The sequence below is a fragment of the Homo sapiens genome, chromosome 2 (genome assembly GCF_000001405.40).
Source record: "Homo sapiens chromosome 2, GRCh38.p14 Primary Assembly".
NCBI lineage: Eukaryota > Metazoa > Chordata > Mammalia > Primates > Hominidae > Homo > Homo sapiens.
The window spans coordinates 82,793,818-82,865,906 of NC_000002.12; the positions used below are offsets into that span (position 1 = coordinate 82,793,818).

Sequence of the window (72,089 nt, forward strand, 5' to 3'; positions counted from 1 at the left end):
CACTGTGTGAACTCTCTTGGGCTTTCATCGTTTTGTGGCATGCACTTTTGGTGTCTACTACAATGTTGGTACTAATATTTTCAGTCTTTTTCAGATTCATTTTGTTTGCATAAAATACAGGACTCCATGCCATGCTTCTTGGCCACAGAAAGCAAAGAATCTGCTTTGTAATGAAAACAAAGCCCTTTTTAAAAGGGTTCAAGAAAATGCTTTTTATAGCAAATGAATAAATAACCTGTGAAATTCTCCATGATTGAATATTATTAAGTCAAACAGGCTTATTAAGATTCATAAAGCAATTAGAAGCATTAGACTGAATTCTCTTGTCAGTTTCTTGTGCCTGTCCTCACATTAAAGCCAATGGAAGCTGTATGCTTTTGGCCGTGGGCAAAATGTAGCCCATTTTGAATAAGAATAGCATCTGCAATTATACTAGCTGAGATAAAAATTAAAAGGTTCATCAATTCTCATGCTTCAGAGCATAAGATTATAACCAGATGGTGCCAGAAAGTTTCTGCTGGGCATGAGGATTCACTAATGGACAGGTGCATTAGGACAATTTTCCTTTGGCCTCCCTCCTCATAATGCCTCACACACACACAGATGCGCCAAACACAGGACATCAAAACAAATGAGACATTTGCATTTTACCAAGAAGAAATCCTCCCATGGCCTAACAATATTGAGATTCAAATCCTAGCAGGTGTAGAACATTTCAGTGCAAACATTTTAGAATTGAATTCAACTCAACAGCAATAACTTATCTTCTGCTTCTAGACTGGCTGGTTTTGTCTTTACATGGGCCATCTTAATTTTCATTAAACTCAATTTACCTCAGGGCATAAAATATAGGAAAATATTTGCTAGTACAAAAAAGATCTAAGTCATTAAAATTTATAAAACTCTACACCTGGATGTGAAAAATCAATTCATTGATACATATTCATCGTCCAGCAGTTTCCATGTAGTGTTTGGGTTTATGAAAAAATATAATAGAAAAATGAGATATTATAGTAGCCTTCAGATAGCTGAGAATTCTCCTTTCAAGGTAAAGACGTAAAACAAGACAATATGAGATTTTATGGCATACTCTATAAATTCAATAGGAGTCCAAAGAAATAGTGTAATGAACCAATCAGTCAAATTCTTGATTTAGATAAATATAAATGTATGTATATGTGTATACACACACATGCATATATAAATAAATATATCTTATTTATACCTGTAATTGTGGAAGACTGATAAAATACCAGGGGATTGTTATTTGCTACTGTTGTTTTTTTTGAGTATCCAAAATACTAAAGCCATTTATTTTTGGTTTTCAAAGCTCTATAAAATTTCCAATGTATATTTTATTTACTTAAATAGTATTATTATATATTTGCAAAATTTATAGTACTAAATTAATTTGAAAAATTGTTTCATATTAATATTCTCTAGACCCCCAACAAATGGTATATTGTATTTTGGGGAGTTTACCTGAACCTCCTGTATTAGAGAGAAGTGCTAATCTTATTTTAATAAACAAATTGTGTACTAAAGAAAGCTGGTCATATGTTCTTTACTTTTACTCCTCACAAAATCTTTCATTAGAACATATAAGTCCAACTCTCTGTGCAAAGTTTTATAATTTATTTCTTTAATTCCATAATCTATTTACCGTATTCATAGTAAATTAATATGTTCTAGGAATGTAGGTCATCTTGGACAGATAGTAGAAATTTAACAAAAATTGTTTGTCTAACAGTTAAAAAAAATCATAATTAGCCTGTAGAGACAACAATTCATGCTGCATGAAATAGTTCAGCCATTGAAGGATGACTAATGGGCCCTGCATTTCCTGGGGTTTGTGTGAACAAGAGGTCATGCACATTTTTACATGAGTTATGTGCACTCTTTATTCATAGAAGCTATGTTCTTGTGTATAAAATTTGATAACCTAAAAACAATATCGACAACAATCACAAAAGTTTTGAATTTGAATTGCGGTTTAAAATAACTTTAAAAGCTTGTCAAAATATTCTTCTTTAAATAACTCTTTTCTATCCAGTACAGCTGCAATTACTTGAAATTTTTCCCTTTTAAAGGAATGAATTAATAGTGGATTTCAGTTATTAGTCCTACTGTTCCTCTTGGAGAAGTACTAGAACAAATTGTCTTCTTGTCCACAATAGCAGTCCTTTAAATATGAATAAACACATTTGAACACTTATTTAAATATTTTTATATCACTCAGTCATAATGGTCAGATGTATCTGGGCAAATGTCCTTTTGTCCTTCTTAAGTGGAGATTATTTAATTGGAAACAGCTTATTACTTTTTTTATCACTGTAAGTACTTTCTGTCATAAAAACACTGTCATTTTTATTAATGCAGCTTATGTTTCAGTTTACATATCTGGAAGTTACTACATTGTTTTAGGTGTTCAGTGTCCCAGAATTGATGTTTTCCACCTGAGTCATCCCACTCTCCTTCATACAATAATATCACAAATTTGATTTTTTATTAAAATATTTACATTCATTTCTGTAAAATTTACCTTGTTTATTTTATTTTGGTATTGTGATTCATCAGGTTTATTTTAAATCTTGATTAGCAATTTATCATACAGACTATTGGATTAGTTCCAGGATTCCTGCAAATAGGAAAATCTGTGGATGCTCAAATTCCTTATATAAAATGGCGTAATGTTTGCATTTAACCTGCATACATCCTCCCTTATACATTAAATCATTTCTAGATTACTTATAATACTTAGTACAATATAAATTCTATGTTAATAGCTGTTACTCTGTAGCTTTAAAACATTTGTATTATTTTTTATTGCTGTACTATTTTTTCTTATTTTTAGAATTTTTAAGATATTTTTTATCTGTGGTTGGTTGAATCTTGAATTCACAAATGTAGAACTTATGGATATGGAGGGTCAAATATAAGCTACTCATTTCAGCTTTATTTAACTTGAGAACTTAAATGACAGGACTTAATGTATTCTCTTATGACACGTTTATTATGAAAATAAAGTGAAGTAGGTCCACAGGGCTCTAGTACATATCTCCCTTCTGGGTTCACAGAGTAGCACAACACATTGGAATAACTTTCCATTAGAAACCAATTATATTTTCTTTAACTTACATTGTTTCATTATTTTAAACATATTCTGAAGTTTTATACTTAACTCCCCTGCTCATTCTTTATTAAAGCTATTTTATTACATATTAGCCAGATAAGAGAGATCGAATATAATCATAATGGAATCAGAAGAAAAAATGTGAAAACTAGTTTTCAATCATTGGTCAGAAAACAAATATATGGGATATTGGAATAACTGCGGTTGTTGACCTTTATTAGCTATATTTTCTTTCCTTCTCATTTTTGTCAACTCACAGAACTTAGATATGGTGCTTAGTAGTAATATCTTGAGGACTAAACAAGTACAGAGGTATTAGCTGACAACTGGACCTAAGGTTTACGTAATACATGCATAGTAACTATTAACAAATGATCAATGAGATCTGCAGAGGTAAAAGCAGAACTTTATTTAAAAAAAAACAATTTACATACTGGGGAAGCACAGCCTTCAGTACAAGTGAACGTGTGCTCTCTGAAGAACAAAGGGAGGATTTGGCTTAAATAGAGAAATTTCTGTTTCAGATTCTCAATCAGGTCTATCTATGCAAATGAAGTATTCAAATTGTTTAGTTCTGATTGGTCAAAATAGTTGAGCCCTGATTGTGTTGTTTCCAAGCCCTAAGCCAGAAGTCCAGAAGTCTCTGTCAGTTGGCCAGTGGAGAGGAGCGGTAGGGATGAGAGGGGACACACATGTTTCCAGCTAGTTTATCTTGGCACCTTGGCACCAACAATAGGAACTGTTTGGCTTGATGGTGGAAAGGGAAGTCCTGTGACACTTTCACAACATTTTTCGGAGCACACAGAGTACATAATCCCTCCCTCATTCAGCCATTGCTGGTTCATTTTGTATGCTGGTAAAGGACATAATTTAATATAGCAACGAGGTGACTGAAAACATACTAGGTACTCTATGCTCATTTAACCTTAATACAAAGTCTATTTTCTTGAATTCTTGAAGAATATTTTATTTTATTTTGACGGGAGGGGAAATAAAACAGGCAAGTATAAAAAAAATTAAGTTTTTTCATTGAAGTTTTAATATTTTGAGTCTATAAAACAAACTCATAATACACAGATTAATAGGGTAAAAAGGCATATAAATTTTATTACAAGCACACATGTGTATGGAAGTCATATAAATTATAAAAACCTCAAAAAAAGGCAAGATGGTTAAGCTTTTATACTGTCTTGAGGCCACAGAAAGAATTGGGCCTTGGGAACATGGAAAAATAGGGTATGAGAAGGAGAGAACAGGAAAGGCCTGGATTGCAAAAGGAGGCTTGTTGTGCAGATGAAACCTCACAGGTAGCAGCCCTCAGAAAGAATAGATGATAGCCAGTAGCAAATTTTTCTGTCAGACCTTTAGAGATGTCACACTCTTTGTTAATCTTTCCTAGATATGGAAAGAGGGGCTGGAGGCAGGGGTTCAAAGAAAGACTACTTGCATTCATTGTTTACTGCATTTTATTTCTTTTTCATATGTAAATCTCCCACACAAAAGAAAACATTTTATCTATTCTTGTGTTTCTACCTTTTCTGAATAGCCATCTTGAAATATGTTTAAAAATTATATTTTAGGGTGAAATATTTTGATTTCCTTCCCAAGCAAATCAAATTGTCAGTGTATTAGTCTGTTCATTCTCACATTGCTATAAAGAAATACCTGAGACTGGGTATTTTTGTTTGTTTGTTTGTTTGTTTGTTTGTTTAGATGGAGTTTCGCTCTTGTTGCCCAGTCTGGAGTGCAATGATGCAATCTCAGCTCACCGCAACCTCTACCTCCCAGGTTCAAGCAATTCTCCTGCCTCAGCCTCCCGAGTAGCTGGGATTACAGGCATGTGCCGCCATGCCCGGCTAATTTTGTATTTTTAGTAGAGACAGGGTTTCTCCATGTTGGTCAGGCTGGTCTTGAACTCCCGACCTCAGATGCTCCACCCACCTCAGGCTCCCAAAGTGCTGGAATTATAGGCATAAGCCACCGCATTCAGTCAGGGTAACTTGTAAGGCAAAAAGTTTAATTGACTCATGGTTCTTCGGAGTGTACAGGAAGCATGATGCTAGATCTGTTGGGCTTCTGGGGAGGCCTCAGGAAACTTACAATCATAGGGGAAGATGAAGGGGGAGCAGGCATGTTACATGACCAGAGCAGGAGCAAGAAAGGGAGGGGAGAGTTGCTACATATTTTTCAACAACCAGATCTCATGAGAACTCACTATTGCGAGGACAGTACTAAGGAGATGGTACTAAACCATTTATGAGAAATCTATGCCTATGATCCAGTCACCTCCCACCAGGTCCCACCTCCAACACTAGGGATTACAATTTGGCATGAAACTTGGTAGGGACACAGATCCAAACCATATCAGTAAGCTACACATTAATCTAAAGAATTAATCTCCCTTATTCTGAATAATAAAAATGCAAATATTCAGTAAGAAAAAGTCAATTCTCTCTATGTTTAAATTTTCAAATATCCAACATAATTAAATTATTAAGCTCTATGTCACCAAACTGAGGGTCAGGCTGCTATTTCTCATGGCCCTACAATGAGATGCAAATGAACTGGGGAGGAAGAGAATTTGTATTTCTGCAACCGGTTACAGGGAGAAGGCCTGGAAATTATCACCAGACCAAGTCAAAATTACAAAGTTTTCCAGAGCTTATATACCTTCTAAGCTATATGTCTATGTGTAAGTGTGCATTTATCTAAATACAATAGTGACTATCTTCTTTTAATCTATAACTAAGGTCTGAGTCCGGGAGACCTTCCTCTGGAGCCTCAGTAAATTTACTTAATCTAAATGGGTCCAGGTGCTGGAGTAATTACATTTATCTTGTCTCCTGCTAAATCATGGAGATTTGGACCCTTTAGATCCTCAATAAACTTGTTTGTGGAGACCTGGGGAGTTTCCTCAGACCCAAAGAAAACATGTTTAATCCTAAATGGGTCCTGTTAAGAATTCCTTCATTAATTTGTCATGCTTTAAGGCCCAGGAAAGGCCTAGGCAAAACACTTGATGGGCTTCTGTTACATGCCAGCCTTTGTATAAGGGCACTGGCTTTTAATATTTAACTTAACCATTCGGTGAGTACTGAAACAGCTGTTATGGAGGCCTGTGTTAGTGGCCTGCTACAGTTTGAGTAGATCCATGATAGTCTCCATGGCATAAATTCTAGAAAATTACCTAAAAATGTATTGTTATTAAGAAGAGCATAGTATATTCTTCTGTTTGTGGATGTAAAATGGTTATTAACAGGCCTGCAATACATTATCTCTTTATCAGGGGTTTGGAGGAATGCCCCAAACGATATAAAAGGAAGTTGGCTTGCTCACAGCTTACTTTAAAATATTTAATAGTATATATTTTAAAATATATAATAGCATATATTTTAATATAGCCTATTATTTTTAATAGCATATATTCTGGATGACAAGAGTTTTTAATCTGTGGAATAATTTTAGCAAGATACACCTGGACTACTTGGGACTACCTACAGGAATAAAACCAGTAGTCTATGATATATGAACATACTTCTCAAAAAACATTGGGTTTGTAACAATCTGAATATGAAGTTGAGACGTTTTGTGACAAACATCTGTTTCTATTTGCTTAAACAATGTAGCTACATATAGGACTTAGATACCTCAAATGTTAAACTGCCTTACCTGATGCCACAAGAAAAGATGTGGAGAGCTGCATTAGCATTATCAGATCTCACTCATTAATTTATTTGTGCCTTAGTATTACCTGTATCCTTAAAATTATCAGTAAATTACGTGGAAAATCACTGATTTTTGTGAACATGATTTTATAACCCAATTATTTGTGATATCGCTGGTTTTCTAAAAAGAATGCATTGACCATAAGCCTATAGGAACTTTTTGTAATAAGCAGTCAAGTAATCATTTGGTGAACTTACATTATGAACCTGAAATTAGCTGAATCCCACAAGCCTTGAGTGATCATGTTCTTTAGAGTAGGTATTGCATTACGTATTATGAAGGATATAGTGAGATAGATAGATAGATAGATAGATAGATAGATAGATAGATAGATAGATAGATGATAGATAGATAATCTGCTTTCCAGATGCAACCCAAGGAAAGATGGTCTGTAATGGCAATCCAAAATCATGGCAAAAATGTATTCCACAATGCAGATACTTCTACAAATAAAGATACAACTAGAAAAGTCTTATGGCAGAATTATGGCATAAGTTGGGCATTTGTGAATAATATTAAGCTCAACAGTTAAAGATGCAGGGTAGGAGTATCCTAGCTAATATGAATGGCTGAGGTGATGTGCATTATATAGCACTCTAATCAGGACAGTTCAAATAATCTTTTAACTCTATCAAAATTTGCTTATATATGTGATAATTTTTTGAAACTTTTACATCTAAAATCTTATAATATAAATTGTATGATTATTACATATATTTGTGTTGCCTCCAGAAACATATCAAAGATGACATGGCATAAATTATTGACATAAAGTAACTCCTACCTAATAGTTAAATTAGTCAAATTTTTCATTCAGTTAAATTCATTACTGGATTACCAATGAAACCCTTCAGGATACTTTTAGCATGTGACATCAAATACAGATATTGTAATATCAGAGAAACAATCCAATGTGTAACTCTGTTATAAATTAAAATACTTAAAGTAATGAAAACCTAATTCAAAATAGATAAATAAATATTTATTGGTACACATATTTGAATGATCCAGAAAGAAGTATACATTTTGGCTTGGTTTGATTATTTCATCTACATCATCAAGATTTCACTGTCCTTTGATTTATCTGCTCCTCCTTCTACAACATAAGGTTTATGATGAGACAGTCTTCCCTCAAGATACTAAAAAATCTGCATGAGCATGAAGCCATATCTTTCAAAAGGATGCAGAAATTGGTTTTGGATATTTAGATAACAAGTTATTTTCCTAGGACATTATTTGCCTGAATAATTAATAGATCACTACATTGGTTTAGACCTACATGAACTCAACAAATCCATGTGCTATGTTTGAAACCATTAAGGTAAACTTATCTGTAGATAGCGGCAAAATTAATATATTTCTACTCCTTTTTCCCCCCATCACAATCTTACAACTGCGGGACTGATATATATCAGGGAAAAGATGGACAAAATGTAGACATTTGGTATGTAAGTAGATATTCTTTCGTAAGAGAAATATCCCTCTTTACCATGGAAACAAAATAGAAAGTGGCAAGGATAGAAAATGGCACAGATAGGACTTTTAAAATATGGAGAGTGTAAGAAATTGGGGGATCATTTTTAACAAGATTTTATTGTTTGAGAATGTAGAAACAGCAATTTATTGGAAATGGACAAGGTGGCAGAAGCTGAGGCAGATCTTTTAGAACATGAGATGGAAGTAACAGACTGCAGAATAGACAGTCCAAGACATGAGCAGCGTATACATGTCATATAAATCCTGAGCTGTACAGCTTATTAAAAAGAAAATTTGGGGGGAAGTGGACAAGATGGCTGACTAAAAGCAGCTAGTGTTTGTGGCTCTCACAGAGAGGAATATAAGGGGTGAGTAAATATAGCACCTTCAACTGAAATATCCAGGTCCTTGTATTTGGACTAATCAAGAAAACAAATTGATCCATGGAGAACTGAGAAAAGCAAGGCAGGACAATGACCCACCTGGGAGCAACACAGAGCCAAGGGAAACTCCCTCACCCAAGAAGGCAGAATGTGCAACCCTGAGAATGCACACTTCTCCCACGGATTTTTGCAACCCTGGGAATGCACACTTCTCCCATGGATCTTTGCAACCCTCGGGTCAGGAGATCCGCTCATGAACCCTCTTCACCAGAGCCTTCATTCTGCTACACACTGCTCTATGGAATCTCAGCAAGTAGCTGCTCAGGCACATGTGGAGACCTGAGATCCTTAGAGACTTACACTTTCTGGGCTTCCTGGCAAAAGTAGCCATAACTCCAGCAAAACAGGAGGTTAGACCCCATTACATACTCTTAGGAGAGAGGCTGAGTCCAGGGGACCAAGCAATGATGAACTTTGGGCCCCATTTCCATGGCATCTCACAGGATAAGACCCACTGGCTTGAAATTCAGGCCAGCCATTGGCAGCAGCATTGCACTTCCCTGAAATGGAGTTCCCAGAGGAAGGGGTAGGCCACCACCTTTGCTACTTGGATGACTTAGCCATTCTGACCTTGGGGCTTTGGACAATCCAAGCTGATCAAGAATAGATAGAATTCCCCAGCATAGCACAGCTGCCCTACAAAACACTGCTTTGTTAAGCTGCTTAACTTGCCCTGCTAGCACATAGGAGTACAATACGACCCTCCACCCGCACTGACTACCATTGCAAGCAGTGCCTTGGGAAGCACAGAGCCAGAAAGCCCCAGTCCTGGCAGTGCCCTACTTTTGTGATATGCTGTACTGAGAACAGGAGATCCTCCCACACACTCACTCCAGCTTGCCAAGCAGAGAAAGCACACACACCTGTGCTGGCAAGCACCCCGCCCACAGCCAACACCACCCCCAGTGCAATGGTGGCTCACATAGTATCCAGCAGGGGCTCCCAACTCCCTAGCTGCCTTGCCTCCACCAATGTGGTGAATGCCCTCAAGGAGGCAGGCATCCCTGCATCCGCTAATGCTCTTCTGCAGCAGCCACACTTCAGTACCCCCAGCACAGTGAACTCCAAACTTCAAGGAGCCAGAGAACAAAGTTGAGGCCCAATACAAGTCCCCCAGAGTTAGAGCATGCAGTCCAAAAGTTGGGAGCTGAGTGTTGGCCCCCTAAATCTTCCTGAAAGGAAGCCAGATGGCTGAATCCACCTTATACCACAATTAAACCCTCAAGGTCATCAAATAGGATAAAAGAAAAAAAACTCTCTCCAAAGTTCAGCAACCTCAAAGATTGAAGGTAGACAAGCCCACAAAGATAAGAAAGAACCAGTGAAGAACCCTGAAAACTCAAAAAGCCAGAGCATCTTTTTCCATCCAAATTACCACATTGCCTTTCTAGCAAGGGTTTGGAATTGAGCTGAAGCTGAGATGGCTGAAATAACAAGTAGAATTTAGATTATGGATAAGAACAAAGTTCCTTGAGCTATAAGAGTACGTTGTAACCCAATGCAAGAAAGCCAAAAATCATAATACAACAATGCAGGAGCTGTCAGACAAAATATGCAGTAGAGAGAAGAATATAACTAGTGTGACACAGCTGAAAAATACACTACAAGAATATCACAGTGCAATCACAATTATTAATAGCAGAATAATCCAAGCAGAGAAAAAAATTTCAGAGCTTGAAGACTGCCTTTCTGAGATAAGAAAGGCAGATAATAATAGAGAAAAAAGAATGAAAAGGAATGAAGAAAACCTCTGAGAAATATGGGATTATGGAAAGAGACCCAATCTATGACTGACTGGTGTACCTGAAGGAGATGGGGAGAATGGAATCAACTTGGGGAACATATTTCAGGATATCATCTATGAAAACTTCCCCAACTTCGCTAGAGAGGCCAACATTCAAATTCAAGAAATGTAGAGAACCTCCGTAAGATACTCCACAAGAAGAACATCCCAAGACACATAATCATCAGATTCTCTGAGGTCAAAATGAAAGAAAAAATGTTAAAGGCAGCTAGAGAGAAAGGCCAGTAACCTACAAAGAGAAGCCCATTAGACTAACAGCCTACCTCTCAGAAAAAGCCCTATAATCCAGAAGAGATTGGGGGCTAATATTCAACATTCTTAAAAAAAAATATTTCATCCCAGAATTTCATACCTGACCAAACTAAGGTTTATAAGCAAAGGAGAAGTAAGACATTTTTCAGATAAACAAATGCTGAGGGAATTTGTTACCACCAAACCTGCTTTACAAGTGCTCCTGAAGGAAGCACTAAATATGGAAAAGAAAGACCACTACTAACCACTACCAAAATACACTAAAGCATAAAGACCAGTGATGTTGTGAGGCAACCACATAAAAAGTCTGCAAAATAACCAGCTAACAGCATAATGACAGGATCAGACCACACTTACAAATACTAACCTTAAAGGAAAATCGCCTACATTTTCCCAATTAAAAGACACAGAGTAGCAAGGTGGATAAAAAACCAAGACCCATTGATATGCTGTCTTCAAGAGACCCATCTCACATGCAATGACACACATAGGCTCAAAATAAATGGGTGGAGAAAAATCTACCAAGCAAATAAAAAGCAGAAAAAAGCAGGGTTTGCAATACTAGTTTCTGACAAAACAGACTTTAAAACCACAAAGATCAAAGGAGATAAAGAAGTGCAATGCATAAAGGTAAAGAGTTCAATTCACCAAGATCTAACTGTCTGAAACATATATGCACCCAACACAGGAAGCACCTAGATTAATAAAGCAAGTGCTTAGAGACCTTCAAAGAGACTCCCACACAATAATAGTGGGAGACTATAACACTCCACTGACAATATTAGACAGATAATCAAGACAGAAAATTAACAAAGACGATAATAGTGGTAGATTTAACACCCCACTGAAAATATTAGACATATCATCAAGATTGAAAATTATCAAAGATATATAGGACCTGAACTCAGCACTGCATCAAATGGACCTTATAGATATCTACAGAACTCTCCACCCAAAGCAACAGAAAATACATTCTTCTCATCACCACAGGGCACCTACTCTGAAATTAATACCATAATCAGAAGTAAAACACGCCTCAGCAAATGCAAAAGAACTGAAATCATAACAAACAGTCTCTTGGATCATAGTACAATCAAATTAGAAATCAAGACTAAGAAATTCATTCAAAACCATACAAGTATGTTGAAATTGAATAACTTTTTTCTGAATATCTATTGAGTAAATAATGAAATTAAGGCAGAAATCAAAAAGTTCTTTGAAAATAATGAGAACAAAAATATAACATACCAGAATCTCTGAGATGCAGCTAAAGCAGTGTTTGTTGTTGTTGTTGTTTTTCTTATACTGTAAGTTTTAGGGTACATGTGCACAATGTGCAGGTTTGTTACATATGTATACACAGGCCATGTATGTAAAGCAGTGTTAAGAAGGAAATTTAAAGCACTAAATGCCCACATCAGAAAACTAGAAAGATCACAAGTAAACAACCCAACATCACAACTGAAAAAACTAGAGAGCCAAAAGCAAACAAATTCCAATGCTAGCAGAATACAAGAAATATCCAAAATCAGAGCTGAACAGAAGGGGACAGAAACACGAAAAACCATCCCCAGGTCAACAAATCCAGAAGCTGATTTTCCAAAAAATAATAATAATAATAATGAAATAGATAGACTGCTACTAGACTAATAAGGATGAAAGGAGAGAAGAAATTAACACAATCAGAAAGGACAAGTGAGATGTTACCACTGACTCCACAGAAATACAAACAACCTTCAGAGAATATTATGAACACCTCTATGCACAAGAACTAGAAAACCTAGAATAAATAGGTAAATTCCTGGACACATACACCCTCCCAAACCTGAAACAGAATAAAATTGAATCCCTGAACTGACCAGTAATGAGCTCTGAAATTGAGGCAGTAACGAATAGCCTACAAAACACAAAAAGCCCAAGACCAGATGGATTCACAGCTAAATTCTACCGGATGTACAAAGAAGACCTTGTACCATTCCTAATGTAACTATTTCAAACCTTGAGGAGGATGGACTCCTCCCTAACTCATTCATGAGGCCAGCATCATCCTGACACCAAAACCCTGGCAAAGATTCAACGAAAAAAAGAACACTTTAGGCCAATATCTTGATGAACATTGATTAAAAAAAAATCCTCAGCAGAATATTGGCCCACTGAATAGAGCAGAACACCAAAAAGCTTATCCGCCACAATCAAGTAGGCTTTAACCCTGGAATGCAAGTTTACTTCAACATACACAAATCAATAAATGTGATTAATCACATAAATAGCACTAGGAACAAAATCCACATGATTATCTCAATGGATGAAATAAAGGGTTTCAATAGAATTCATCATATGTTCATGCTAAAACCTCTCAATAAACTAGATGTTGAAAGCATGCACTTCAAAATAAGAGCCATCCATGCAAACCCACAGCCAGCATCATACTGAATGGGCAAAAGCTGGAAGCATTCCCTTTGAAAACTGGCACAAGACAAGGATGCCATGTCTCACTCTCCTATTTAATGCAATATTGTAAGGATTGGAATAGAGAGCCCAGAAATAAGGCCACACACCTACAACTATCTGGTCCTTGACAAAGCTGACAAAAATAAGCAATGGGGAAAGGATTGCCTATTCAATAAATGGTGCTGGGAGAACTGGCTAGCCATATGCAGAAAATTAAACCTGGACCCATTCCTTACACCATATATGAAAATTAACTCAAGATAGATTAAAGACATAAATGTAAAACCCCAACATATAAAAACTCTGGAAGACAACCTAGGCAATACCATTCAGGACACAGGCACAGACTAAGATTTCATGATGAAGAAAGCAAAAAGCCATTGCAACAAAAAACAAAAGTTGACAAATGTGATCTAATTTAAACTAAAGAGCTTCTACTCAGCAAAATAAACTATCAACAGTGTAAACAACTTATAGAATGGGAGAAAATTTTTGCAAATTAGGCATCTGACAAAGGTATAATATCCAGCATCTAAAAGGAACTTAAACAAATTTATAAGAAAAAAACAAACAACACCATAAAAAAAGTGGGCAAAGGACTTGATCAGATACTTCTCAAAAGAAGACATTTATGCAGCCGAGAAACATGAAAAAACGCTCAACATCACTGATCATTAGAGAAATGCAAATCAAAACCACATTGAAATACCATCTCACACTGGTCAGAAGGGCTATTATTAAAAAGTCAAAAAACAAATAACAGAGGCTGGCAATGTAGAGAAAAAGGAACACTTTTACACTGTTTGTGGGAGTGTACATTAGTTTAACCATTGTGGTGATTTCTCAAAGACCTAATACCATTGGATCCAGCGATCCCATTACTGGATATATACCCAAATGGATATAAATTACTGTACTATAAAGACACATGCATGTGTATGTTCATTGCAGCACTATTCACAATAGCAAAGACACAGAATCAACCCAAATGCCCACCAATGATAGACTGGATATAGATAATGTCATACGTATACACCATGGAATACTCGGCAGTCATAAAAAGGAAAGAGATCATGTCCTTTGCAGGGACATGGATGGAGATGGAGGCCAATATTCTTAACAAACTAATGCAGAAACAGAAAACCAAATACCATATGTTCTCACTTATAAGTTGGAGCTAAATAATGAGGTCACATGGACACATGGGGTGAACGATACTCCTTGGGGCTTATCGGAGGGTGGAGGGTGGGAGGAGGGAGAAGATCAGCAAAAAGGATTAATGGGTACTAGGCTTAATAACTGGATGATAAAATAATTGGTACAACAAACCCCCATGACACAAGCTTACCTATGAAACAAACCTGCACATGTACCCCTGAAATTAAAAGTTAAGAAAATAAAAATTTAGATTAAAAAATTACAATTTGAAGAACAAGGCCACAATCAATGTTCATTCAACCAGACTACACACCTGGCACTGCACTAATCTGTGATTTCAAAATTAATTTACGAATTTGACAAATGTTCAAAAATATAAGAACTACCTCTTTGGGGGCCTTACTGTGTGCTAAACTTTCTAAACATGTTATATTCATTATTTTCATTCCTCTGGTGTAGGTATGACTACTTCCTCAAAGGCATACAAAAGTAATAATTTGCTCAAAATTATTCCATGGCAAAAAGATTAAAAACCAAGAATTCTAACTCTAGAGTTGATGCTTTTATCCACTATCTTTTAACTATCTCTCAAATAAAGGTTTTAGGGAATTAAACAATTTGTTGATCTGGGAAGAATTGCTGGACATTTAAAAATAATGTCAGATGACTGCTCAACATACAGAATGTGTGTGTGTGTGTGTGTGGGTGTGTGTGTGTTTGATGTTAGCAATCATGCAATTGCTACCAGGGCTATTTATAATAGCAAAGATATGGAATCAAGCTAAGTGTCCATCCACAGGTGAATGAATCAAGAAAATGGGGGATATATACACAATGAAATACTGCTCAGCTATAAAAAATCCTGTCTACGTAGATAAACCTGGAGGACATTATGTTAATTGAAATAAGCCTGGCACAGAAATACAAGTACTGTATATTCTCCTGCATATATGGAATCTAAACAAATTAATCTCATAGAAGTATTATAAAAGAATGGTTGTTACCAGAGCCTGGGGTTTCTAACAGGTAAGGGATGTTGTGAAGATGTGGGCAAAAGGATATATAATTATAGTTAAATAAGTTCAAGAGACCTATTGTACAACATGGTGACTATAGTTAATGATGATATATTGTATTCTTGAAAAATGTTAAGACATCCATCCATTAAGTGGATGTTAAATGTTCTCACAAGAAAAACGATGTCTATGTGGGGTAAAGCATTTGTTAATAAGTTAAATTTAAGCATACAAAAATGTATACATGCTTCAAAACGTCATATGCTATATGATACAAACAATTTTATCTGTCAATTTAAAAACAAAATGATTGACAATGAAACATTCTATATAGCTGCATGCTTTTATTCAAGTAGTGATCAGATGTTGATTCTCAAATTATTTAGGGTGGATGGCTTCTATGATGAATGATTTGGTGTTTTGCTGGGTGTATATACCAGAAAATAAAACAAAAGAAATTAATTGGGGAGGGCTAGCAACAGAATTATTGGATTTCTGAGGAGTATTAAACAGAGTACATAGGAAAGGAAATGCTGGCAGGAGAAATGCAATTGTTTTGAAGAGAATTGTGGGTCCAGAGAATTGTGGGAGCACAAGAGGATAAGGAACTGAGTGAAACATAAAAGTAAAAGGAAAGGATATTAGAGTTTATGACTTAAAGATAGAGAATTATGCTAAAATTCAGACTGTAACCATGAATATGGAAGTTAGGTTCACTGAAATAAAAAAAAAACACAGGACAAGATTGTCAAATCAGTAATCATAGTGTTTTTATTTTAGGTTGTAAAATAATAGAGTTATGTTGAATTTAGTGACAACTTAAGCAATTTGTTTCACAGATGTAAAAGGCAATGTTTTGAACCTTCTATAAAATAACTTTATCTGATTTTGTAATGTTTACCTGGATGCTCTGTCTAGTGATAGTAGTAGCAAACAATTGTTATAAATAATTATAAGAAATAGTTTTTTTAATATAAAATGTTATAGATGTATATCAGATATTTTCTTAATTTTGTTTTGCAGAAGCCAAATACAGCTATTTTTTTTCCTGCCCCAAAGTGTGATGTTATTGTGGTTCACACAGTGGAGTGTAGCATGGTCGAAAAACCTGATCGAAGGCCAGGCGCAGTGGCTCACACCTGTAATCCTAGCACTGTGGGAGGCCAAGGCAGGTGAACCACCTTAGGTCAGAAGTTCAAGACCAGCATGGCCAACATGATGAAACCCCATCTCTACTGAAAATACAAAAATTAGCTGGGCGTGGTGGCAGGCACCTGTAATCCTAGCTACTTGGGAGGCCAAGGCAGGAGAATCTCTTGAACCTGAGAGGCAGAGGTTGCAGTAAGCCAAGACTGCGCCACTGCACTACAGCCTGGGCAACAAGAATGAAATTCCATCTCAAAAACAAACAAACAACAAAAAACCTGATCTAAAATTATCATTATATTTTTGACCTTAATCTCTTTCAATCTCAGTTTCCTTGTTATGTGAAGATGGAAGACACTATTGATTGCCTATTCAGTAGCAAACCTCGCCCTTTATACTTCTAGCTAGGAGAGTCATTTTCCTACAATAGAGGTCAAATATATGAAGACTCACTTTGTTCAGCTTCCTCTTATGTAAAGTTTGGCTATATGAGCAAATCATGACCAGTTACTCTTGAGTGAGCTTTTGCTAGGAGTGGCAATAGGAGTGTGTTTAGATGCTCCTCATGATAAAACAGACAAATTTTATAAAAAACCACTTTATTTCCTTTATGATTTAGAGGATGCCTTGCGTGGGTTTGATGGGTGTTTCTGCAGCTGTATTATGAACAAAGAGAGCTGTTATTGATACACTGTAGGTAGAAAGTTGAAAATAACCTAGAACCACCTACCTACAGACATACTGTAAGGGATAAATTGCACATATTATTGATTAATCCACTTTTAATGAGATATTTTATTCCTCTCAGCCAAGTGTCCGAACCAAAGAAATAATTTAAATGAAAAAGAAAACATCACCTGCACTGGTAGCACGTAGTTAATATTGCTTACTTTAAAATATTTTTAACCAATTTGATGTAATGCAAATTTAAGTACAAACTAAAAATGGAGCCTATGTACAATATAACTCATCATTTTATCATAGTCTACACTTGTATTAGTACTACCTATAATTAAATGGTTAAGTTGGCTTTTAGAACAGTCATAATATAACATTGAATGTTATTAGGCTTGTTTACCAGGTTAAGTTAAAAAATGAAGCTCTGTATTAGGGCTAAAAAGGAAGATGAAGTGTATGAGTGGTAATAGTAATACAACTTTAGAAGAGAAGAGCGCACTGTCAATCAAACAGTAAGAGTTTGATTAAAAAAAATAAGAATATACCTAAATATCTATGCCCTTTGGCTAAGATCAAGTGTAGTATCTGTTCTTATCAGTTAAAAATACTAAAAAAGTATTTTTCTTCATTTTTAAATAAGAACATAACCTTACCTGCCTTCAAAAACGGCTATTTTCATATAATGTTAATTTAAAAATAATAAAAGAAAAAGGTATCATGTATCAGGCAAATTGCATTAATTGCATTGATTGCAAATTGTATTAATTGCATTGAAGATTAAATCCTATTCTTTCTTTTTAACATCTCATCCTACATTTTAAATACAAACTTAAAACGCAATTAGTAGTGACACTTTTTCTCCATAGCTTTGAAGTGGAAAATTAGAAAATGCCTAGAGGATGTTTGCTACATAACCTTTTTAATGCTCTGGCTTGAACTGTAGACCCTTATGCAAGCAGACTAAATGTACTATTTGGGGTACTCCAGCCTATTTCTAGGAAGATGATTATCTAATCATTTCAGAGAAAATGTCAGAGCATTTTCCCAGCAGATATCGGTAACAACACAGCACAGCTGCAAATGTAAATTTTTCCAGACATGACTTCAGCCCTGAGAGTCAGCTTTACTTCCTTCCTTAAAAGCTCTTTATAATCAAATAGTAAGTATGCATGTAAAGGTGATATATATGTTAATTAGCTGGAACAGATTATCACTTCACAATGTAGAGGTATCTTAACAACATTAAGTGGTACACCTTAAATATATACAATGTTTATATTTCAATGATATTTCAATAAAACTGTCTTTAAAAAGAAAAAAAAATTAGCCATAAGAAAAATAAAAAATAAACAAGATTTACCTGCCCATAAAATTTTTGGAATAGTAAGTTCTCTATATTTATATAGATACCTTTGAGGACTTTATAAGCCAAAGAAAATCTTGAGTTCAAAAATGAAATTAGATATTTAAACTGGATGTTTGAAAGTCTCTAATTTCTTGCAGAGTAAGAAATGACACTTGCTATTTCTTTGTCTGCCAGGATCACGTACAAATAATAATTTCTTTAAATATGTGAATTAATTGTGTTTATAATAGAGAAAAACTTGTGGTCACTGAATTATTTTATTTTACAGTTAAATCTTTTAGTGTAACTGTGTGTTTGAGAATGAATACTACACATTTTTTATAAGACAAAGTTGACTAATCCTTAGTGTATTACTTAGAATATGTCTTTTTATATAGGCCTCCATGTCTTTCCTCTCCAGTCTGAGGCACTTCATGGTGCATTTAAGCTTTGCTTTTTACTTTTGTTAACATATGATTTTGAAAGCTACTGACAAACTGATAGATGTTACAAGTGAGTTAAGAGGGCAGTGAGTTACTAAGATTACACTTTCAAGCCATCAAATAGAGACCATGTATTCAACTATAAATTCCTCTCTGATTACCCATAAAAACATTGTTTACAGACATATTTTATATTTAGACAATGTTATTTGTTTAATTTTCTAGTTGATTTAAATCCTATCTTCTTTCATGTAACACATTATAGTAATTAACATAATTAGCATATAAAAGTCCATAATACATTTTAGTTGAATTGAATTAAGAAACTCATGATATAGGACCACGAAATGAGGAATTGATCCAAGAGGTGAACAGTTGTCTTCTAATCCTGGATCTGTTTCTAATGAACAGTATATTGTCTAGTTTGGGTTTACTTTTTAAATTATTATTACTATTATGTAACTGGATTTGCCTTTAAAATATTTTTATGAACATAAGTCACATCTTTTAAATTTGAGAGCTTATGTTGTCTAATATTTTATTAAATGTTACCTATATTTTATTTTTTCTAGTTGAACTAGTGGAACTCTTAAGTGAAGCATTTTAAGATATCTAACTTAATTTTTATTTTCATAATTGCCATTTATTTACAAGCAGCATTCTCAAAATTTTCTAGGTCTACCAAATTTATTTTTCAAATGTATCCACCCTAGATGATTGGGGTAATTATTTTCACTATTATGATTTTGTTTGTTTGTTTCCAAAACCTCTCCTTTGTTCTTCATCTAAATTTCCTATTTATGATTCAGGTTTGTGATGTCCTCACTTATCAGCAGGAGTTACTGTGGTTTCTGTTCAACTTCTAACTACTGCTATCCTTCCTAGCTACCCTTTAGTTATGGGTATGTTCACTGGGTTTTCCCCAGAGCACAAATTCCGTAATTAGCACCTGTTCTTTTATGAGTACATTTCATAACCTGCTCTTTCATCAATATATTTCATGACCATTTATTACCTTTCCATATCTAGTCAAGTTCTTTGCAGGTATTCTGTTAATTCAAGAAAAGTTTCAACTATATTTTTTATTATTGTTACTCTATCTGCAGAAACTCTGAAGAATTTCATGAATCAGATTTTCTTTATCATTCATTCAGTTATGAAATAAAGAAGTCTAGATCTCCTTCATCCTCCTGGATCTTGTAATGTTTTGAAAAGCATAAGGAATCTGGCTCTTCTTTAATCTCCAAACATATTTAAGATAGGTTATTTTTTGGCAGTACTCTGGTAATTATTTTTGTGTATGTTTAGTTTGGACTCTACTATTTCAAGATTGCTCTTGAGTAAGTCCTTTTTTTTTTTTTCATATGCTCACCAGATTTGTTCTTTGCTCTTTCTAAAGCTAACACCATCTCTTGAGCTATATTTTTTATGTTCCTTTGAAACATACTTTAGTGGCTTCTATTTGTTGTTAACATATTTGCATAGTTCCCATGCCAACCTGAATCTTCTTTCTGAGGCATTTTGAACATAGGCTTTCTTTACTGCATACACGCTTGCTTTATTAATATGTGGTTCTTTGCAATGTTAAAATCTTTTTCAAATTTTTATTCACCTTGGTCTCAACTGTGCATGCTTAACTTCTCACATAATAAGTACTTGTTGTGCATCTTACTCAGTGGTTTATAAAATGTATCACAATCTGGGTTATCAACACTTAGGACCATGAATACACTATGGTGATAGGAGTTAGAATTTGGTTAGATGTGCAGAGATGAAAAACGTAAACACACACTTATACTACTGGGATAATCTTAATTTTTCCCTGGTAATATTTAAATACATGCGGGACAATTAATTTTCTTATTAAACTTTTAATGACAAATTAGTATTCATCTTTATATGGCACCAAATATCAGAAAATGAAAACTTTCTATACTATTAATCCAACACTTGTGGCACATAAACCTAGTTTTAAAATATTTTGAAACATTCTCACACATTCGTTGCCAAAAGTGTTGATGAGAGTCCTAAAGGTAAGTAGAAACCCCTCTTTTTTGTTGTTGTTTGTTTGTTTTTTTCCCAGTATCAGTTATGACAAACCGATTTAAAATCATTTATTGCCTACCCCTCCGTAAGCCACATAGCACTTGTTATTATGGCTATCCTCATTCGGACTCCTTGAAACTTTACAGGTGCGGTCACCCTTATAATTGCTCATGGACTCACTTCATCTTTACTATTCTGCCTAGCAAATTCAAGCTAAGAAAGAATCTGTAGCCGAACCACATTACTTTCCCGAGGCCCTCGAACACTTCTCTTACTAATAGCCTCATGATGATTTTTAGCAAATCTTACTAACCTTGCCTTGCCCCCTACTATTAATCTAGTAGGGGAACTCTTTGTGACTATGGCCTCATTCTCCTGATCAAATATCAGTATTATGCTTATAGGACTTAATATGCTAATTACAGCCCTATACTGTATATGCTAATCACAACACAACAAGGGGCACTTGTATATTATATTAACAGTATCAAACCTTCCTTTACAAGAGAAAATACATTAACACTTATACATCTAGAGCCTATCTTCCTATTATTCTTAAACCCTAAAATTATTTTGGGGTTTGCATGCTGTAGCTATCATTTAACCAAAACGTTAGATTGTGGATCTAACAATAGAAGCCTGCAACTTCTTATCTATGGAGAAAGTATGTGAGAACTGCTAACTCATTCCTCCATGCCTAACAACATGGCTTTCTCAACTTTTAAAGGATGAGAGTCATCAGTTGGTCTTAGGAACGAACCAAAAGCATTGGTGCAACTCCAAATAAAAGTAACAAACATGTATTCTTCCACTGTTATAACAACCCTAATCCCCTTAATCTTACCAATTACTATTACCTTAACCAACCTCTGCAAAAAAAGGTTCATACCCAAATTACATAAAAACATCTATCACATGTGCCTTCATTATCCTCATCCCTACAACGTTTATATGCGCAGACCAAGAAGTCATTATAGCAAACTGACATTGAATGATGATCCAGATTCTCAAACTCTCACTAACCTTCAAACCAGGCTATTTTTCTGCAATATTTATCCCCGTAGCACTATTCATTACCTGATCTATTGTAAAATTCTCAATATGATATATAAACTCAGACCCTAACATTAATCCATTTTTCAAATATTTACTTATTTTCCTCATCATAATATTAATTCTGGTTCCCGCCAACAACCTCTTTCAACTCTTTATCGGATGAGAAGGTGTAGGAATTACGTCTTTCTTACTAATCGGCTGATGGTAAGGGTGAGCAGATGCTAATACAGCAGCCCTCCAAGTGGTTCTGTACAACTGCATCGGTGATATTGGCTTTATTTTAGCTATAGCATGGTTCCTCCTGTCCTCCAACACATGAGAATTTCAGCAAACATTTATTCTAGATCCTACCCCCAACTCTCTTCCATTAATTAACCTTCTCTTAGCAGCAACAGGAAAGTCAGCTCAATTCGGCCTCCATACCTGACTTCCATCCACCATAGAAGGTCCAACCCCAGTCTCAGCCCTACTCCACTCCAGCACTATCGTTATAGCAGGAGTTTTCCTGCTCATCTACTTCTACCCTTTAATAGAAAATAATTTATCAATCCAAACCTTTACATTATGTCTGAGGGCTGTTACTACCTTATTCACAGCAACCTGTGCTCTAACACAAAATGACATTAAAAAAAATCATAGCATTCTCCACCTCAAGCCAGCTAGCCCTTATAATAGTCACAATTGGCATTAATCAACCACATCTAGCCTTCCTTCACATTTGCACCCATGCCTTTTTTAAAGCTTTATTATTTATATGTTCAGGGCTCATCATCCATAGACTCAATGTTGAATAACACATCCGAAAAACAGGAGGGCTATTCAAGACTTTACCCCTCACTTCCTCCTCCCTTATTATCAGCAGTCTTGCACTTACAAGTATGCCTTTCTTCACAGGCTTTTACTCTAAAGACCTCATCATTGAAACTACAAACATGTCATACACCAATACCTGTGCCCTTTTTGTTACTCTTATTGCCACCTCCTTGACAGCTGTCTATAGTACCCATATTATTTTCTTCACTCTAACAGGACAACCTCGCTTCACAACTCTGATTACTATTAACGAAAATAACCCCTTCCTAATCAACTCAGTTAAGCACCTAATAATAGGCAGCATCTTTGCCAGATTCCTCATCATCAACAGTATCATTCCTGCTTCATTCCCCCAAACAAACATGCCACTCCACCTGAAACTCACAGCCCTAGGTGTGACCATTTTAGGCTTCTCGCTAGCGATGGAGCTTAATTTTATAACTAATGACCTTAAACTAAAATACCCATTACAGACATTCAACTTTTCCAATATACTAGGAATTTATTCAGCCACAATTCACCATACAACCTCCCACTCAGACCTATTCATAAGCCAAAATCTGGCCTCACTTCTACTAAACCTAATTTGACTAGAAGAGTCTATACCAAAGACCATTACACAAACCCAAATTTCAGGCTCCATTACCGTATTTACTAAAAAAGGACTAATTAAACTGTACTTTCTCTCCTTTTTTATTCCATCATTTATAACACTACTCCTAATTATCTAATCTATTACCCTGAGTAATTTCAATCACAACATAAATACTAACAAATAGTGATCAACCAGCAACTACCATTAATCAACACCCATAAGTGTACAAGGCAGCCACACCCACAGAATCTTCATGCAACAACCCCGCCTCCTCGCCCTCAAAAATCATCCAAAATTTCTCACTATTGAAATCAATCACAATCCCCACTCCATCTGCTCAGCTATTCACCAAACCAGCATCAACTCCATTAATAGTCCTAATGATAAAGCCCTTCAGATGTCAATACTTAACCCTCATGTTTCAGGATACTCTTCAGTCGCCATTGCCATAGTATAGTCAAAAACAACCACCATGCCACCCAAATAAATAAAAAAGGCTATCAACCCCACAAAAGCCCCAGCAAAATTCAACACAATACCACAACTCACAGCACCACTAATAATTAGCCCTAGACCTCCGTAAATAGGAGAAGGTCTCGAAGAGAAACCTACAAACCCTATAACCAAAAGGACACTTAATAAAAATATGGTATATGCCATTATTCCCACATGGACTGTAGCCATAATTAATGAATGAAAAATAATCATTGTATTTCAACTATAAGAATGCTAATGACCAATACTCACAAAACACACCCGCTAATAAAAATTATTAATTACTCATTCATTGATTTTCCCACACCATCTAACATTTCTACATGATGAAACTTTGTTTCACTTCTTGATGCCTACCTAACCCTCCAGATCATTACAGGACTATTTTTGGCCATGCACTACACATCAGACACCTCAACCGCCTTCTCTTCAGTCGCTCACATCTGCTGAGATGAAAACTACGGCTGAATGATCTGCTATTTTCATGCTAATGGCACTTCAATATTTTTCATCTGCCTCTTACTCCATGTTGGCTGGAGCTTATACTATATATCATTTACATTTCTAGAAACCTGTAATATCAGCATTATCCTCTTACTCACAACTATGGCAACAGCATTCATAGGCTACCTGCTCCCATGAGGCCAGATATCATTCTGAGGTGCCACAGTAATTACAAATCTACTATCGGCCATCCCATGTATCGGAACTGACTTTGTGCAATGAATCTGAGGTGCATTCTCAGTTGACAAAGCTACCCTTACACGATTTTTCACTTTCCATTTTCTCTTACTCTTCATCATTACAGCTCTAGCAGCTGTTCACCTTTCATGCCTTCGTGAAACAGGATCTAATAACCCTTCCGGGGTTTCATCCAACTCCAACAAAATTACCATCCACCCCTAGCATACAACCAAAGATATTTTAGGTTTAATTATTCTCCTCCTCCTTCTAATAACTCTAGTACTGTTTTCGCCTGACCTCCTGGGCGACCGAGATAACTATGCTTTAGCCAATCCTCTAAACACCTCACTCCACATTAAGCCAGAGTGGTACTTTTTGTTTGCCTACACAATCATATGCTCCATCCCTAATAAACTAGGAGACATACTGGCCCTTGTATGCTCCATTCTCATTCTAGCAGTTATTCCTGTACTTTACGTGTCTAAACAGCAAAGTGTAATATTCTGACCGTTGAGTCAACATCTATTCTGAATTTTAGTGGCTGACCTATTTACACTCACATGAGTTGGAGGGCAGCCAGTCAAATACCCTTTTATTGCCATCAGGTAGACAGCATCTATTATGTACTTTTCTACCATCCTCACTCTTATACCACTCACTGGCCTAATTGAAAATAAACTACTTAAATGAAGATGCCCTTGTAGTATAATTCAATACTCTGGTCTTGTAAACCAGAAATGGAGGATCTCCTCCCCAGGACAGCTCAGGGAAAAAGTATCCCACTTCACCGTCAACACCCAAAGCTGAAATTCTAATTATTCCCTAAATTCTTTCTCAGCATATAATTTGACTACCATGTCAGTATTAATCAACTAGCACTATTATAATAGTGCTTTTATGTACTTCGTGCATTACTGCTAGTCCCCATGACTAATATATAGTACTATAATTGCTTGTTCATACATAGTACATCCATACACAACAATACATTAAAAACCTAGCCCATATGCATATAAGCACATATTAGTGATTTCTTAATCAACTATCACACATCATCATTATTGGTTGTACAATAAGACCTGCCCCACATGAATATTGACCAGTACTATAAATCCTTACTCTTACATAGTACATATGTTCATTCATCTGGTATAGCACATTTCAGTTAAGACATCCCTCCTCATTACGGATATCCTCTACAATTTTTGGTCTCTTAAGCTACAAACCTCCAAGAAGTCATCACCCCACTTGGGAGTGCTACCCTCCTCGCTCCGGGCCCATGAAACTTGGGGGTGACTATGCTGAAACTATACCTGGCATCTGGTTCTTACTTCAGGGCCATAAAATTAACACCACCTACACGTTCCCCGTAAACAAGACATCTCGAGGGACTGATGCCTACCACCCCGTTAACCAGTCATGGGAGCACTGTCATGCATTTGTTATTTTTTAACTTTGGGGGAGCTGTGACTCAGCATGGGGGAAGCCTGATGCCTGCCAAATCCATTGTAACTGAACTTACATTGAATATTCCGGACTCACATAACAACCATAAGGTTTTAATTAATTCATGCTTGAAGGACATAACAATTAATCAACAAGAACTCACACACGCACATACACTCATGCCTGTACGTACACTCATGCACGCACGTACACTCAGGCACGCACGTACACTCAGGCACGCATGCTCAATTTCAAGAACTATTTCTGATTAAATCTACAAGCCTCCCCCCAACCTGATCTCTGACTTTATCATCAACCTAGGTAAATACACCCTTGCCAAACCCCAAAAACAAGAGACTAAAATGCAACCCAGTCAGAGCCCAGATATCATATTTTAGCCACGAACACCCCAACATCTACCCCTCACTTCATGTAATTTTCTGAAAAAAACTTAAGGCCCTTCTACCAAATAAATCCTCCATTAGCTATAATAACTGTATTAACTAAACTTTTGCCCGAATACTAATATAATAGCTTGAGCATAACCCTCTGAAGGTGCTGCCCCAATATACCATACCTCTAAGTCAACCATACTCTAATTATGAATAACCCTCTCAGCCAAACCTCTGCTAATTCAACTTTAAAGATCTTGAATTTCCAGAACTGTAAACAATTTTCTTTCTTCCTTTCTCTCTTTCTTTCTTTCTCTTTCTTTTTTCTTTCTTTCTTTTTTTCTCTTTCTCTCTCTCTCTCTCCCTTCCTTCCTCCCTTCCTCCCTCTCTCCCTCTCTCTCTCTCTTTCTTCTTTTTTCTTTCTCATATTTTAATTTTCCACTTAAGTATTCTATGCAGTTAATTTAGCTTAACCATTCAAAGCAAGACACTGAAAATGTCTAGATGGGTCCACACAACCCCATAAACAGATAGGCTTGGTCCTGGCCTTTTTATTACCTCTTATTAAGATTACACATGGAAGCATCCCCACCTCAGTGATATCAATATGATGCAGCAACCATAGATCAAGGAGCCTTAATGTCAGTATGTGATGCTTTAATCCTGAAAAGCTGTCCCTATGTTTAATCTTATAGCAAATTTTGTTGAAAATTTAAGATAACCTAATCATTTGTTACTTTGAATCATTATCTATTCAACTGAATCCTTAAATAGAGACTATATGAGTACCTAGCTAGAGTATCATCTTCAATATCTGCTGCATACTAGAGAACACAGCTTAAGACACATATTGAAATGGGGCATTCTACTATTCTGTCCATTCTTCCCAAATTACTAGACTAGTATTAGAGCCTGCCTGTGCAAAGAGACCCCAACTGCTATATGAAACATTACATACTATTTCATAATCCCATCTGCAATCAAAGAGTTGAGGAAAATAATAGATAATCAAATAACACCTAAAAGGTAAATACAAAGCAAGGAATCACTCATTGTTCCTGAAGAAAATTGTAAATTTTTGGACTGAAAAATTGAGATCTTTGGCAACATAAATTGTAAATTGTCTGTTTAAGCTACTACTAGCTCTCAAAATTCTTTTGCTGTTATTTTGAGAAAGCAATGTTTCTTTTTTCTCCATATAAAGATTTAAGTATCAAATTATAGAAATATGTTTTTTACTTAGTGATATGTTTATGTGTTTTTTTGTTTTGTTTTGTTTTTGTTTGTTTATTTTGTTTTGAGATGGAGTCTCGCTCTGTCACCCAGGCTGAAGTGCTGTGGCACGATCTCGGCTCACTGCAACCTCTGCCTCCCGGGTTCACGCCCTTCTCCTGCCTCAGCCTGCCAAGTAGCTGGGACTACAGGCGCCCGCCACCACACCCAGGTAATTTTTTTGTTTTGTTTTGTATTTTTAGTAGAGACAGAGTTTCACCGTGTTAGCCAAGTTGGTCTCGATCTCCTGACCTCGTGATCTGCCCGCCTGGGCCTCCCAAAGTGCTGGGATTACAGGCGTGAGCCACTGTGCCCAGGCTTATGTGTTTTTTAACTATTATTTTTGAAGTATACTTAGAAGATGAGAAGATACAGAAAGAAATGATGGAAGATCGTACTAACATAGTCTCCATTTTCTAACCATAGAAGAGATTATAAAGGGCAATGGGCAGAGTTTTGATAGCCTAAAGAGCAATTATATTATTTTATTTATTATGTGGTGTTACATAACATAGAATTAAAGTGGGCTGTTGTGTTCTGAAGTTGTTGTCAGGAGTTATTGGGCATAAACACATTCCTTAAAGTGGTGTTGTGATTTTCACTGAAGGAATTTTTATCTTAGATCATAGTTACCATCATTGTGGAAAGGTTGATGAACAGTCCAAAAATAATGACAGATGAAGTAGGGCTTAAATTAAAAGGAAAAAGCTACTTGCAGTGGCTTATGTCTGTAATCCGAGGACTCTGGGAGGCCCAGGCAGGAGGATTGCTTGAGGCCCAGTGTTCAAGACCAGCCTGGGCAATGAAGTAAGTACCTGTCTCTACAAAAAGTTAAAGAAAAAGATTAAAGAAAAAGAAAATTAGGTGTGGTGGCAAACATCCGTAGTCCCAGCTACTAAGAAGGCTGAGGCAAGAGGATCACTTGAGCCCAGGATTTTGAGGTTACAGTGAATTGTGACTGTACCATTGCGCTCCAGTCTGGGTGACCTAGTGAGATCTGTCTTAAAAAAAAATGATAATAACATAAAAGAAAGGTAAAACTTTTCTCCAAAGTCTCACTTCCCATATGGAATCCAAGGTATGTGAAGGTACTGATACATTATTTTTCAATAGGAGAGGGCACCTCTGCAACATAGGGGACATTATTAGAATAAAGAGACCAAAATTAAGTTAAAACTGACCTTTTGAGAAGTGAAATAGCCACATATTTATTTGTTGTATTTCCATGCTTGCTATAGAAAGTATCAATTTGTTCTTTGGAGTCACTGCAGTGATTGAAGGGAAAGATATGTGACTGTGTTTGGAAAAACGAAGTAAATTAAAAAAAAAATCAGAAATCATTAGGATTTTGTCAGATGTTTAAACTCCCCAAGGAGTATCTATATAATAATCCCAAAAATTGCAGGAGAAGGAGAAAAAAAAAACTCAACGCCTTGTATACAGCAGCAAAGAGTTCAGTGGCCATTGAAATTCAGTTTATTTATGGCAATGTACTTTTTCAGCTTGATGAAATGGGGTCTTATATCATATAAAATTTTGAGAGGACTAAATAATGTCATATAATCTATTTTTTATAAAAAGTAAATTTAATCACAAATGAAAATATGTTTGCAGCCCAAAATCTTGCAATAAAAAGATCTGTAAAAAGATTAAAATTAACCAGAAATTTTATAGGAAGGGGTTAGCAAATTTGTTTTTCACCAGTCTACATCTACAAAATGAGAAAAGGTGCCTTAGATTTAGAATAAACCTTCATTTTTGCTGATAAATGCCATTGTCCAGAGAATAATTCTGTGTTTGCCTCTTTGACTGTAATAGGTCCTACAGTTTCTTTTTCATTTTGTGTGTAACTACCCTTATCCATCCACATTCCCTGTGAAGCTTGGCTTCTGGATGCCTACCACTGGGACAGGCTCTTCTGGTCATCTGATAGGTTTTTAGTCCCTTCTAATACTTCTGCTTTCCTCACTTTTTTCCTTGGCAATCCTTAATGCTTGTGACATTTCAATTGATTGATGTCAGTTAGAAAAATAGAAGCAGGGCAGAACCCTTCTTCTGAAGATAACTCAGTCGTTCATTTTAGTTTAATATTTATACCCTGCTCTCTCTCTCTCTCTCTCATACACACACACACGTAAGCTTTCTGCTTATACATCATTTACAGTGAACTTCCCAGGCAGTAAAATATGCCTGATCATTTGACAAGTTCTTAAAACCATTCCATTGGGATTATCTACCAGGCCATTTTGAGCACTCATTTAGAAAACAGGTGTGGAGAAACTCATTTGTAATAAATTCCAATTATTGTAGAGTAGTCTATAGTCCAAATATTCTTGAACTCTGAAATGCTCGGCATCATTAAATTTACCTCTTTTAGCAGCTAAACATCAGTGGAGTTATCTGCTGAGTCATTAAAATGAAGTATTCTTTTTTAAAGAGATGAGATGTTGATGTGTTTTCAAAGTTTCCTGTAATGAAAGCTGATTTTTAAACTTTGTGTCTAATTTATTTCTGCTGTTATATATGAGCTCCAGACCCCTCTATGGACTTTAGAGTTTGCTCAGTAACACACTTCAGAATTTACTACCAACTTGATAGCATTTTTAATTTAGTGAAGCAAAATGGTAATGTAATAGTGTGCCTAAAGAAAAAACAGTGTCATTATTTTGCGGGTGTTAAATTCCTCTAATGAAATCAATTCCAATTTATGCTCCTTTTGTTATAATATATAACTTTCTTTAAAGCAAGAATATTCAGCTGCCTATAATAATGACATTGCATGCTTCCACTCACAAACAGTGTCCTTACTAATGGGATTGATGACTAAGATATAAAGCCAAGATTTGAGGGGTTGTGTGTAGGCTAACCATATTTGCTTTGAATACAGAAAACATTGACAAATAGGTCTTCTCTTTTTGCCTATGAAGAATTCAGATAAACCTTCTTTTCAACAACAAATGCAAATAACAGAAAACCAGGAACTGGGGAGAGAGCTGGTATTACTGAAAACCAAGGTAATGGCAGAACTGTGCTCATGTGTCCCACCATTCACTTTTTTTAGAGATGCTGCAGCTGTTTTTGATGGGTCATTAGTGTTTAATCTGAAAAGAAAATACAGTCTAATGTTTTCTGTGACTAAAAGCACCATAAACTGGATTGAACATGAATAAAAGTTGCACATTCCGTCATTTGCAATATGCTTGGGTACCAGGCATGGGGATATAATGATGGCCCTGGTGCCATTGGACTAAGCAAGTTATTGATCTTAAGGAAATTTCCACTTACGTAGCAATTATGTAATATCCAAATTATGAGGCTAGGTAAATTATTTCTCTAAATTTGCCTAAAAGACAAAGCACAAGATGGAAAATTCTGGCTTTGTACCTGCTGGCACACTAAAAAATCTGGTTTAAAGTATTTTATTTCCCTTATAACATGTTGCCTATACAAGTTGGCAAACAGAAACAAGATTGTTTTCTGCAAAATTGTCAAAGAATGAAACCTGTGTTTTAATCACCTGGTTCTTACTTCAACAGTAGTGATGAACCCATGCCACGTGACCTGTGCTCAGTGACCTTAAACTTGCCTTCTTGTTGCTGAGGGTAGTTTCAAGTCGCAATACACAAACTTTTTCTCTCCCAGTTCTCATGTACTTATTTCAAGGAAGTTCTACTTAAAATTATTTTAGTAGATTTGAGCACTTTAAAGCAAGATGCATATGGAAGCTCTAAACTCTTCCTATACAATATTTTCGGAGAGAGGAGAAAATTCCAATGTCACTGCTTTGTTCTCAGCTCTTGTCACCTCATTCCGCCTTTTCTTTTTTCTAATGAGTATATGGTTGAGAAAGCACTTGGTGCTCCATTTTTCAGAAACATGTCAATCTAAGAGCCGTTGCAAAAGAGTCCCACATGCCCTAGAATGCCCTGGTCATGATGTTAGCTTGTTGAAATCAATCCCTTCAGTGGTTTACAATCAACCCACTGCAAATAGTTAAAGCTTAAATGCATAATAGTTTTCCTCTGAATTTGCACATTATGTTTTATGTACCTATTTGATGTCGCTTGAAACATTCTTTAATGGCAACATAATAAAATAATTGCCAGTCATGAGTTAATCCTGTAGTAGCAAGTACCTGCTCTGTGAAGGAGATCTGATATCTGTGCTCTGTGCAAGGAGATCTGATATCTGATATACAGATCATCCCAAACACGTATTGGGCCACTTTGTCAAGGACCTTAAAATATAACAGAGAAGCAAGTCGTGAAATGAATAGGTACAAATTGTGCCGAATACTGTGAAAGAAGTATATGACTACTGATTGAGATGAACATTCTGAAAGAAACTCCATGGGAACATGAATGGAATTTTAAAAGAAGACTTAATATCGATTTGAGAGTCAAGGACTGACTCTGAGAAAAGGAATTTAAGACTTAGGCAATGGCAGCATTTAAGTAGACAGAGACAAGGTATAGTGTCTTAACCATAAGTCATAATCTCATTTTTAAAAAATACACTGGCCACTATGTAGAAGATAAATTGATGTGGTTGGGTGTATTCAGAGGGAGAAGGGACGGAGGCAGAAATGTTAATGAGATACGCAATTAAGAAGATGCTGTAATATTTGAAGCAAGGGATTATGAAGGCTTGAATTTAGGTGTGGCAACAGAGAAACAGAATGGAGGTAACCTGAGTTATGATTTGAATGTAGAGTCATTGATATTTTATGATGCGTTGGGAATATGGAAATGTTGATTTCGAGTTCTGGCTTAAATAACTGCAGGTTTGCAGGTATTCTTTGCCAAAATATGGAATCACAGGCAGACATTTCATGTGGTAAGGAAAATCTAGGGTTAAGTTCTTAAGCTTGAGATGTTTATGAGATATTTGAGAGGAGAGGTAAAAATGAATATGGGAAAGGATCCTTGACTAAGTCCTCTAAATAATGAATATGTATGATCTGTATGAACAGTCCTAATGTAGACCAAAAGACAAATGTAAATACATTCTTTCTTGTGGAAAAATGCCTTTAGCTATTTTCAAATGCAACTTCTCCACTCATTAATTTTTGTTACGATTATTGCTTGGTAATGTTGTGAATATTTTTAAAGAATTTTATAGCAAATGTAATTGCATGTTATACTTTCTATCTTCTCATTTTGGAGAATTACCTTTCTACTACACTTTTATAAATTATAGGTTAACAGAAATGTAAAATCTGGAATCCAAGCAATCTCCCGTTATGATTTTGTGTCTATTGTTCTATTAATTGAATGTATTGGTACAAGGGGAAATTTATAGGTTAAATTGAATTTAGTGCTTTTGAAGGCAATTTTATCTACTTACAAATTATTAAGAAATTTTCATAATAGTTTAAGTAACACTTTACTCACAGTATCTTGACATTAATTTCTGATCATTACTTTTGTTTGGAATTGTATGAACCTTCTTAATGTAGAATCTCTAATATCATCTACCTAGGCAAATTTTTTCAATTATTGCTTCAGGACTATCCTATACTCTAGGACACTTGCAATTCCTATTTTAAATATCTGGCTCATTTTCCATGATATTTCTACCATTTCTTTTTAAAAGTATGTCCTTGCAGTCTCAAAATAGTTTCCAAGTAATCTTCTATATTGCTAACCAGGGTTTCTATCTTAAGATTTTTCAATTTTCTAAGTGAGGTCTTATTTTGACTACTACGTTTTTTATTTTGCTGATTCTTATTCATAATATTTTTAATAGCGCCTATTTTATATAGTTTTTTTTGAGAAATCTGCCCCTGTTTCATAAAGAAAATACTTTCAAAAGAGTTATTTCTGAGACCTGAAAGCTTGAAATGTCTTTTAATGTAATGAATATTGTTTCATCATTCTAAAATTATTATTTTTCTGCTCAATTTAGTCTTCTATTTCATTATCGTCAGGTGTGCATTTAGATGCTGACTTTGCATTCCTCATTCAGTTTTCTCTCTTTTTCAGAAAAAAATACTGTCAGTTTCTTAACCTGGGACCTATAACAAGGCTGCTCACAGAAAAGGAACTATCTCCAGTTTCACTGGGTGCCCTGGATTCATAGATGGACAAAGTAAGGAATGTAAATTGGGTTCTAGATTAAGTTCTGTTGGGGAGTTAGTTCCCTAAGTTATAGTCAGTTCACTAAATTTTAGTTAGTTCCTTAAGTTTTAGAGATCAGGAAAAACTAAAAAGAAAACTTTTGGTATTGAAGGCAGTTAAATGGGCTCTATTACATCTAAAGAACTAAGATAAAAGAGAAGGTGAAACACAGAACCCCACATGATAAAAGCAAAAGGAAAAATAAAACAGTATGTTGTGTTTGTAAGTTCGTGTTGTTTTCTGGTACTTGAAATACACTCATGCTTCAACTTCTCTGCATCTGCCTATTTCAACTTTCTTTACTTTAATCTCCAGGAGGATTGGTCTAAGAACACATACAGATGTGTGTTGAATTCCTGCTTCATCTTTTGTCCTATGACCTAAGGATAATTTTAAATATCTCTCAACCTCATTTTTCTTATATGCAATAGGAAAATAATAACTCTAATTTTCACCATAGACTTAAGGAGAGGTTTCAATGGAATATTTAAATAAATGATTTAGCTTAGTAGGCTCAATAAATACTTTATTAATGTAATTATTATTAACTGTATAAACAATAATAGTGATACTACTTTAAAATCTATTCTAAAACATGGACCTTTTTAATGAATTTATTAAAATGCCAGATATTAAATTTAGGTTAAACTTGACTAAACACATTTTTATGGTTACAAAGAGTAGTATTAATTCATATGTTAATTTAAAATTCAAGTTACAAAATTATACATGTATATATAAATATAATAATTACAGAAATAAAAGTATTATTCATACAGTAATATAATGCTTATATTAAATATTATATTATTAATACTTTCTATGTATAGAAAGAAAGACTAGAAGGAAATCCACCATGACATTAACAAGGGAATCACTATATTATGACAATATAAATAATTTGTTCTTGATCTATTTTTCAGTGCTTGAAAATTTTATTTTATAGTAATAATGAACATTTTTAATTGAGGCAAAAGTAAAAGAGAAGGTCCTGGAGAATTTGTTCACTTTTCTATATTTTTATATATTTCAGAAGCTCTTGATATGATAATGTATTCATGCAAAATAAACTGTTTTCAGAAATAAATCTAGTTAACTCTACTCAGATTTAGGCAGCCGTCAAGCAAGTTGAATGAAATATCCATTCTTAATTTCATAGAAGCTTTACATTTTGCTGAAAGTGACTTTTAGAAGTTTATTAGAACAAAAGTGACATAATGAGAAAAGTGCAGTGGCCATTTGGAGCCATCACAGTTTATACTCCAGGTTGAAAATATAGACTGCTTAAAAATTAGTAGACAAGACAAGGACAAAAGGGTAAGGGAAGAGGAAGTGAAGGAATGTACTGCAGTTATTCAGAGCACTTGGCTAATTCAGACACTCTCTCTAGAAAACTGTTTAATTCTTTAAAACTTACTTACATAGAGACAATTCCATATAGTGTATCTTTAATCCCATTAATTTTGCACCATGCCCAGTATCCCAATATTGGTGAATATCTGAGTTTTGACATTATCAACACAGTTATCTACTACAGTGTCTGGAATTTTTATATTTCACAGGCATGATAGGGCAGACAGATAGAAATAATGGGGTATGTTTAGAGAACTTGAGCAAAAGTGTTTACATTATTCGTAACTCAAGTCTTTACTTTGGAGAGCCAACCTTCATTAACTACATTGATTGTTCTTCAAGAGTGTGTTCATGACTTTTTGCAGATATAGGAAAAGCCCAAAAACTTATTTTCCCAACATCAAATGCTATTTGATGATGATGTTTGCTTAATCCCGCTTCATACCTGCTAGGTAGAACACAAATTATTTGTTCTGTTCTATTCGATAATGATGTTTGCTTCATCCTGCTTCAAACCTGCTAGGTAGAACAAAAACTAAATGCATATTGAGAGTAATGGTAACCTTGCAATTCTCCATCTGACAAGGGATGTCTCCACACTTGCCATCTAATAGAAGAAATAGAAGATTGACATTTCTGAGGCAACCAAGAATACTCATTTCTGTGCTTTTGTTTTATTTTAATTTCAGAAATCATGAAAAAATAAAATTAAAAGCTGGAAAAAAGTTTAAAGATAATTTGATGTACCACTCTCCTTTCACCTGTTTATAAATATGAGGTCTCAGGAGAAAATTATTTGCTAAGTCAGAGTCTAATAATTTGTTAGAGTTACTCGGGTCTTCCAGCTGCCTGCCAGTCAATGAGCATTCTATTCTTCATGAAACATAAGCAAAGTCTCTGAGGTGTGTGTGTAACAGAGAGAAAGATTTAGTATACATATAGTACTTTTTTTCTTTCTAAAAATAGTGAGGTATTGTTATTGACACATAAAGTTCTATTCTGGTCAGTTTCAGGATAAAATAAGTTAAATATTAATGCTAAGAAACAAAAATCTAATATTGCTCCTGCTTGATTACATCTTTTTCTATAAATACAACCTAGAGTTATTTTCCATAATATTCAATTATGTCATTTACACATTGTGAGTTTACTTGAAATATATTCAAAATATGTATTCATTAATATTTTGGCAAGCTAATTATTTGCAAGTCTAAAATTGGCAACCTATGTCAAATGGCTTACATATTCAAAAGATTGTAAACTCTGGAGAGGTCCTAAAAGGTCAAACTACTTCTGAAACTAGACAGACTATAATTTTCTTAGGGTGGCATAGCATATAATGAGTATCTCTCAATTAAAACCCACACTGCCTGTTGTGCCTTTAGATTTTATTGCTTTCTGTATAACACTACCTTTCATACTCCTGGAGCATACAATTTAAGAAATAAGAGGGAGTCCCTCAAACATTCATGCAAGATGAAGGCTAGAAGTGAGATTAATAGATTCTTGCATTTATTCAATACACATTTTTTAATACTACATTTCAGGCACAATTCTGAGCTCTGTGGACACACAGATAAAAATACAAGGTCCTGTCTTTGAAGAGATAACATGTTTATTAGATGAGACACACATGCAAATAGGTTATTAAAGCAAAGCTGAATAAGTGTTCTAAAAAAGGTATAAGCAAAATTTTGTGAGACTACAGGGAAAGAAAAGTCCAACATAGTCATCACAGGAAAGGAAACTTTTAAGGTGAATCTTCTAAAGACTTTGCAGACATGATACAGGATTGTATTAAAGAGAGAAAGTGTAAGGCAATTTTAGGCAAAAATAGTGAATAGTCAAAGAGAACCTTGAAAGAGCATGACACATATGGGAAATAATTAGCAATTAGATGTACCTAGACCCACCTGGAATCATCATGCGTAATATTCACATAATTTGGGACCTATAGTCTAGAGCTTTGCATACCACATTGACGGATCTAGAATACCCAGCAAGGTTTGTTCACCTATGTTTGTTTACTCAGAACTCTTGGTTTAAATGTTGCCATGGTTTGCATTAGAATTACAAGGGCTATTCAGAAGACAGAGGGCTTAATCATGTCCACTACTTCTTGTTGATTTCTTCTCTTCTCCACAAAATGACTGCTTCATGTACTAGACCATAACTGCATACATCTATAAGACAGCTTTACTCACAAGATGAAGGGATATTCCTTAGTGTTGATATTTCATTGACTTACTCAGGTATTCTGATTCAAAAAGAGGCTCTACTCAGAAGTTTGGTGCTTTGGTGGTTAGATACTGCCAGCCCACTCAGTGAATTCAATCTTAATACCTTCCACTGTTAGACAAACCTTCTTCTTCCTTGGCCCCACTGAATTTCACCAACCTGTTGTCAGCTGTGATCCAGGTGCTAACAGTTCAAAATTTTCAAACAGACTAAAACTAAAACAACCAAACTTCTGTCTCTCACTGCATTCAGTTATCTGCTTAAGGACCTATGATAAGTCTAATGTAAGTTACAAATTTTAAAATGAATGATGAATAAATACGACAGTATCACAAATACAAAGTGATAAGAGCAGAAATCCTGATAAAAATTGCTATTTATGTATTGTGGTGCTATCGCTGTCTTTGGCTGAAGATACAAGAAACTTGAAGATACAGTGCTTCCTGGAAAACTTATGTGTACACTTCAATCATTCATTTATATACAAATCAAGCTTATTTGTGTAAGATCAGCATGAGGCCAAATCCTCTGGATATTTGAAATAATTGGTTCAGCAGAGTGTCTGCATGTAGAAGTAATCTTTTGCTTAGGTCTAGATATTTATAAACACTAAGTTTAAAAACTTGGGCATTTATGAAATTCCAACAGCAGGAAAGAATAATTCAGGCAGCAAGTGAATCCTACTCAGAGGCTTATTTTCAAAGCTTACGTTAATGTTTACAGTATATCTGAGGAAACCCTCAGAAGGAAGTTGTTTTATATGTGCAGCACCAGCCTCTGAAACCAATGTGTGGCAGAAAGACTGTCACTTTTTCTAGGCTGTTAAAATACAAATGAAACGTTTTCAAAAACCAGTCAGACAGATGTTCCAGGTGCTAAGTTTTCATAATTTTACATGTTACTGTTTCCTATTTCATCACTTCATTAATTCAACTCTACTAACAAAGACATTAATATTTCTATTTCTGCTCTCAACCAATCACTCTGAATACAATACACTCAAAGGATTTCACTTTCTAGTAATGCATTTTAAGACACGCTCTCTGAGTGTGTTTTGCATCTGAATGTGGTGACATGACAACCTTACCAAAAAGTTAAGAATTCATATTAGGTAAGGGAAATTAGCTTTGAAATCTTATTCTTGTTTCCCTTGTTACTTCCCTTACTTCCCAGCTTTAATAACTAACCTTTTTTTCTTTTTCCTCCCATAGGCTTTCTCTTGTCAAGATCTTGTCTTTCAACTCTGTTGGATAGCATATTTATCTTAGTTTCAGCCTTGAATTCTCACTTGGACATATTCTATTTCCCTACCAGAGTGTAACCCCAATATAAGGACTGACAGTCAAGCTCTACTACACCTCTTAGCCAGTTTCTCCAGATAATAACGAATACCATACACATTCACAGGCCATGTTCTAAAGGATTCTCAGAAGGTACACCACTTTGAATTTATCTATTCTCCTTCTCTTATGCTAAATTTTGCTAGTAGAAATGTGTGACTTAGGTTATTAAACCTCTCAATGTGTCCTCAATTAAAATTCAAAAGTTTCTATGAAGAAAAGCTTGGATTGAACACTTTAATAGATTTTTAAAATAAGATTTCAAAGAAAATATTTTGCTCTAAATGGTACACAGGATGGGTGTCCAGAGATCATGCAGTCTGAGTAATAGAAAGGTCCAGAAGAAGGATGGGGACATGTCCAAAGCTACTCTAGCTGTTTCACACGCTTACCAAATCTGACATATTGATGTGAAAAAATTAAGTATGTGTTATTAGAAAAGTAACTTTAGTGTTTCCAGAGAATATTATTAATGAAATGTACAAAAATTTTGTTAGCAAATCCATAGCAAAATATGTCAAACATTGTTGCCTCCATTTTAGACATGTTCATGATTAAATTAGGACTGATTTTTAGGACCAAAAACTGAAAGAGAGAGAAAAAGTAAGAAAGAAGAAATTACAATTTACATGGTAATTCAAAATGTCTGAACATAGCATACTAAAGATTCTTGAGTAACTCACTCTATTTGATCTTCTTATTTCCAGGTCACTTGATACTTTTTCTAAGGATGTTCTTACAAGTCAAGAAAATAAAAATGTTAAACAGTTAGGGCTGAAAAGTCTACCATTTACAAATAATACTTCCTCTTTACTAACAATTATTTTCAGATATTAAATTTGTCTACAAGAAATTTACAAACATAGATATATGCACAGATATAAAGGCAGAAGAAAAATTCTGAACAATTACCAGCAAAAAAAATTCACGTGGCTGATCCAGGCAGGGGAGGCTTGAAATCAAAGGTTGGTTTGTGGTAATCTCTGCTCATTAAAGCTCAAGGTCTAGGCCGGGTGCAGTGGCTCATGCCTGTAATCCCAGCACTTTGGGAGGCTGAGGCTGGCAGATCACTTGAGGTCAGGAGTTCAAGACCAGCTTGGCCAACATGGTGAAACTCTGTCTCTACTAAAAATACAAAACTGAGCTCGGCATGGTGACTCGTGCCTGTTGTCCCAGCTACTCTGGGGGCTGAGGCAAGAGAATCGCTTGAATTTGGGAGGAGGAGGTTGCAGTGAGCAGAGATTGTGCCTCTGCATTCCAGCCTGGGCAACAGAGCAAGACTCTGTCTCAAAAAACGAAAGAAAGAAAAAGAAAAAGAAATAAAAACCTCAAAGTCTACCTAGAGAGAAACATAAGGAAGGTACCATGTAAATGGAATAAAATAAAAAGAGCTCACTCAAATGAACTGGGGCACTTTTAAATAAATGATTTGGGCCGGGCGCGGTGGCTCACGCCTGTAATCCCAGCACTTTGGGAGGCCGAGGCGGGCGGATCACGAGGTCAGGAGATCGAGACCATCCTGGCTAACACGGTGAAACCCCGTCTCTACTAAAAATACAAAAAATTAGCCGGGCGTGGTGGCGGGCGCCTGTAGTCCCAGCTACTCGGGAGGCTGAGGCAGGAGAATGGCGTGAACCCGGGAGGCGGAGCTTACAGTGAGCCGAGATCGCGCCACTGCACTCCAGCCTGGGCGACAGAGCGAGACTCCGTCTCAAAAAAAAAAAAAAAAAATAAAAAAAATAAAAAAAATAAATAAATGATTTGAGCTATGATGTCATCATCTGTAAATAGGATATTAAAACCCACCTTGAATAATTGTTATGAAAAACCAAATAAATTCTATATAAAATAATTGGTACTATGTAATATGTTATTTAAATAGTTATCCTGAATGACTCTATACTCATACCTATAGTCATACTATTATGGCAGTTTTAATAGTAGTTCCACAAGTTAGTTACAGGTATATGAAGAGATGTGGGAAGGCTTTTTGTGGGTAAAGTATTTGAGAGAGGATTTGAAGAATAACCGAAACCGGTTACCATGTCTCTGGTGTATTACATTTAGTCCAAGTTTTCCAAAGTGCGTTTTGTGGAACACTAAATTCCCAGGATGTATTTATAGATATTCTATGATTAAAGATTTCTTAGAACACAGAAGATTAGGTAGCACTGAAATAAACAACACAAGTATGTATTTGAAGATTTAATTTATATATCAGTAATACAAATATATGCATGGTGGTGGGAAAGGAGCATAGAAGAGAGTATACAAGTTTCAAAAACTCATTTTATCATTAAAACAGTACTTTTCCCTAAAGGAAAGCCCAAATACTTTGTAAATGATGTGTTTGCAATTTGGAAAATGCTGATCTACATTTTTGCTTCTGGGACATTTAGCTAAGTACCAGAGGGCTTCATGTATTTTTCTTTAATATATGCAAAGGTAGGACTTTTGGTACACTACACGTTAAGTAAAATCAGAGCTTTAAAATGTTTCATTGAGATATTTGAACCCTATGCAAATCCCTGCTGATCAGTGGCAAAATAAATACAAAACACTAATCTGCAGGTGGTACAATCTCTGTCTAGGAAGCAGCAAAACGGGGATTAACCCACCAAAATAATTAAGACTATGTTTTTCAAATTCAAAAATGGTATAGGAATATAGATCAATGATCAGGCATTGCTATGTGTATGGGGTTGGGTGGGAGTAAAGGGGGAAAAGCAGCAAATGGTGGCTCATGTGACACATAACTGTCAACCTCTCAAAGATTTTCCCAAGGGAAACTGCTGGCCACTTGAATGATTCAAGAAATATTAATAAATTTGCCTGAAGTAGATACTTTATTTAACAAAGTTGTTCATCTGCATGTTATGCAAATATAGTATCTATCTCTCTGTGCCAGTGAGAGCACAAAAGCATTTGAAAGATTGTCCCTACCATGTTTTCCATTCTTTGCTATGCAATTATGAGCAATTTTCCTAAAATTACAAATCAAGAAAATATTTAGGGGATTTAAAAATGTATTGTAATTGCTTCCTAGTGATTTGTGGTATACACATACACACACACAAACACACGGAGACACATGTAAACATACACAGTGAAACAAAAAAAAACCAAACTGTATAAAGGTAAAAAGCTTGAAGGGAATCTATTCAGGGTATATGTGCAATATAGAGTATTTTTGGCTTTTCAGGATGTTATGATGAAAACTCAGAGATGGTGAATTTAAAGAGGGGGGCAACAAGGTCTGAGAATATTTTATTTACATTTTATTTTATATTTTAATTGACACATAATAATTGCACATATTTGTGGGGTTCACAGTCTTTCTCTCTATATAATATGTAGTAATCAAATCAGTGTTATTAGCATATCCATTATCTTAAATGTTTATTATTTGTATGTTGGGAACTTTCAATATTCTCCTTCTAGCTATTTGAAACTCTATATTATTACTAATTAGAGTCAATCTACAGTGGTATAGAACACTAGAACTTATTTTTCCCATCTAACTGTAATTTTGTATCCTGTAACAAATATCTTCCTATCTCTCTCTTTGTTCTACTCTTCCCAGCATTTAGTATCCTCTGTTGTACTTTTTACTTCTATGAGATCAACTTATTTGTTTTGCACATATAATTGAGAACATGCACTGTTTATGTTCCTGGCTTATATAACTTAACAAAATTTACTTTCCCACTAACAGTGTATAAAATTCTCCTTTTCTATGCATCCTCATCAGCATTTGTTATTTGTTGTCTTTTTGATAATAGTCATTCTAACTGGGGTGAGATGATACCTCATTGCAGTTTTGATTTGCATTTTCCTGATGATTAGTGATGTTGAGAATTTTTTCATTTACTTCTTGGCCAGACTGACTGTAAGTCTTCCTTTAAGAAATGTCTGTTCAGTTCATTTGCCCAATTTTAATCACATTTTTTCTTCTGCAGTTGAGATGCTTGAGTTCCTTGCATTTTCTGAATATTATTATCCTGTCCAATGAATGGTTTGCAAATATTTTCTTCCATTCTGTAGCTTGTCTTTTCACTTTGTGGATATAATTCCATTTGTTTATGTTTGTTTTTGATGCCTGTGCTTTTAAGATCTTATTCATAAAATCTTTTTCCAGACCAACATCCTGAAGTGTTTCGTTATGTTTTATTCTAGTAGTTTTATAGTTTTGGGTCTTATATTTAGATGATTGATTCATTCTGAGTTGATTTTTATATAGGGAGAGAAGTGGGTGTCTAGTTTTATTCTTCCGCATATGGATATCCAGTTTTTTCAGCAGCATCATGTATCAGAGAGACTTCTCCAGTCAGTGTTTTTGCCACCTTTGTCAAAAATCAGTTGGCTGTAGATATGTGGATTAATTTCTGGATTCTCTATTCTATTCCACTGGTCTATGTATCTGTTTTTATACGCTATCATACTCTTTACATTATTGTAGGTTTGTAGTAAGTGACTTAAGTAGGGTCTTAGGATGGGTTAAGAGAAGCACCACTCAGAGGTGTGGAAATCTACCTCCAGCTAGTTCTAAGGACATTTTAGAAGGTAACAGATGGAGAAAGACATGCAAAAAAAGTAAGACAATCTTTTTAAAGGTGTAAAGGTGTGATAGATATCATGCTAGATTGCTTTGTTTTGATTTTTTCTTCTCTATTGATTTGGTAATCCTTATAAACAAATAGATGATTCATTCACTGTAATTAATTAGTAAATAAATAAAAATAACTTGAACCAGCAATCCAACTCAATCTGCTAATGCTGTGCAGGTCATTCACTGAGTAATTATTATATTATATCTTCCAAGTAATAAAGTAATGGACAGTCTACCTTGGTATCATGATGTTGCTTATGTGTGTTGTCTTCAATTGATTCATTTATTTATATTACAAGCAGGTACTCAATGTCAGGAACTATACCAAGTGTCAGATATAAAACAAAAGATAACAAAGTCTTTGTACTCAAGTATTGCTCAATCTGTTGTGAAAAATTGGCATAAAAACCAGGTGTGCCTTCTCAGATCCCTCAACTGCTATTCATTTACCTTCTCTGGTAGTACCCACTTCCACCAAGTTGTCATTCCTTTTTCAGATGTGCATGAAGCACCATACCAGAGAGATATGGAACTCTATTTTCAGAATTTTTCAGAATGTCCACTGGGCAGCCAGCTGATTGAACTCAGAAATGGGACATGTTCTCTCCCTATGCGGTGAATCTATAACTGTGAGGATAGGAAGCAGAAAGGATCCAGGCACATACACTTCCCCTACTGTAGAAGGCTACTTTGAACGGTACTTCTCTCAATCCATTGTAAGTTCTGCATGCTGATTCATCTGCTGTGTCTCATCACTGCTGAATGTGAAATGTTAACCACAACCGTGAGGAACTGACTTTCATTGCATCACATCAGTTGCTTCTTTCTATTTTCTGTCATTCTCATCACTCTGGGCTTGTGCTTCCCAGGATATTTAGCACATTAATTCTCCCAACTTACTGTATTTCTACTGATCCTGGGATAATAAACAGTCATGGAGGCAAAGGGATCCATTAAGAGGTGAAATAACTACTATAAAAATAGGAAGTTAATTATTAAAAATTAGGAAAACTAAATAGTAATGAAAAGATTGCCTAACACTTATTGAGTGTCTCCCATGTGCTAGATACTTTAAATTTAGTATGTATATTTTAAAAAAATTATCCTCCAGGGTAAATATTTTTTTATTATACATTTTAGGAAAATGCAGAGCAGATAAGTATGCCTGACAAAGTTATGCAGATAATATTGGTAAAATTATATTTAAACCTGAGGTTTTCTATGTTCGCATACAGTATTTTTTTCTGCTCAATGCTTAAAAGGTCAGGGAGGTCTTGCTTGGGGATGTAGCTTTGGTAGTAAAGAAGTTCACAAGAAAAAAAGGACTTTCCAGGCTGATGGAACAATGTGAATGAAGGGGCATATACAGTGTATGACAACCTGACTGTTCAAATCAGAGGATTAGAGCTTTCTTTGTTTGCAATGCTGCTTGGAACTTGAGCACTACTACTGACCATGCCACTACAAGCAACGTATTCCAGAGAAAAAAGGTCAAAATTGAGAAGTAAATTTCATCTTGCCAATGAAGAATAAAGAATGCCTTACTACCACCTGCTGATTTCTTACACTTTTGTTCGATGCTTATTTCTAATACAAAACATTTACAAAAATGTTTAATACAAGACTATTTACAAAAATATAACCTAAAAATGTGACATAAACTTTAAAATAATCAAGTTTCTTCTTAGATTTTGAATTGCTCTATAACGTGGACATTGGCCTGATGTATCAGGGATAAGAAATAGACCATGTTGTTTTAGGAATGTCAAGGTCACTGCTGGAATGGCATTTACATGCTGATGAATGATCTGTAGTTTGCTGAGCTGGAAAAGTCTCAGAATTGTCAATGCTTGAATAAATAAATAAATGAATAAATAACAAGAGTCAAAGGCAATGATTCAGAAATAATAGACTTGAAGCGAATAAAGTGGTTAAGTATGGAATTAACCTAAGGGGAAGTGGATGAAAAGGGGAGAAAAAGGAATCCCTGTCAAAACCAATCCTTGCTTAAGAGTTTACTTCCGGCCAAGAGAGGTGGCTCTCATGCCTGTAATCCCAGTACTTTGGGAGGCTGAGGCGCACAGATCATGAGGTCAGGAGATAGAGACCATCCTGGCTACCACCGTAAAACCCAGTCTCTACTAAAAATACAAAATTAGCCAGGCGTGGTGGCACGCGCCTGTAGTCCCAGCTACTCGGGAGGCTGAGGCAGGAGAATTGCTTGAACCCGGGAGGCACAGGTTGCAGTGAGCCGAGATCATGCCACTGCACTCCAGCCTGGGCTACAACGTGAGACTCTGTCTGAAAAAAAAAAAAAAAAAATTTACTTCCATTGTTAATCTGTATTTTTGACTTATTTTTTGAGTGTAAGAATATCTTTCTTGTAAATTTGTTTGAGTTCATTGTAGATTCTGGATATTAGCCCTTTGTCAGATGAGTAGGTTGCGAAAATTTTCTCCCATGTTGTAGGTTGCCTCTTCACTCTGATGGTAGTTTCTTTTGCTGTGCAGAAGCTCTTTAGTTTAATTAGATCCCATTTGTCAATTTTGTCTTTTGTTGCCATTGCTTTTGGTGTTTTGGACATGAAGTCCTTGCCCACGCCTATGTCCTGAATGGTAATGCCTAGGTTTTCTTCTAGGGTTTTTATGGTTTTAGGTTTTACGTTTAAATCTTTAATCCATCTTGAATTGATTTTTGTATAAGGTGTAAGGAAGGGATCCAGTTTCAGCTTTCTCCATATGGCTAGCCAGTTTTCCCAGCACCATTTATTAAATAGGGAATCCTTTCCCCATTGCTTGTTTTTCTCAGGTTTGTCAAAGATCAGATAGTTGTAGATATGCGGCATTATTTCTGAGGGCTCTGTTCTGTTCCATTGACCTATATCTCTGTTTTGGTACAAGAAAAAAACAAACAACCCCATCAAAAAGTGGGCGAAGGACATGAACAGACACTTCTCAAAAGAAGACATTTATGCAGCCAAAAAACACATGAAGAAATGCCCATCATCACTGGCCATCAGAGAAATGCAAATCAAAACCACTATGAGATATCATCTCACACCAGTTAGAATGGCAATCATTAAAAAGTCAGGAAACAACAGGTGCTGGAGAGGATGCGGAGAAATAGGAACACTTTTACACTGTTGGTGGGACTGTAAACTAGTTCATCCATTGTGGAAGTCAGTGTGGCAATTCCTCAGGGATCTAGAACTAGAAATACCATTTGACCCAGCCATCCCATTACTGGGTATATACCCAAATGAGTATAAATCATGCTGCTATAAAGACACATGCACACGTATGTTTATTGCGGCACTATTCACAATAGCAAAGACTTGGAACCAACCCAAATGTCCAACAATGATAGACTGGACTAAGAAAATGTGGCACATATACACCATGGAATACTATGCAGCCATAAAAAATGATGAGTTCATATCCTTTGTAGGGACATGGATGAAAATGGAAACCATCATTCTCAGTAAACTATCGCAAGAACAAAAAACCAAACACCGCATATTCTCACTCATAGGTGGGAATTGAACAATGAGATCACATGGACACAGGAAGGGGAATATCACACTCTGGGGACTGTGGTGGGGTCGGGGGAGGGGGGAGGGATAGCATTGGGAGATATACCTAATGCTAGATGACACATTAGTGGGTGCAGCGCACCAGCATGGCACATGTATACATACGTAACTAACCTGCACAATGTGCACATGTACCCTAAAACTTAGAGTATAATAAAAAAAAAAAAAAAAAAAGAATATCTTTCTTGTGGAAGAGTGTGTTCTATCATGGAATAATATACAAAAGCCATTGGCTTTCTCTCCTTTGGTATCTTTTGCTTTTAGATTGTTATCTTAGTGAGTCTTATTGATATGAAAATTTACCCTTTAAGCATAACAGTGGGATTGTGCTATTTTATCCGATAAAGTATATGATCAACTATGCACCCTGACATCTCAGAAGAGGGTAAATTAGCATTCTTCTTTGAGTGTGGTGGGATGGAAGAAATCTAAGGGAGAAGACAAAGGTTCATAGATGTACAGATACTGGTGAGATGGCAGATTCACAAAATCAACAAGTATCACAAAATTTTAAGGTATTAGGAATAGAATAAATAGATTTGTGGAGGACATGTCGGCATCACTTCTTGGGTGGCTGAAGTTACTTTTGCCGTAAAGCATTACATAAAGAAATAATATTGATTGAAGAGAGGAAAGCATGAAAGGAAGGAGGGAGAGAGGATAAAATCCTTCATGTTGCTGCTTCTTGTAATTCTGTAACTATTACATATTGCTCTATGACTTTGAACAAGAGTATAACACTCATTATCTTTAATTTTTCTCACCTGGAAAATGAAATTTAATATTTTATATGCACTGAAGCAGAGAACTGAAATAGCTGATTCTCAATTTTCTAACTCTTTTAAAGTTATTAGAGAGAGCAAGATATATCCACAAAAGCCTAAAAATGAGGCAGACATAGGTTAGAATCTTGTCTCTTTGCTTTTCTGGTTGAATTGACTTGAGTAAGTTATTTGCATGTTTTGGGTTATTTTGATTCTATTAAGAATTACCCAAACTGCTACAAAAGATGGTAGATTAGATATAAGAGAAATAGCGGAGCTTAGAGTTACAACATGAAGATTCTATTTTCCAATAAACTTCAATAAACATAACTTTTTTTGTTTTTCTTTTTTTTCTTTAGAACTTTTGGTGTTCATTTCCTTAATGTTTAGCTTTTTAGAACCGTCAGTTTGACCAATAATTTCAGAGTCTGCCTGGTTTTCTCTTGTCTTTTTTCTGAATATAATTTATTTTAATTTTCTCCTATCATGTTGGAGATTCTGATTGATAGATTTACAATAGAATCTCCTTTTTAACAATATGTGATAGGATCATCTCATAACAAAATGCCAGAACTATAAATTATACATTACCATTCTGGAAAATCCTTATTCCATAAATCCTTGTCCACTTGTCCCTGGCAAATTGAGTTTGTGGAAACTACCACAGAACTTGTTCCAGCAGGCTTACAGAGGTAAGGTAGAACACCAGAAACTGCTCATAACCATAGCTACAGATCCATAATTGCTATCACATGTTGGCCTAGCATCTCTCACTTTCTACCATCATTAATGACTAGTATTCACATAATCTCATCCCTGAAGTTCTAAGTAAATGTTCTCATACGTAGAGTTTCTATAGCTGCCTTTGGCTCCCTTAACCTTAGCTCTCCAAATTCTATATGATCAAAACTAGCTCTGTTGGCAACACATGATAAACATGAGAATAATATTGTAAGAAGATTTATCATTGATAGCATTGGTAGTTTATGCAAATTCTTGGAAAATTAATACTAGAGTAAATGCGGACCTAAAAAGGATATGAAGAGGAGGGAGCAAAATAAAAGTTCACAGTTTAGAAAGATCTCCTTCAGAACTAGGAAAAGAATCAATTGAATGTGAAAGTAGGTGAGTTTATGAAAGAATAAAAGAAACAAGCTATATAGCATTTTGTACAAGTGAAGAATTAATAGAACATTGTGTTGAAAAAGTGTGAATAAAAAGAAACAGGACTAAACAAGGGACATTAAAGGAGTAGAATCAACATGAAGTTTAACTAGAAGTGAGAAGTGAGGGAGAAAAGTAAGCTAAGAATGTGCCACAGGACTCTGGCTTGAGATACCTTGTGACTAAGAAATATTATAGATTTGAACAAAATATAAGCTTATTTTTAGGTTTAAGGAATATGATATTTCTCTGGGTCATACAAAGAAATTTGTCAGGATTTTGGAAACCAAGAGTGAAGAGTGTTGCAGGATGGAGAAGTTAATAGTTTCAAAGTTTCATAGAATTTGCACATCTTAGATGCTGCAGGGAAGCAAGAAAGGTGAAGACTGGACATTTCTTATTAGGTTTCTGCCCAAATCCGGTTACCCTTCTTTAAAAATGTAGTTTAATAACTTGAAGCTAGATCACAAGAACAGTATGAGGTAAAGCCATAAGATCTCTTTTCACAAATCAACTTCTCCTCAAATAATAAAAGCAGCAACACATTGCAAATTTTATACTAATTTATATTTTCCAACAGTTGCTAAAAAAAAAAAAAAACCGGCCTTCCATCAGTTTTCCCTTTGTCCATCAGATCAAAGTTTATGTATGTATGTATGTAGATATGTTTGTATGTATGCATGCATACATATGTATATATTTGTGCTTAAATTATTCAAAATTTATTCATTCAATTACAAAAAATATTAATGTTAATAGCAACTTCAGGATGAGCATATGATGAAGTCTTGCATGATTTTCTTCAAGCCCAAGGAGGCAGCCCTCTATGTGTCCTATAATGTCAGATAAGGCTAGTAACCATGCTTTCATCCGACTCCTCTCACTATCTCAACAGTCTCCATTGTCCCTGGTGTCCTATTCTAAATCCAGTTCACTTCCTGGGATCATGTTGTACATGAAGTAAACCTCACCAAACCACCAACAACCAGTGTTTTCTTGGGGGAATACTTGAACATTTAATTTCTGAAACATTTTGGATCTCCTCCGTGAGATATATTACTTAGCACCAAGCTTTTATTAGTATCTGTACCATTTGTGTTAACATTATCAATATAAACATTTGGGCCATTCCCTTAAAAGCACACGGTTCTCTCAAGTCGCTCATCTTTGAAATTTCAGAGCTCTCCAAAATTTTGCTTAAACCTTTATAACAATTCTCTGAATCTGTATACCCCAAAGCACTGGAATCCCTCTAAGATATCTCTGTTTCTAAAAAACAGGGGGCTCTTAGAAAGTTGATGTGAAAAAAACACATTAAAAGTTGTTTCCTAATATTCATCCAGTCTTTTTTTTTTTTTTTTTACATTTATGGCTTCTTATTTGTTAGTATGGAAACATCACGTGCTTTGTCATTTTCAGAAGGAAGGATGGGTTGGTCAACTTCCTTCATCTCTCTTTATTCTAAAGAGTAGAATAGTTTTTAGCTAGTGCCTGGCTACCCTGGATAAAGACATAGGAAGAATCATTCTGATGTAGCTTTGTAACTAACTGCGGTCCATTAAATATAAATGGAAAGGTCTGGTGGTACTTCTTAGAAGCTTTCTTTAAAAGAGAGCCTCCAAATCTACTTTTTCTCATCATGGTCTTGATCCTGCTACCGTGAATGAAGCTGCTGCCATCTTGGAATATAAAGATGAAGGCCACATGCTGGAGACAGTAGAGCAGTGAGCTGGAAAAAACCTTGTTCCCTAATACTTTGTGATACATGACTGCTATCCTGAAACCTTAATGTTTTACTGTTTAACTTATTGGAGAAGAAATAAACTATGACATTATTTTATTATGCTACTTACTGGGGAGTTTATTGTTAATAGCCCTAATACAATATTCTTTGCATCTATGCAGTTATTTTTCTCTCTCTGTAAATATATTATAGCTCAAGTATAGGTCAGTGTCATCTTACAGCCATAAATTGTTAACATATATAAAGTAAAATTCATGACAAATTTAGACTTAATAGAATTATTCAACCTAAACACAAATTGGTTATAAACAGACATACAAAAGAACAATTAAATCTAATAGTAAATAAACTTGTGGATCAATTACCAAAAACTTCATGATTCCCAGAAATATATTTTACTAATAACATTTTAATCTAGTGAGCAACATGTTTCTAATCTTAAAATAATAAAACCTTCCCACATAAATTGTAATTTTAATAGATACTCTCCATATTCACTTGACATATAATTAATTTGAATAATAAATATATTAAAAGTAAAATATATCATGTACACTAACTTAACTTATTAATTAAATCTTTGTAAAAACAAAATGATCCACCATAGAAACAGAAGAGTGCTCAGAAAGTTATCTTTCACTCTTTCTCCTTTATTGTCAATTTTTCTGTGGACATCCAAGTTTGCTTTACATTTACATGTTTTGCACACTAGTTTTTTATCTAGTAAATGAGATATTCAATTTTTACTTTCTTGGAGTTGTAAGGAAAGCTTTGACCATAAATTATTTTGGACAGGACAAATTATCCTTGAGTACAGAGATTATTAATTTCAGGACATTGAAATGTCCTTAAGAATTGGAATTGCCCCATTCTACAATGTCCTTGTCAGTTAATTTGCCAATCAGAAGAAATCTGCCTTTGAGAGGAATATTATATGAGGATTAAGTTGTAGCATTCTATTCGATTATAGGATGACAATAGTTAACAGTAATATACAGTTTCAGATAGCTAGAAGGAGAGTATTGAATATTCCCAGTGGATACATTGAGGTGATGGATAGACTAATTACCCTGTTATGATCATTATACATTATATGCATGGAAACAACATGTGTACCCATAAATACGTAAAAATGTTATTTGTCAATTAAAATAAAATAAAAATCAATGATAGGAAGGGTAACTTCAGCTATGGTGGCATGAAGAGTTTGACAAATACCTCCCTCCCAAACAAATGTAACACTGGAACAATTTTTCAAAAATAACTCTAGTAAGTTCTTATAATTTTATGTTGCCTCAGCATTCATCCTGAATATAAATCGAACTTTCTTATACCAGAAGCACGCTCAGTCACCCCTGACACAGTTTCTAGCTCTCTGCCCCCTCTCATTTCTTCCATATAGTCAATCTAGGTATCTACTTTATACAACTGCCACCTGGCCACCTCCCTATGGGAGAACTAGATATAACCTACTTGACTACCCCACTGATCTCGACACCTCCCATAGACTGCACATTTTTGCTACAGTGACCATCTCTCAGACACAGTCTTAGCTCCAGAACTCATGTCTGCTTGCTCTAAATTAACCTTTTGAACTTACTAGGAGAAACCTGCTTAGGTTATGATTTAGACCCCAGTAAACGTCTCAGTAGGTCAATAGGTATCTCTTTCTCTCTCTTCCCACCAGCTGGTTAGGCATCCTGCTTTCTCTGGACTTCCTGTCTGCCCTCATCGATTTCTCTTTTCTCTTGTAGATCTGTGAATTATAAAATTCTTCTTTTACTAAACAAAACGAGAGAGAGAGAGAGAGAGAGAGAAATCCTACAAAAGTGAAAGGAAGGAGTTTGTTAAAGCAAAAAAAGCTGCATCTACTATGCCTGGCTTCACAGGCTTTTAACATGTGTAGCTCTACATTGCCCTGTGCTCAGAGGGGCCCAAACCTTGCTTAAATGGTTTTGAAAAAGGAGACTCACATCTTCATTTTTCACTGGGATCCACGAACTCTGATGCCAGTTCTGGTATCAAGAATATGTATGTGGGCCAGGTGCAGTGGCTCATGCCTGTAATCCAAGCATTTTGGGAGGCCACGGTTAGCAGATCCCCTGAGGTCAGGAGTTGGAGACCAGCCTGGCCCGCATGGCAAAACCATGTCTCTACTAAAAATTACAAAAATTAGCCGGGTGTGGTGGTGCACACCTGCAGTCCCAGCTAATAGGGAGGCTGAGGCAGGAGAATTATAGGGAGGCTGAGGCAGGAGAATTGCTTTAATCTGGGAGGCGGAGGTTGCAGTGAGCTGAGATTGCACCACTGAACTCCAGCCTGGGTGACAGAGCAACATCCCATCTCAAAAAAAAAAAAAAAAAAAAAAAACAGAAAAAAGGAAAGAAAGAAAGAAAGAAAAAAAAGAATATGTATGTATGTGTGTTTATTTTACCGAATATAGTAGCATGCTATCTTGTGATGGAAATCCATATACCTAAAATATTTTACAAGTAACGACAACAACAAAATAAGGCTGTTAAAATTTGGATAATATTCTTTAAAAATATTATGATTTAAAGAAATTGATTGAGGCCAAATAGTCTGTGACTTAAAAAAAATGCCATTGAGGTTACTGAGAACCTAATCACAACGAAGGAGCCGTAGGGAGAAACTAAATTTTAGCACATACATATTCTCTTTCCTTTTTCAAAACAAATGATGTTTTAAGAGACAAAGTTGCTCATTGTGATTGTTATAAATTATCATATATTAACTCAGATGTTGTATAACATTAGTTGTTAAAATCAATTATATTTTCTCTTGGAGACATTATTTTATTGAAGAAGAATAAATAACACAAATTACAATTTTTTTCAAATTGCAATCCAAGTAGCAGCATAACAATGCAGTATCATTTAGTTAATTGTCTCAGCATGTTACATGTTTGAAAGACGGAGTATCTGTACTTCTAATATCATGTAAATCCAGTAGGGAGGAAAGAGATCCAGATTTGGATAAGTTAATCTTTTATATAACATTAGACAGAATAGGTTCTATAAGCAGATTAGGTGTTAAGAATCTGCCTGTGGCAGCCCTCTTACTTCTAGTTAATACAGCCTTGCTTTTCTAATCGTCTAGTTTATGAATATCTTTTATTAAGCTTATTTGTTTGTTCTAAAGCCTTAGTATCTTTGTTATGCACAGGTTTTAACTTCATCTTACTGTTTCTAGTAATGAATCAACTCCACACTTAGATTACAGGGCCGTTTCATTTCACTTTTGCAAGAGATCAGATCTCCCTTCTCTGTAGCAATCTTTGTCCATAAGATTAGGAAAGAAAACTGGTATCTAATACAGTCATGCATTAACTTTTAAATAATTCCTGTTATCAGCCTAGCATTATCTTCAGTGGTACCTGGTGCCCAAGACATTTCTGAGGTTCTGCAAGACAAATTGTCTACCTAATTCTATGGGCACCTAGAATAACTTTCCTATTTGCAAAGTCCTTTACACATAGTCCTTCATTTATTTTCTAAAAAAAGATTGATTTCTTGTCCATAGCTACCTCTCATTTTTGTTTTGTGTTATTTGTTTTAAATGATGATATTGTTTTGTTTCACTTTATTTCCTCTGATGTCATTATAGAATAAATTCATGTAGTTATTTTTCTGTGTTTACCTACTGCCTTAAATCATTTTCTGCTGCTAAAAGAATACCTGAGACTGGATAATTTATAATGAACAGAGTATAATTTATAATGAACAGAAATTTATTTGGCTCATGGTTCTGGAGGCGGGGAATACCAAGAGCATGGTGCTGGCAACTGGCAAGGGCCTTTGTCTCGCTCTGCTGCCAGGCTGGAGTGCAGTGGCGTGATCTCGGCTTACTGCAACCTCCGCCTCGCGGGTTCAAGCGATTTTCCTGCCTCAGCCTCCCGAGTTGCTGGGATTACAGGTGCACACCAGCCTGGGCAATAGAGCAAGACCTTGTTTCTAAATAAATATGTAGATTAATTAATTAAATACTGAGGAATATTCTGATATTCCTGCAGACATATCGCCCTTACTTCCTCTCTCCCTCTCTCCCACAATCCTCTTCATCCCCACAGTGAGATTTATTCTCTTAATATTCAATGCATATACACAAAATATGAAGATTACATAGACCATTTGTTAACCTCCTAGAAATCAGCTCTATTTTGTTGTAGAATTACATATAGTGTCCTGGACTTGCAAAGAAATATGGAAAATTTATTGAATCTCTGATCCAACGCAGCAAAGAGACCCCAACACAACTCTTCAGGCTTTTCATTTCAGCCATACAATCAATCTGTCTGATTTGGTTTCCCTCGTTACTGAGCCAAATTTTCATTTAAAGGAGTTGAGCAATTATTTGTTCACTACATAGACACAGGCTTGGGCTATGATCTTAGTAGTCGATAATGCAGAATCTCAATTTTCCTATATGAAGAATGGCACAACATAAAAAGGGCAAATTTCTGGGTATCTGATTTTTCTTCCAGCTTATCTGTATCTAGAACTATCATAAATTGTGTCAATCCCCTTTTCTTCAATACTTGCAGGTTTCCAGTCATTGAAATTGAAATGATTCATTTGATGCCCAATCTGTCCGTATCATAATCATTTCCATGAGTTTGTATTATTTTCTAAAAGTAAAGGGTTCTCTAAATGAGAGAATCTTCAATTCTTTACGCTATAATTTTTATATTATAAAATAGAAACATCTGTCCAGTACATAAAGGAAGTTAATAAAATATTTTAAAAAGAAAAAAATTACTTATGGTAAAATTGCTACAGAACTATGAATTTTAAATATTTTATAGAGATAAGAAACAACAAGTTATAGAAATTTGGAAATCAGAACTGGTATTTAATTTCCAGATACATAACTTTAATGGTTGCATGGCTTTAGATAAATGCTTTACCCAAGTTCTCAGTTTTCCCCTTCTGTAGAACAGTGACAGTAATTTACCTGCATCATATAGTTCTAAGAATAAGAGGAGTTATAATTTATGTTCAGAAATTAAGTGTGCTTTTTTGGTATCTAATTATCCAGAGTGCTTGTGGTCACAATGTTAGACTCATTCCAATAAAAAAGACATGTGTCTAGCATGTTTTGAGAAAGGCACTGAGTTCTCTATCTTCCAAATGATCCCTTGTGCCATACATCTTGTATATAATTCACAAAATACCTAAAGGAACCCACCTCTAACTGGAGTACAGATTTGAACTCTGCTTAAATCTGGTGCCTGAGTGGGCAATGACATGTGTGTGTGTGTATATATGTAAATACATATATACAAACATATATACATATAAACATACATACATATAAACATATATATCATATATATGATACATTTGTAATGTATATTTATAAACATACATGCATATATGTATACATATACATGTGTCTAAGCATGTGCATATCTTCAAGTTCCAAAGCACTGACATCTCAATTTAACTCCCAATATCTATTTAATTTATGCTATTTTATTCTCAAATTCATGTTAACGATTATTGGAAACAAAACAACATGACAGTCTCTTTGATATTTACTAGATATATTTTCTTATTTACTGAACATAAGTTTTTCATTTCTAGTGTAACATCTTTTTAATCTTACTGCATGTCTTAAGTAAATCATCCAGTGTGTCAGGAATATTGGAAGAGGTTGCTAAGTTTTTATGTGCTGAGTTGGATCCATGTAAGTAATATACTAGAATCATTCTGGCCATGGAAGTGAGCTTTTTGCTCAATGAACTGGATACTTGCCTTAACTTACCTATTTTTTAAATAAATAGGCTTTATATTAGTTAGAGGAGTAGAGTCTTTTTGCATTTCCATTTTTAGTGCTAAAACACAGAAAATAGCCATGATATGGCAAGAGATATGAAGTAGTTCTCCACATAATTCATACAATATAGTGAACTAAGGGATATATTTAAATTTACTGAATGGGAAATTAGATCACGACTCAACATTTAATCAGAATAGATGATTGTTGTACAATGCCCAGATGCACATGAGATGTGCCTATTTCATTATGAAACCAGAATAAGAAAGGTAGAGTGAGCTGCAGATTGTCCAGAAGTATCCACGAGAGAATTGTTTTATTGTTTAATTGTTAGATGAGTTAACATTTTAAATAACCTTGATTTGTCTGAGGCAGGTAAAATAAGATATGCTCCTTCCTCTGCTTACAGCAGCAGTCCCCAGGCTTTCTGGCACCGGGGACTGGTTTCGTGGAAGACAATTTTTCCATGGATCGGGGAGGGGGAATGGTTTCATGATAAATCAAGCACGTTACATTTATTGTGCATTTTATTTCGATTTTGTATCAGTATATGCATAAATAAAGCAGCTGCCATGACTGGATGGCTTTCTGGTTTCACTACTCGGGTAGTGAAATAATTATGCAGCTCACTATAATGTAGAATCAGTGGGAGCCCTGAGCTTGTTTTCCTGCAACTAGATAGTCCCATCGGGTGGTGATCGGAGACAGTGACACCCAAAGTGTGTTGCTTATGTCCAGTTTACTTCATAATCTCTTTCGGTTGCTGTCACTGCAGAAAACCCTGCTTCACAAAGACAGGATGTTGGGAATGGAAGCAGACTTTATAGAGCTTTTGTGGTAAACTCAGGATATTCTGCCTTGATTTTAATTCAGAACATACGAAGACTTGAAGTTGTCTCAAACATACTTTTAGGGCCAACGTCATTTGCGATCTCAGGCAGTTGATACTTTTCTAGCATGGACAAAGTCAATTCACCTGGCTTATTCAGAAATGGGTCATGGATCCATTCCTTCCCAGTTCGGGGTTCTTTTGTGGTTGGGAAATAATGCACAAACTTTTTTTTTTTGAGATGGAGTCTCGCTCTGTTGCCCAGGCTGGAGTGCAATGGCACGATCTCGACTCACTGCAACCTCTGCCTCCTGGGTTCAAGCAATTCTCCTGCCTCAGCCTCCTGAGTAGCTGGGATTATAGGCCCCTGCCACCATGCCTGGCTAATTTTTGTATTTTTAGTAGAGACAGGGTTTCACCATGTTGGCCAGGCTGGTCTTGATCCACCTGCCTCGGCCTCCCAAAGTGCTGGGATTGCAGGCATGAGCCACCACGCCCCACAATGCGCAAAGTTTTGAAAGCTGAGATAAGTGATCATGCAGCAGCTGAGAGAAAAAGGGCCCTGGCTAAGTCTCTTTCAAAATCTCTGCTAATGTTTGAAACATGCCAAAAATCCCAACGTTCACTCCTTGTCCCCATAATTCCAGTTTGGCTTTGAAAGGAGCCATTTTTGACGACTTGAACACAGTTGTCATTCGCCCCTGAAGTGACAAATTGAGTATGTTGAGCGGTTTGTATAAGTTCACACAAGTAAGCAAGTTTTGCGACCCATTCTATGTTACTGTAATGTGCTGTCATTGGTGACTGTTTTTCTAAAAGAAATCTCTGGAGTGGCTCTCATAATTCAAAAACTCTGACCAGAAATACACCTTTAGAAAGCCAACTCACTTCTGTGTATAAGAGAAGATGTATGTGCTCTGCATCCATCTCCCCACAGAGCTGTGCAAACAGATGTGGATTAAGGGCATGTACTTTTATGTCACTGATAATTTTAATCACGTCCTGCAAAACATTGCTAAGGTGACATTTTTTGGCTAGCCAGCATTTCTTTATGGATAACACAGTGTGTAGACTCACACTCAGAAGATACTTCTTTGACCTGAGTAGTGTAACCAGAAAGCCATCCAGTCATGGCAGCTGCTTTATCAGTGCATATACTGATATAAAATGACTAATTCTGTTTTCCTTATACATAATCATTCAAAGACTTGAATTATTTCTGCAGCTGTGGTGTTGGTTGGCAACAAAAGTGCAAATAACATATCCCAATGTGTATCATCCTGAAAAATATATCACACAAAAACAAGCATTGTTGCCTTTTTTGTCAACATCAGTGGACTTGTCAACTTGGATTGCACACCATGGTGACATTAATTCTCCCTAATAATTGTTTTTCCATATCTTCTGCTATTCCATCAATTTGTCTAGTTATGGTGTTAGCTGAAAGAGGAACACGTGCCACCTTTTGAACTGGAGCATCTCCTAAAAGTTTGTGACAAATGTTCTTAGCAGCAGGTAGGATCAACTCTTCACCAGTAAGGGCTTCTTAGCTTTAGCAATGTGGTTAGCCACTAAGAATGATGTTCTCAGTGCAGACACATTTGATGAAATAGTGACCTTTAATAATTGCTTCTGTTCTTCACGTTCATTTTTTTTTCTTTAGAAAAACTCCAAAGGCTTATCTTTTAATGCAAGGTACTTGGTCTCCATGTGACAATGCAGTTTTGGAGGTTTCATGGCTTCGTTAGATAACCAGTAACCACATATTATACAAAGTGGGCTTGGAGAATGTGAATCATCTGCTGCAACGCACCTGTAATTTAAGTAGGACTCTTGGTATTTTCTTTTAAATGCAGCTTTTTGTTGTTGTTGTTGGCAGTCACAGATCCTTCTGCTGCCTCATCATTGCATCTTTCCCCCTTTTCAAAGAAGCTCTCCAGTGATGTTTGTTTTTTACTAATTTTGGCTAACTTTAGCTTGTGAGTTTACCAAAACTGTGACTAAGTGTGCAGTGCAGGAAAGAGGCATGGATGGAAGCAGCAAATAAAATAATGGGCAGGTCATGAACAGTCTAAAATAACTGTTGAATTCTGACTTGAAGCCTGCCATCAGATGCAGCTGTACAATTGAAGTACATCAACTCACTTGCCATTATAAAGCCAACCATCAGATGCAGCTGTACAATTGAAGTACATCAAAAGCTTATCTTTTAATGCAGGGTACTTGGTTTCCATGTGGCAAAGCAGTTTTGAAGTTTTCATGGCTTCGTTAGATAACATCACTTGCCACTATAAAGCCTGCCACCGGATGCGGCTTGTCACTTGCCACTCACTGATAGGGTTTTGATACGAGTCTGCAAGAAATTGATTTATTATGGTCTTTATGCAGTCAAACCTCTCGGCTAATGTTAATCTGTATTTGCAGCCTCTCCCCAGCACCAGCATCACTGCCTCCGTTCCACCTCAGATCACCAGATATTAGATTCTCATAAGGAGCATGCAACCTAGATCCCTCATATACACAGTTCACAATATGGTTTGCACTCCTGTAAGAATCTAATGCCACCACTGATCTGACAGGAGGCAGAGCTCAGGTGGTTATGTGACCAGTGGGGAGCGGCTGCAAATACAGATGAAGTTTTACTTGTTTGCCAGCTGCTCACTTCCTGCTGGGCAGCCCAGGTTCTAACAGACCATGGTACCAGTCCATGCCCCAAGGTTTGGGAATCCCTGGCTTAGAAAGTATATTTTGAAAACATTTTTTAAAAGTTTGTTGCTGCTATGGAATGGGTCTTTCTAAACAAACGCAATTTAAAACACACTAATTGCTTTTGTTGGTCTTAAAATAGACCAAAATCTTTAACGTGGTTTAATATGACTCAACTCGACCTGGCCCCTGCTTCCCTCCAGCCTTGTCTCTACCATTCTTTCTTACTTTTCAGACTCCAGCCAGCCAAAAAACATGTTTTCAGTCAGTTGTATTGAACCTGTTCCCTCTTGATAGTGGACACATCCTGATTCCTTCTATCTGAAATGCTTCACTGTTTGCCTAGCTAACTGCTATCCTTTAGACTCAGTCAAATATTGTTTCCCATGTCAAGCCTTTCCAAAACTTCCAGAGCATCATAAAACTTATTTGAAATTTGAAAAATATATTTGTAGGATTACCTGGTTACTCTATTTTCCTCACTAGAGCATGCGATCTCTTCTCTCTCATACATATGTCACTAATAGCCTACTTTATAATATCTGACATAAAAGTGGGTGAAGTGGGTGTTCGGTACAATTAGTTAAACATATTAAGTATAATATACAAAGAAGCCAGGCTCCAAAGTCCACATGTGTTAAGAATTTTACTCATATGAGATGCTCAGAAAAGGCAAATCTATGGAAGAGGAAAGCAGACTAGTGTTTACCTAGGACTGAGAGTGGGAAAGGGAATGGGGATAAACTGTTAACTGGCATGAGGGATCTTACCAGAATAAGCAAAATGTTCTAAAACTAGATTATAGTGACGGTTGCAGGACTCAGAAAATTTACTACAAATCATTAAATTGTACACTTAAAATGGGTGAATTTTATGATATGTAAATTATTCATCAATAATGATCTTTAGTTTGGTGTAGTCTGGCTTTTTTATTAGCCATGACAGAAACCTACTTAGGAAAGATTCCTTTATGTCCACCTGTAATGACCCATGTGAGTACTTTCACAGATTCCCTCAGACCTTCTAATTCATTTCTATGTGCCTCTTCATGGCTTCTTTGGGTCTTTGCCTTAACAGCCTGCATCACAGGCTTTCTTTGGAATGCCATCCTGGACTACTGAAACCACCTTCCCCATTTATCAGAGAGACTGGAGTGACTGCGGTTTTTGGATCTCCAGGGTGGGTCTTAGCCAATTAATAGCTGCTGCAGGAGGATGGAGAGCAAGCTTCCTTAACTTTATGGGGAACAAACTCTGAGCAGTAATGCCTGCTCCTGATAAGGCTGATGGCATCTTTTCAGTATTTTTGTCTGGAAATGCACATTCTCAGCATGTTTTCCTTCCCTTTTTTGCTTTGTGGATGTAAGATTAGTCAGGTTCTGGGAGCTCTTCTTTAATAAATTCCTTGCTCAAGAACCTGCACCTCAGGGTCTGTTTCTGGCAGGACTTGACCCAAGATGCTGACCCTTCCAGGAGCACCTGTTTTGATGTTGCAAACTTTCAAAAATAATTGTGAGAAATTTACTATTATCCTAGTATTTCATATTCTTTTTTTACAAGTCCCAGACTTCACATATTCTGTAATTGCTGAGGATGCCCTGAAAGGTTCTTCCTGCCCTTTTTCCCTTACATACATTTAGATCTAGCCTAGACATTATCTTGACTCAAGAAGTAGGGCTGGACACAGTGGCTCATGGCTGTAACCCTAGCCCTTTGAGGGGCTAAGGTGAGAGTGTCAGGAGTTTAATGCTACAGTGGGCTATGTTCACACCACTGCACTCCAGCCTGGGTGACAGAGCAAGACCCCACCTCTATTAAAATAAAATAAAATAAAATAAAAAATTTAAAGCCTCCCTCTTAAATTCTAATATAAATTGAGTATTTCACCTCTGACTACATAGTATCCTGTGCTTGTATATTTATAGCATTTAATTCACTTCATAAAAATTCCCTCTTTATTCTTGATCTTTCCTTCTCAACTGTGCAAATCTGAGAGCAGAGATTTTATCTTTTATTTTCAGCTTCCTCATGCCTAGTATAACATATAGAAGGTATGTGATTAATACTTATTGATTCAAAATAATTGAGTAATCTATATTTATTAATATGGAATGCTGTGTAATATATAACTATAAATTTCAGAAAGTTGCAGAGCCATTTATACATATAAATTTTCTTATATAGTTATCTATTATATATACGTATTTGAAAAATAAGCACTAGTGTCTATGTCTGTGTATTGGAGGGCATTTATGATTTATAATCCATAATTTAACCTTATGTCATAATTTTACCCAAGCAAATAGTTAATGCAATGTAAGAAATAAAGAAGAAAAACATGCAAGGAGGGAGCTTGAGAACTGATAGTGTTTATGAATTACCAGAACAGGGAATATTGTTTTAGTTGTGGTTGTTGTTGTTGTTGTTGATATTGTTCTTGTCAATATTAATGTTGTTCTGCTACAGGAGAAGCAAGGTTATGTTCAGTATCAGTTATATTCCGACATGTACATTCAGTATTACTCATATCCTGACATGTACTGCCTTTTCAGCTTACACATAAGCTGAAAGAAGCCACATTGTTTGGCTATTATTAGGATTTATAGCACTGTAGAATTATTATAGTTAACAATAATATATTAAATAGTTTTAAGTAGCTAGAAGAATATTGAACATTTCCAACACAAAAAAGATAAATATTTAAAATGATGGATATACTAATTATCCTCATCAGATCACTGTACATTATGTGTATTGAGACATCACTATAAACCTCACGGATATGTACAATTATTAGTTGTCAATTAAAAAATAAAATAGGCCAATCTTGGCCGTGCATCTTGGTGTAGTGAGCAGGCTCGGAGGTGCTCATCGCTGCTGTCATGGTTAGTTTGCTAAACTGCGTCGTCACTGTGTCCCCCCAGAACATGGGCATCGGCAAGAACGAGGACCTGCCCTGGCCACCGCTCAGGAATGAATTCAGGTATTTCCAGAGAGTGACCACAACCTCCTCAGTAGAAGGTAAACAGAATTTGGTGATTATGGGTAGGAAGATCTGGTTCTCCATTCCTGAGAAGAATCGACCTTTAAAGAATAGAATTAATTTAGTTCTCAGGAGGGACCACAAGAACCTCCACAAGGAGATCAATTTCTTGCAAGAAGTCTGGATGATGCCTTAAAACTTAATAACCAGAATTAGCAAATAAAGTAGACGTGATTTGGATAGTTGGTGGTAGTTCTATTTTATAAGGAATCCATGAATCACTCAAGCAGTCTTAAACTATTTGTCACAAGGATCATACAGGACTTTGAAAGTGACACGTTTTTTCCAGAAATTGATTTGGAGAAATATAAATTTCTGCCAGAATACCCAGGTGTTTTCTTTGATGTCCAGGAGGAGAAAGGCATTAAGTACAAATTTGAAGTACATGAGAAGAATGATTAATATGAAGGTGTTTTCTGGTTTAAGTTGTTCCCCCTCCCTCTGAAAAAAGTAGGTATTTTTAAATTAGAAAAAAAATACTTATGTTGACTTTAAATCTACGGATAATTATTTCTAAGCAATGTGTTCTTATTCCCCAGTAACCTACACTATATCTGATACCATTTATGAAACATTCTTGCTGTAACTAAGTGCCTCCCCAAGACCCTGACTGAGTCCCCAGCATGTGCTACAGTGAGCTGCCATTCCACAACCTTCACATGTGGCACTCTTGCCAGTCCTTGACATTTTCGGGCTTTTCAAATGTCGGTAGTGTTTATTAAAGATGAAGATGCACATACCCTTCCACTGAGCAGTTTCACTAGTGGGAAATACCAAAAACTTCCTGTGTGTGTATCCAGAGGTTTGTAGACAAATGTTGCAGGCTTGTTTGTAACAGTGAAAAAATTGAAAACAACCTGGAAGTCCAGTGATTGAAAAATGAATATATTTCTGTCTCAGACTGGGGAACCCAAAGCAGATTCCAAGACTGAAATTTCAGTGAAAGCAGTTTACTTGCTAGGTCTTACCAGAAATCATCAATTGAGGTATGGAGAAATGGAACTGAGAAGGTAAGGAAACCAGTTTAAAGTCAGTAAGCAGGTTCTCATTGGTAACAAGCTCCATACTGCTGAGATACAGGGAAACCGAGGGGAGAAAGCTGGAGTATTTATCAGCCACTCCTTGGTTGTCAGCTCCCTGTCCTGCAAGTGGCGGGAAAGTATTCCAGCTGCGCTATAGCAAGTCCCAAGTGTTTGCAATAAGAAGCTGCTGGCATGCACGGGAATAGTGAATGCCAAACACTTAAAGCAATTCCATGTTTAAGTATGTAAGCTCTTCATACTATTTTTTTTTTTCAGACAGAGCATCACTTTTGTTCCCCAGGCAGACTGCAGTGGCACGATTTCAGCTCACTGCAGCCTCCTCTTTCCTGGGTTCAAGTGATTCTCCTGCCTCAGGCTCCCAAGTAGCTGGGACTACAGGCGCGGGCCACCATGCCTAGCTGATTTTGTGTTTTTGGTGGGGATGGGATTTCACGGTGTCGGTCAGTCTAGTGTCAAACCCCTGACCTCAAGTGATCTGCCTGTCTCGGCCTCCCAGAATGCTGGGATTACAGGCAAGAGCCACCGCACTCGGCAGATCTTCATAATTTTTGTGTAGTAAAAAGTATAAAGTCACACATGGTTTCTTTGAAATAGTTTATAATTTAAAAAAATACAAAAGCAGGAAAACCAATTCTAATTTCAAGTGAGGGATGATGGTAGTTTGAACCAAAGGGCTGCATGTAGTATGAAATTGTGATTTAAGATATATTTTAAAGCTGGAAGTAGCAGGATATTCTGATGGAGTTTAACTTTGGTTTTGAGCCCACTGAGTCTGAGATGCCTTTGAGAAATGAAGGAAGTAGAGAGAGAATACAAGAAAAACTGGCCGGGCACAGTGGCTCACCCTGTAATCCCTGCACTTTGGTAGGCTGAGGCAGGCAGATCACTTGAGACCAGCTTGGGCAACATGGTGAGCCCCATCTCTACAAAAAGTACAAAAATTAGCTGGGCATTGTAGCACACACCTGTAGTCCCATATGCTAGGGGAACTGAGATGGAAGGAACAACTGAGCCCTCGAGTTCAAGGCTGCAGTGAGTCGTGATTTTGCCACTGCACTCCATCCTGGGTGACAGAAGAGACCCTGTCTCAAAAAAGAATCTGAAAACAATGGAACCATGCCTTCAGAATTCTAGAAAGAAAGTTATTGTCAACTGATAAATCTATTCAGCCAAATAATCAAGGGTGAAGGTGAAATAATACATTTTTAGACAAGCAAAGACTCGGGTTATCTCCATGTACCCTTTCTTGGGAAGCTAATGGAGAAAATGCTCCAGCAAAATGAAGGAGTACACAAACCAGAGAATGACATGGATCCAGCAAATAGCATCCAACACAGGCAATATTTCAGCTATGGAGCTGGCTTTAAAAAGAAGCAGTAAAAATATTAATAGGTTAGCTGGGTGGAATGGCCCATGATTATAGTCTCAGCTACTCAGGAGGCTAAGCAAGAGGATGGCTTGAGCCTAAGAGTTCCAGACCAGCCTGGCCACCATAGAGAGATGTCTTCTCTTAAAAATAATAATAGGTTATTGCCAGATTAGGGGCATTTGGGAAGAAGTTCATTGAAGATAATGCAAAGGTAAAAAAGTAAGGGGGAAGTGTTAGTTAGGCAATCATTAATTCTAGGGCAGAAAGAAGTACAGGATAGGAAGTAAGAGCATAATACACTGTTTTTCTCAACAGTGAGCAATATGTACATAGTCATAATGATGTGGTGACTGCTTAGGCCCTAAATCTGGTAACTACTTTGGGACAATATGGGAAGAAAGGTGAAGATAATGATGGTGTAGAAGCTAAATCCTCATCTGTCATATCAAGAAATCACTATATAATGTATAAAATAATCAAGAAATGACTAAGTAGTTATGTAAGGAAAAAAATAGAAGACGTTGCTAAAAGAGTTAAAAGTCATTGCTCTGGAGGATTAGGAGGGATGGGGCAGGGGACTGCTAGGATGTATTATAAACTGAAGAGTCTTTTTAAAATTACAAGTATCAATATATGCATTCACTTGAAAAACTAAAAAAATAATAATTTGGAAAAACTCATGAAAGTAACTACCAGAAGGAAAAACTAAGAGAATGAAAAGTGCTTGCCTCGGGAAAGAACAACTGCCAGGACTATTGTTTTCATTGTAAGACTTTTGGATCCATTTGATTCATTTGCATACATTTCTTTAATGAAAATAATTCTACCTTAATAAAAAGTTACCCTCATTCAAAAAAATAAAAATAAAAAATAAAGTCAGTTCAAAAATGTTTCAGACAATTATCAGGCCTCAGCAAGTAGAAATAAATAAATATACAGTCATTCTTCATCGGCTGAAAATCATATCATGGCTGTAGAATGGTATGTGAATTTTTATTTTCATTCTCTGGGTATGGCAGTAGATATAAGACAGGCCATTTGGCACACATTGAGAGATGTGTGTGCATATATGCATGTGCTATTTCATGCACACATTTAAAAACGTAATATCATTTGTAACTTTGAGGAGTCTAGTTGGTTGCTATATGAGTAATCATTATGTTGTTCTATATCTATTAATATTGTTGATCATCACCAGTCTGAAAGAAGCTAACATAAAATCACAAAATGCCATGAAGCTGAGAACTAGTGACCCCAGGAGGAAACGAACTGACTAATGGCAAAATCTTCAGAGTTATGCCTAAAATCCTCATTCTCATGAAATGCTCTCTTTTAGAACATTTCATTTGGGACACATATGGCTTCACCAGATAAACCTTTTTACTTTACACTTTGGACGGTCAACCCACAGATGTCACATTTCCAACACCACTGAATTCTCTGAAAATAATAATAATACAAAAAGGTAAAGGGAAAGAATTTGTCACTTTGACTTGGCAGACTAAATGATGTAGATCTCAGGAGGCTGGCACTGAAGATTTTCCTCTTGGGTGCTAAACTGCAGCATAAGAAAGAAATCAACAGATAATTCAATAGAAATTGTAGTATTCGTCCTTTGTTTTTTTCCTTCCCTTTTTCTGTTTTATCTTTCTCTTTTTTTTCTTTTATTTTCTGTCCTCCTTCTCCAACTTTTTCTTCATCTGATTTCTTCTTTTCTCCATTTTTTATTCCCTCTTCCTTCTCACTTCCATTCTTCCTCCTTCCCATTTTTCAGCCTTCCTTTCTTCCCTCCTTTCTTCCTTTTCTTGTCTCCTCCTACCTTCCTTCTTTTTCTCCTCCTCCTCCTTCTTCCTCATCATCTTCTGGTTTGTACTATTGAAAACTTTGCATTAAAACTTTGCATTATTAACACATTATTAACATTATTAAGACAATGAGACCCTTCTCTAAAAAAAAAAAATTAGCCAGATGTGGTGGCACACACTTGGGAGGCTGAGGCAGGAGGGAAGCTGAGGCAGGAGGATCACTTGAGCCCAGGAGTTCAAGGCTGCAGTAAGCTGTGATTGCACCACTGTACTACAGCCTGGGTGACAGAGTAAGTACCTTGTCTCAATAAAAACAAACAAAACATTTGTATTTCTGAGGAAACATTCAGACAGCAAACCATGACTTGAGAAAGGATATTATCTTATAGGGCAAAACTCATTCTAATTTAGAAAATTTAAGACGAAAAATTATTTCACTTAAGAGAAAGTGTGAGAAATAGATCATTAAACAACATATGACTTGTCATTAATTTGGTAACTTCACTGAAATAGCAGTGAGTATAATTAATACAGTTGATTCAAGGGGCCAATGGTTCTCTATTCAAACTTCTGTATATTTAAAAATATATAAACTTTGATTGCATATCAAATCTGTGGTTAAAATATCTTGAGTTGGCCAATGATATATTTTAAAACTTCCATGAATTATTGTACGTTAGTACATTCCTTATTTTAAAAATGATAGACTTCATGTGCTGTATTTCTCAAATGAAGGCGAAGAACACCTACGTTGTTCTCAATGTTTTATTTCAATACTTAAGGTATCCAGGACATAATAAGTCTTTCTTCTAAAATTAAGTAAACTGAGAAGGTTCTTCATTCTAATTCTACTTCTCTGACTCATTTGTTCAAGAATAGAACTCTTGGGACAGCCAAACCTGATTCTCTTTTTATTTCCTCCAAAGGCACTTCTCTAACCAACTGTATTCCACCTTAAGGGAATCATTGCTTATCCAGAGTCCTCGTATGACCTGTTGACAGTGGTTTAAATATATCCATTCAATGAAGCATGACCACATAAAGTATTGGTCAAACTTTGATACAAAAACTGAAAATTTTGTTAAACAGCCAGATTAGGAGTCAGTAAGTCTGTAGGGCCTGAGATTCCATTTTTCTAATAAGCTGTCTCATGATGCAGAAACTGTTAGTCATGGACCACTATTTGAGTGGAGTGGGAGTCAAGAGTACTCACCCATGGTCTGGCCTACTTCTGTATGAACTAGGTGAAAGTTCTTGCATTATGTGGCAGGTCATAGCTGTGTTTTTTTGTGTTTTTTGTTTTTTGAGACAGAGTCTTGCTCTGTCACCCAAGCCTGAGTGCAGTGGCATCATCTCGGCTCACTGCAACTTCTGCCTCCCAGGTTCAAGTGATTCTCGTGCCTCCGCCACCCAAGTAGCTGGGATTACAGGCATGTACCACCATGCTTGGCTTATTTTTGTATTTTTAGTAGAGATGGGGGTTTCTTTATGTTGGTCAGGCTGGTCTCAAATGCCTGACCTCAGGTGATCCACTCTCAGCCTCCCAAAGTGCTGGGATTACAGGTGTGAGTGACCACGCCCCATCAGGTCATTTTTGAACAGCTATTATATGGTTCTGGCATCTATCAGAAAAAATAAATATATATAATAAGGCACAGCCTCTGCCTTTAAGAACAAACCATAATCTAGTTAGAAAGCATAGCTCTAAACATAAACTTGGTGCCATATAACTGACTAGGCTGATGATAATGACAGGGAGAAGTAACTCAGTTATGTGATTCCAAAACAATTAGTCAACAGCAGCATATGATTGCCTGTTCAGAAGTAGAGTGGAATCGACGTCCACGGAAGGGAAAATGTGTTAAGCATGGAGGTGGTCCATGAAGGATAGATGGGTGAGAGCGGGTGTGGTTAAGAAAGCATTGACAACATTTTAAAATGGAAAAAATAAAAAAACAAGAAACACCCGTATCTGGGCTTTATGATTGGTTTTCCCCTACACTATGGTCTCCTTCAGAGCAGAGAAAATGCCCATGCTTCCTACTGTATGCGCCACGCTTTTTGGCATATAGCAGAAGAGTAATGAACATCTGTCAATTGTACATATGAAATTAATTGAGAAGAGATGATTTGGCTGTAATGATTAATTGGATGAAGGATAAATTTATTTGGAGAAATAATAAAATGACTAACTATGTACTGAGATGATAAGAATAACATTTTGGGGGTAAGCTTGATTAATATTTGTATCTAGTTACCTATTGTATCTAGTTACGTATCTATCACATGTATCTAGTTACCTATATTGTATCTAGTTACCTATCTATTGTATTGTATTGTACCTAATGTTGTATCTAGTTACCTATCTATCACATGTATTTTTAAATAAAGAATAAAAAGGAGTTTGCATAGAATATTTATTAAGAGCTAAGAGTTTTCAAGTGAAGTGTTTGATGTGGCACTAGGTTTAGGAATCTCTAGTCCAATGATAAAAATAATAAGTTAAAAGTTATTGAGTCTGAGTATAAAAATCAAATTTTATACAGTGATTTTTTCACACTGCAGAGTGTCTCAGATGAGCTTGCATTATTGAAAGAAAAATATATTCAAAACAAAATTAAGCTTAATTAGTTTTATTTACAAGTAAAGATGTTAATATTAAATAATACGTTCAGTTTGGGGAATGAGTAGTGGAAGAAGTGTTTAAAAATTGTGGTAATTTCTTCAACTCCCTCCTCGCCTCCCACGACAGACACACACTCTAGGTTTCAAATAATTTGGCTGTATTATAATTTTCATTAAAACATAATTATCCAAGTAAAATGGTGATGGATTTCTAGGTGACTTTTAACTGATATTGACCTCTTAGAGAGTAGGTAATTCATCTTAAGGGATTAAATTGATTTTTAAATTCAGGGGCAGCTGACTCATGGTGAGGACATATAGCATAAGGTTGGTATTATGTATATTCCTGCCTTTAAATAAGTGGAATGTGCCACTGATAAGTTGATTCAGCTTTCTCTTATAATAAGGTAAAAATTAATTTGCATCATGCCAAATATTTGTGTGCTGATGTCTCATGCTGTCCAATAGCCTGGAGAACTGTCCATTATATGATGGTACAGTAAAAATGAGAAGAGCATGAAAACTCCAGTGATGCAGGCTGTTATTTTAAAACTTACAGATGATTGTTTGCAGGAATCCACGGGAAAGTATAGCAGAATAATATCAATTCAATATTTCAAGAATATAGCAGATGCAGATATATTTTAAGGAATGATAATATATTTCTTCTGCTGTATATCAGCTACTAGGGTGGAAAATAAAAGTTGTGCTAACAATGACCTTTTCTGATAAGCTCTGATCATTGTTAGGAGAATGAAATTACCTTTAATATTTGACTTTAAGATCACCCCAGATACTTCAACTACTTGGTTTTGAAAATCCTTTTCTACATTTTTCAGTTTTATCTAATTGTTTTGCTTTTTTCTAATTTTTTTTTTAGTTACTCAATCTCAATAAGAGGCTTAATACTACTTTTTTGCAAACTCTAAAGAGTCTTTCATGACAGCATAAATTACTGGTCTATACGCTAATTTATGATTCTTTTTAAATTCAAAACTGATGTTGGGTGGCTGGTTCACTTTTTTGTAAACTTAGAACACAATCCTCCCAAATGAGTCAAAACTAATGTTTTATCAAGCTGCTGATTTGAACTAGAAGATTTACAACTTCCATTAACTTCATTAAACAAGACTGAATGATTGTCACTGCTATTTAGATATCCTTTTAGAATTATTGCACAAACATTGTCAGATTGTTTTATGTAAACTTCCAAGTTATTTATGCTAGCAGGAGGTAGTCTGCATCTAAAAGGGATAAACTGACTTCAGAAGAGGGAAAGAATAACACAATCTTCCACTCTCTGGCACTTTCCATTTTGTTATTTTTCTTTTGCATACATTATTTTGGATCCTCAACATTACTTCGGGGAACTTAAGCAAGGTATCACAGTTCTGAAATTTTCATTAAATTTATTCATTTGACTAATCATCTATTTATTTAGTGAATGTTTTACCAAATTCGTACATGTGCTTGTGTTGTAGGAATGCAAAGATAGGAGCAACAACAATAAGAATAACACAAAATAGAGAAAGAAATGCACCTGTCCTCATGGATTTTTAGCCTCATAGAAAAGACAGGTAGAAAACAAAACAATTGCACATTAGAAAAAGAAAACATGCATAGATAGATAAGGGAGTACCCTGAAACATCTGGGAGCAAGGAAAGAATCATGAAAGACATCTTCTAAGAAGTAAAATTTAGCTGAATCATGAAGTACAACTATCTTTAAATATTTTCTTTTTTTCATTATTTTGTTTCTCACCTTTGAGAACTCTAATTTGTTCAATACATTGCATCATTTTCTTACAGTTTTGTTTAATAATCCCTGCTTAAATATTTTACCACAATTTAAATTTTTCTCCATGACCATATTTTTATCATGAGTTTTCTTTACCTGTTAACAAGTGGTACTTTTTCAATTCTCCCTTTGCCCATTCTTTATCTTTGTTTATGTGTTGTTGTAGGTCCTTTTATTTTTTATTATTATGCATTACTCAAAGATTTCTTTCCTTTCTCCTCCTTCTCCACAGCTATTGGAGTCGTTTCCAGGATTATATGGGGAGAAAGAAGATAAATAT

General features: G+C 35.7%; 1 long non-coding RNA gene and 6 pseudogenes across 2 annotated transcripts; 6 read left to right on the plus strand and 1 right to left on the minus strand.

Annotated features, from left to right (window-relative positions):
- Window positions 1-17,832: 17,832 nt before the first annotated feature.
- On the plus strand, window positions 17,833-17,936 carry LOC124906192 (uncharacterized; annotated as a pseudogene).
- On the plus strand, window positions 21,149-21,702 carry MTND4P25 (MT-ND4 pseudogene 25; annotated as a pseudogene).
- On the plus strand, window positions 21,934-23,711 carry MTND5P27 (MT-ND5 pseudogene 27; annotated as a pseudogene).
- MTND6P7 (MT-ND6 pseudogene 7) lies at window positions 23,721-24,244 on the minus strand (annotated as a pseudogene).
- MTCYBP7 (MT-CYB pseudogene 7) lies at window positions 24,314-25,447 on the plus strand (annotated as a pseudogene).
- On the plus strand, window positions 32,139-44,299 carry LOC105374831 (uncharacterized). The gene is made up of 3 exons (XR_001739196.1): window positions 32,139-32,339; window positions 33,855-33,960; window positions 44,027-44,299. It is a non-coding gene; the product is annotated as an uncharacterized LOC105374831 (long non-coding RNA).
- An 18,686-nt stretch (window positions 44,300-62,985) lies between these two features.
- On the plus strand, window positions 62,986-63,952 carry DHFRP3 (dihydrofolate reductase pseudogene 3; annotated as a pseudogene). The gene has a single exon (NR_033423.1). The product of NR_033423.1 is annotated as a dihydrofolate reductase pseudogene 3 (transcript).
- Window positions 63,953-72,089: the final 8,137 nt, after the last annotated feature.